Below are 71,721 nucleotides of genomic sequence, written 5' to 3'. Positions count from 1 at the left end.
GCTTAGAGTTTGAAGCCAGCCTAGGCTATGTGGGAAGATACTGTTTGTTTCATGGATTTTTGGTTTTGGTTTGGTTTGGTTTTTCAAGATAGGGTTTCTCAGTGAAATAGTCTTGGCTGTCCTGGAACACACTCTGTAGAGCAGGCAGGCTTCGAATTCAACAGAGCTCTGCCTGTCTCCCTCCCACGTGCTGGGATTGAAGGTGTGCATCACCACTGCCTGGCTGTTGGTTTCATGTCTTAAGAATGGTCTTGTTTATGGACTTGAGAGAAGTGAAGGGTGAGCACATCAGACATGAGGGCAGAGCATTTGGAGGCCCGGGCTCTCCCTGGGGTCATGCTTGTGGGGATGTGGTGCCATACCTGGTACAGAGATGCTCCGCATGACAAACAGGCCAGGGTAATGATGAGTGCCAGTTTCAGGGCACACAGAATGGTCAGGGGACTGGCAGAGTCCAGACAAATGAGGGGAAGACTGGTGCTTCCCACATATAATCTCCACTTTGGGAAGCTGAGGCAGGTGTGTCCCCAGTTAACTGTCTGGGATCCCTTTGCTCACAAAGGTAGAAATGGGTGCAGGAAGGGGCACTCTCCAGCTGCTGTACTGGGCAGCTTTCATTGCCCTCCATGTGTCCCAGCAGGGAGCAGAAGCAGCTGGAAGGTGGGAGCAGCAGCAGGAGGAACCCTCTAGTGAACGGGCCTCACTCCAGCATGGGACCCAGGCCTCATGGGTAGGAAGTCAGACCTCCTTGGCACTCAGCAGTGCTGTGGCTCTTGGCCCTGGTGGGGCTCTTGTGTCTAAAGACGCCATAGCTCCATGCACCTATTTGTCAAACGGGTCCTGAAGTTTCTGTCCTCTGGATCTGTCCCCTTTGATCATTCCTCAGGCTCTGCTCTCTGCTCTCTCTTGCTGTGACCCTTCCTTTTCCTGCCCTGTCTCTATCAAATGCTCAGCTAGCACACATCAAGTGCTTGCCTGCTGACCACTCAATGTCATTCCCCTGCCTCTGCATTTGCTCCCCTGTCCCCTTCTCCATCACTGTCACTGTCCCTTCAGCCCACACTGCTGAAAGTAGGGAAGGAAAAAGACAGAAACCTTTCATGTGGCCTACAATGTCAGTCCCAGTGGAGAGAGTGTGAACATGTCTCCCTGCCCAGTGAATGGGTCTGGGCTGCCGCCCTTCATAGGCCAGAGGGGCACTACCTACCACAACCTGCCTCTTAGCAGCCCCCTCTGCTGGGCCACTGGGACACAGGGTGCTTCCCGTCTGACTCAGGTAGAAGTTGTTGAAGAGTCATCTTTGATTCTGTGATACTGAAAATCTGCTAGACCCTCTGAACCAGCCAAAGTTAGGCTGTGTCTTCAGAATCTGGCTTAACCAGCTGAGATTGCCCTCTAGTTTTCTCAAGGAATCTGGGGAGTATTCAAAGTGGCTGGTGCTGCCATCAGGGCCGCCATGCTTGGTTCCTGGTGGAAAGTCAGAGCAACTGGATCAAGAAAATCAGGCTGTGACAAATTAGGGGGTCAGATTGTTCCAAATGAGGTGTCTGTGCTTAGTTATGAGAAAATGAACATGAGCCACTTGCAGTATGAACTTAAAGTGTGTTTTTGGCTGGCCTGGAACTCCCTTTGGGGACGAGGCTGACCTCCAACTCACAGTTGTCCACTGTCTCTGGATCCAGAGTGTTAGAATTGAAAGTATTGGACACCACATCAGGCAGTGTTAATGAATATTAACAATGCTTCCTACCAGGCCCAGGGAAAGCAGAATTCGCCATACGCACACATACCAAACACACACACACACACACACACACACACACACACACAGAGAGGGGGGGGGGCACACTCCATTCTCAGGGTTATGAACTCAAAACTAACCTGGGCAAGAATCGGTGTACAAAAAACCAGAAACATCAGCAAAGGGTGTAAAAGGTCAAGTTTAGCTGGATAGTGCATACTTTTGATCCCAGCACTCGGGAGTCAGAGGCAAGTGAATTTCTGTTAGTGTAAGACCAGCCTGGTCTAAAGAGTGACTTCCAGGACAGCCAGAGCTATGTATAGAGAGAGACCCTAACATCAAACAAAACAAGCAAAACAAACAAAATAACAACAAACAAGGAAAAGACGCAGTTGAAGATGACTCCGACCACAGGAGGACTTCGGGTTAGAGTCGGCTTCAGTGGAGCCCTAAAGCAAGTGGAAGATGGGGGCAGGGACGGAAACAGTCAGAGCAGGGTCCCCAAGTGGTCAGCGGTCTGGTGTACCCTAGAAATTGACTACTAGGGAGGCTTTTAATAAACATTTGTTCCCTGGTGTGACAGGGTGACAGAGGCTTACTCTGGAGGCCAGATGGAGGGACCTTGTCTTCTCCCTGCTCATCACTTCCTTGGTCTTCACAGGACATGTGACCTTAAGCAGAGCACTAAGAAGGGGATCAGGCTGAACCTGGGCCTTTGTTGACCAGGCTCTTACTCTCCTGCCAAAACACACATCTCCCCCTGACACAGCCCCAGGGAGGTTCAAGCAGAGTTCTGGGAGGGGCCTGGAGAGCTCAGACCCAGCCCCTCCCTGCCCCCTGAGCAGCCCAGGGCAGTTACAAAAGGGGCCCAAGCTGGGTAGGAGCACCTGCCACCATTACCATGAAGCTCACTGGTGTTCTCGTGATGCTTGGGGCTGTCCTGCTCCTGACCTCTGGGGGAAGTGGGTACTAGGATGTGGGTGACCTCAGGGTAAAGTCGGTACTAGGCTTTGGTATCAGGGATGCAGGGTCTCCAGGGCTCTCACACCCTCACTCCCCAGGAAGGACATCTGTGTTCTGATGTAAGGCTTTCACCTTTTCTTTGTGTTCCAGATTGTGGCATTTGCCCTGCTTTGAAGGAGGAGCTTGCTCTTTTTCTTGGCCCATCTGTGCCTGACTATGTGGATTTCGTGAGCCAGTACAGGAACGACTCTGCCACATTGGAAGTTGCTGAAAATCTGAAGATATGTGCTGATAACAAGCTCACAGAGGAAGACAAGGCGAATGCACAGAGTTTGGTGGTGAGTTCTCTGTGTGTCTGGCCCAGGAGCCTGTGTGCCCACCTGCTCACCTGCTCACCCCAGCTTAGGGATGGAGCGTGCATTATTCCCCAGCACTGCACCTTCTCTGTGAATCCAGAAAGATATCAGGAGAAGGGGCAGGAAGGATACTGGCTATTCATCTCAGTCAAGCCAGACCAGATCCCCAGAATCTCTGCCCCCACGGTACCACTTGGTCTCCATCAGGCTTTCTGGCCTAGACTCCCGAGTCCAGCTACATCTGTGCCTGGCACCCCTTCTCCAGTCTGCAATTTTTATCCTAACTTTTTAAGTCTACCACCACACCCCCAAACACTCATCTTTTTTGTTGTCCTCTGGATCTCCGAGGTCACTGTGTAGAATCCAGGCATGGGACACTCAGCTGGAGTATCTGGTTGACTCCCCTCTTATCCCTAGAACTGGTGGGATTGTCAACAACCCAGCTGCATGTCTCTGAGGTCATCATGTGACAGCAATCAGTTCATTGTGGGGCCACAGCTGCCTTCAGGCTCACCTAGTGCCCTGCCAGACCCTCCCCAGCTGCTTCTCCATTCTGCCCCACATGTGCCCATGGTGTCTCAAAGACAGTTGGCCCTTCCATCAGGCTGGATTGGAGGCTGTTTACAAAGCTTGTCCTGATGTGGTTTGTTGGAGACAGAATGCAGAGGAGACTCCCTGGGCTAAGTCTGACCCAGGAGCTATTGCAGAGGGCAGGTCCCTCTGAAATGGTGTTGCATATATGATTGCTGAGATCCCCTTCACCTCTGAAGCTTTGCCACCTTTTTCTTTTCAGGCAAAAATAGAAGCTTACCCTCTCTGTTGATTCCATCTTTGCCAGAAGATTCAAGGAATCCACTTGCCTGCTCACCTGCAAAAATGTGGCAAGCCCTACCCGTACCCTCCAGGTGTCTAAAAACAGGGTTCCAACAATAAAAGCCTTGCAATTCACAGGGAGGCTGGACTGTTTGGATTTGGGGATGTGCATTAAGTGGGTTGGGACATGGCAGGGACAAACAGTGGTACTTTGAACAGTCACTACTGAATTGCAGCTCTGAAAAATGCCCCTGCAGAACACATTAGGGGACCACAGTCACCACAGCCAGAGTGCCTGTCACTTTCAGGGGCCATGGTCCATAGGGCATATACATGACATCCCCAAATGAACTCCCCAGAAACATGGAACAGTAAAGGGCCAGAGAGGCCGAGTGTCTGCTGAGGATCACACAGGCTCCAGACAGCAAAATTTGTGCCTTCTTCCCACTGCTTGGGACAATGGCCAATTGTGTATTTGTAGTGTGTGTGAGTTAAAACGCTCCTCTAGGCCTCTGGGTCCCATCTATAAAACCCGACCACAGCTGGGATGTGGCCAGCTGTCTCAGGGTTCTGGGACCACGCCTTACTTTGTCATTTGTGTGTGTGTGTGTGTGTGTGTGTGTGTAGAGGTCAAAGGTGCTCTCCTTCTGCCTTGTAGGTCCCAGAGTTTGAACTCAGAATTTCAGGGCAGTGAGCAGGTACCTTTTATCTGTTGAGCCATCTCACCAGCCCCACAACTGACTTTATAAAGGGTCAGTTCACATACATCTGAATAGAAATAAGGGAATACTATTAACTCAAAGGTCGTCAGGTGAACACAATTCTTGGGTCAGACAAATCTGGTCCTGTGCAATCTGATTTTGTAGCATTGGAGAATATCTGAAATAAGAACTCTCTACACTTTTGTGATTGGCTGCAGTCCTTTCCACGGCGATCACAGTACGATGTCCCCTGTTGCAGGAGCGAGACCAGAACTTCGGGGTACCAGCGAGGCTGCTGGCCAAGTGTCTGTGCATACCCATGTTCCAGCTTTAGGGTGTTCTCTCATGAAGGTTCATGGCTTGAGGATACTACATTACCCAGAAGCCTCAGCACTTTGCGTCAGAGGAGGCACTTCCGGCATCGCTTGTGCCAGGTTTAAGTGTAGGCGATCTGTGAGTCTGAGTTCGTGCTGCCTTCTAGGTTAAGTAACTGGGAGACTCGAGGATACTCGAGAATACACCGCATAGGTGACAGCGGGACCGGCCGGCACGGGGCAGCGGAACTTCGCTGAGTCCCAGCCAGAGCAGCTTCTCTCAGCTCCGAGTCTACAGGTGGCGGCCGCCCTGACTGACTCGGCCAGGGATGGTGCTGTGGCCCCGGGCGGAGCTTGCAGACTGCACTGCGCTCATCTGAGGTCAGCGACAGCCCCTGCCCAGGTCTTTTCAGCCTCACCGGGCTGATAGGGGCTGGGCAGCCTGGTTGGGGGAGGTCCCGGTCTGTCACCCAGTGTAAGGGAGGCTGGAGAAGTTTTCTCTACAGCAAGATCCACGTGTTGAGAAGCGTGAAGATGCGATTCTGGAGAGATGGGAGACGGAGCGGATGAGCCCAGGGACTTCGATTCTGAGGGCGCCGGTGGCATGGTGAGCTGAAGATACTCTTATTTGTGTGTGTGTGTGTGTGTGTTTGTGTGTGTGTGTTTTGTTCGAATGTATGTCTGTGCAAGTAACGTTCAGCTCCCCGAGAGACCGGAAAAAGGCTTCGGTAGCTGGAGACTGAAGGTATAGACCATAGAGCTGTCATGTGTTTGCTGGGAATCGAACTGGAACCCATGAAAAAGCAGCCAATCTCTTAGCCACTGAGCCATCTCCAGCTTTTTATACCTACAAACCAAGGAGAGTCGTGAGTCAGTGGAAGGAAGGAAATGCTGTCAGATGAAGAGGCAAGGTTGGCGGGATAATTTTTTTTAGAAAGTATGTTACGAAGAAGGTTTGGGCCAGGCAATGGTGGTACACACCTTACAGCACTGAGTAGCCAAAACAGTTGAATCTCTGAGTCTAATGCTGTCCTACAGAGTGAGCTGCAGAATAGCCAGGACTATGCTGAGAAACCCTGTCTTAAAAAATAAAGCAAACAAACAACAAAAAAGAAGTAGGTTTGGGGCCATGCTGAATCTGAGCTGTTCTAGAGAACTCTGTGTGAAGGTATTGAGTGTGCGTCTGGAGTTCTGGACAGACGTTCCTGTTGGAGACACCCCATTTTGGTGACCTATATGTACATAGATGTAGAAATTAGTTCTGTTGGGAAAGGAAAAAGTTCAGGGATGGTGGGAGCATTGCTAGGAGCAAGGCAGGGGGTTGGGGATCCGCTTAGGAGCACTGGACTCACCTCTCAGATTGAGATGGGATCACAGAGACAGACAGGTTGTCATGTTCATGGGTTAGAACTGTGTTTCGCTGGGGAGTCACCGCATCTCCGTCTGGCTTTCCCTTTCTTCCCCAAGTCCTCTGAGCAAGTCTGGATTTTCCTATAGCAGTTTCTACAGCAAATGTCCACAAGTCCCACACCCCACAGGCACTTGGCTCCAAATGCCTCTGGATTTAGCCCCTCAGCGCCAACCAGCTCTGCCTTCCGGTAGCTCTGTGCTGTCACTTCCTGCCACACGCATGGCTGATTTCACACCTTTCCCTTGCAGATCACTGGGGGCTTGACTCCTTTTCTCCCCACAAGTGTGGGCCTTCCCTGGAACCCCTCTGCTGACCCAGGGTCAGGGCAGCTGTTCTCAGCCAGGATGTACACGGTTTAGCTCAGACATGCTAAGCAGAGGCAGCCGCCCCCAGACTTTACCGTGATCATCAGCAGATTTGGTAAGAAAATTGGGCACTCTTAAAGGGGTGATTAGTTGTTTTTTTTAACAAGGGAGAGAGTTTTTTCCACATCTAAAAATGGGAAACACTGTTAGGATAGAGAGAGTTAGAGGGGATAATTAACTTAGATGATATTTATGTATTGGCCATTATAAATATTATCGGTTTGATACATCAGTACCCATACAGGAATGGATCTGAGATACAGTCAGTATTGAAATCATAACCTTGAAGATACTTGCATAGGAGAGGTGATTTCCAGAAGGTTGAAGAAAAAAACAAAATGTCAGATGTTTTCATTGTGGTAAACAAGGTCATCTGAAAAGGGATTTTTCTAGGCTGGGCATTTTTAGAAGCAATGTTTTTTCTAGGACTAATCCAAACAGAATGCCCCTGCCTTCTGGAGTAGGCAGAAAATGTGGCAAAGGCCAACAAGGACCAGTGTGTGCAGATCAACAACGGACACAGGGTAACCCTTTGCCATCAGGAAATGCCTGGGGGCCTCTCTCAGAGGGCCATGTCAAATTTGGTTGAAGGAAACTTCATCCCAGAACATTTATAGGACCTAATGCCTATTTTTAAAAACCATATTGGGGGCTAGAGAGATGGCTCAGTAGTTAAGATTACTGAATTCTCTTTCAGAAATCCTGAAATCAATTCCCAGGACCCACATGGTGGCTAACAACCATCTATAGTGGACTCTGATGCCGTCTTCTGGTACATGCAGATAGAGCACTCATATATAGAAAATACATAACTTTAAAAAAAAAAGAAAGAAAGAAATAGGGACCCTAAGAGAGACATAAAAGGATCTATATAGGAAAGAGAAAAAGACAAGATCCCCTAAGTAAATTGGGAGTGTGTGGGGGGGGGGCACAGGTGAGGCTAGAAAGGGAGAGGGGAAAAAGGAAGATAACAGAAAAAGATGTATAACCCAATTTAAAAAAATAGATACTAGAAACCATACTGCTCTGGATGCTAGGGGTCAATTTTTGAGAAAACAAAAATTTCAGGAGAAACCATGAAATAAATGTTTTGGCAGACTTTTGTGAATGATCAGAGACCAAAACTAAACAGAAAAACAAATGACATTGTAATTGAGGGTCGTACAGACACAGGGAGGACGTAACAATAACTGTACCAGAATCTTGACATCCAAATTGGCCTCTTCAGGAGGTAAATGTTCAACTTTTAGGGATTAGAACTTTTTCTCTGGTGAAGGGGGAGCATAAGATGGGTTGAATGTGTAGGGCCAGAAAAACAGAGAGAAAATTAAAGCCACATGTGGCTAACATAGCAATGAATTTATGGGTACGTGAATGGCTACAACAGAGGAAAACTTCCAGTCTCAGAAAGAAACCATGAAATTACATATGTTTCTGTGAAAAATATTACAAGGTCTTATAAAGAACGGTCACTGGCCATTCACGTTGTACAGAAACAGGGCACAGCATCTGCTGATGTTTCAAAAGTCCCAACAGCTCTACCTTTAAAATGCTTCACTGACAAATCTGCCTGGGTAGAACAATGCCCTTTGACTTCAGGAAATTCACAGGCCTTAGAACAGCTGGTACAGGAGCAGGTAAATGCTCAACATATCGAAGAATAGACCAGCCATTGGAATTCTCCTGTATTTGTTCTTAAAAAGAAATCTGGAAAATGGAGAATGGTGACAGACCTAAGAGCCATTACTAAGGTGATTCAGCCAGTGGGCACTTTACAGTCTGTAATTCCTCTGCCTTCTCTATTATATAAAGGATGGTCTGTTATAATTATTGATTTAAATACTGCCTTTTTAAAAAGTATACATGTAGGGTTTTTTTTCTGAAATATTGTTTTTGCTTAAGAGAGGCCAGGTTGGCCTCCAGCTAGGCTTTGTAGCCAAGAATGACCTTGAATTTGAGGTTCCTCCTGCGTCCACAGCCCAAGTGGGATTACAGGCATGTGCTACCACACCTAACTTTATTGTTTGGTATTTCGAGGCAGGATTTCCTTTATAGCCCAGGCTGTCCTCAGCCTTTGGGGCCCTGCCTTCACCTATGGGATGCTGGGTTACAGGTATGAGACACTGTTCTGGCTTGACATGTTTATAACAGCAGCATAGCATTGAAGAGATGTGTAGAAGGGGCTGGAGAGATGGCTCAGCAGCTACGAGCATGTCTGTTGCACTTACAGAGGTCCTGAGTTCAATTCCCAGTAACCACATGGTGGCTCACAACCATCTGTGATGAGATCCGGCGCCCTCTTCTGACATAAAGGAGCACACACAAACAGATGAAGGGTGTTTGGAGATGTCCGTAGTTCATTTTCTCATTGGTGGGCGGTGAGTGCTGACACTCAGCCAGGCTCTGTTCCCTGTGTCAGCTTCCATCCCCCCCCACCCCTTCCCCTCCAGGGAGACGACTCCGCGGGAAGGCCTTCTATAACGTGGGTGAGAAAGTGTACTGCCAGGAGGACTTCCTGGTGAGTCTGCACTGTGTTGCTGGCCGAGCTGGGTGGGAGCAGGGGCGGGACCCTCCTTCGGACCCACGTGGTGGAAGAGACAGCTGAGTCTGCAAGTTGTCCTCACCTCCACAGGCAGCCATGGCAGCCACTTCACATACAAATAATACATGCAGCCAGGTGGTGGTGGCACACCTTTAATCCCAGCATTCGGGAGGCATGCAGATCTCTGAGTTCAGGCCAGCCTGGTCTACAGAGTGAGGGCTAGGACAGCCAGGGCTACACAGAGAAACCCTTTCTTAAAACCAAAACAACAACAACAATAATACATGTATTTAAAAAAAAGGAGGTCAAGGTTCTGAAGTCCCCTTGACCAAAGAACCAAAGCCTCTTTGGCAGTTCAACCACCCCTCCATGGACAAGGAAGCTTCACCTCCCCCCACTTTCTTTGTTTGTGTGGGTTTTTGAAATATGGCCTTACTGTGTAGCCCTGTGTAGTAAGCTTTCTTGTTGGACTGTCTTGGACTACCAGCCTGCAAATAGAGACACAGACTTCTTAATTATGAAAGCTTGGCCTTTGACTTAGGCTTTTCCCAATTAGCTCTCATAATTCAGATTAACCTGCTTTTATTAATCTACATTCTGCCATGTAGCTTTTACCTCTCTTCCATTCTGTGTATCTGGCTTGCTCTGCCTCTCATTAGCATCTCTCTGCACCTAGATTCATCTTCCCCTGACTCCCAAGAAATCCTGCCTGTCCTCTCCTGCCTAGCTGTTGGTCATTCAGTTCTCTATTAAACCAATAAAAAGACACCTTGGTGGGCTGGAGAGATGGCTCAGTGTTTAAGAGCACTGCTCCAGAGGACCTGGGTTCAATTCCCAGTATCCATATGACAGCTCACAACTATCTGTACCTCCAGTTCCAGGGGATCTAACACCTTCAAACAAACATACATGTAGGCAAAACACCAAAGCACATAAAATAAATAAAAAATAATGAAAAAGAAAGTGCCTTGGGAAAGATACATCTTTACAGTGTACAAAAAGATTATCCACAACATTTCCCCATTTTTGTCTAAAATAAAGTTTTACTCTGTCTAACACAGTAAAACTATATATAGTAAGAACAATTATCAGGCCAGGCGGTGGTTATGCACACCTTTAATCCCAGCACTCGGGAGGCAGAGGCAGGAGGATCTCTGTGAATTCGAGGCCAGCCTGGTCTATAAGAGCTAGTTCCAGGGCAGGCAACAAAGTGACACAGAGAAACCCTGTCTTGAAGAAAAAAATCAAAAAAAGAAAAGAAAAACAACAAAAAACAAAAAAATTATCTCTTGAAAACATATCTACATGACTATAAGTTTTATTGTTATAGATGACTAACTAGTAATCTACATTTTTAAAATTATCCTAAACAGTTTGTAATAATAGTCTTTAAGGGCTAGAACTTATATTTTAAAATGAACTGCAGTACAATACCTAAAACAACAGTAGAAAATATATACAGTATGTTCTAACAAAAATAACTTTAAATTTGTATCAGTATACAAAGATCTATACCAACATAAAATATTTAAGACTAGTAATTGCTTTTTTTAGTTTAAAAGTAGATTCAATTAATTTACCCTTTTATTTTATCATTCATATATCCTGCTCTTTTATTTTCAGAAAGAGATCCGTGAATCTAACTTGCTTTTAGTCTTTTCCTGACCATGAACAAAGATATAACCTCTCCCCCAAATCAACATATTTCCTGATTTTCATTTTGAAGTTAAGACATTCTTAAAATATATAGGTTGGTTTCATTTAGCAGTTTTTTGTTATAACCCAGTGTCTATCAGCAGTGTTGATTTTAGCTTATTAGTGTTCAAAGTCAACAAAGCAACATACAGGTTCCACATGCCCCGTCTATTTTCATCCTTATGTAGCTACACACACACACACACACACACACATACACACACACACACACACACACACACATATACACATGCACACACACATATTACTTACTCTTTTTAAAGACTATTATTTTTAAGCTATTTTCTATGACTGTCTATGCCCATTTTTTTCTTTCTTTAGCATTTAAACACACTTTAAAGTATTTTGTACCTATTTAGAGGTTTTTTTCGGCCTAAACCTGGCTTTCCTAAGCATCTGCAGTGTTCTCTGACCAGGGGACCAAAGCTTGAACTGCTAGGTGGCAGAGCCCTCCTCTGTTTACTGAGAGCCCAGCCTCACGCTGACAGGTAGCAGTGGGAGCCACGTTTACTGCTGCAGCTCTGGGAAGTTGCTGACCACTCTCCAGAGTTCATACAAGTGACAGCCAATTGCTGTATGTGCTGCGGGGAGTCCCAGGTGGCCACGGTTGAGGTGACAGTTGGCTGACATGACTTCTGTTCATGTGGTCATGACACATGTTGCATGCCAAATATAACCGCTTCTTTTATTGTTTTATTAATTAATAAATAAAGCTCAGGAGTCAGATATTAGGGTATAAACCTGATAGATCCACAGAGTGACAGGGGAAAGGGTCAGCTGACCACCCCCTACCAGTACAAAGTGTAGTAAGGTTTCTCATCGGACTTTCTTAGACCTCTAGCCCCCAAATAATGACATAGAGACTTCTTACTAATTATGAGAGCTTGCCTTAGCTTAGCCTTTACCCCAAATAGCTCTTATAACTTAGATGAATCTGCTTCTATTAATCTTTGTTCTGCCATGTGGCTTTTACCTTCGCTCCATCTGTATGTCCAACACGCTACGTCAGAGGCCTCTCTCTGGTGTCTGTGCATGGCCAGTACTCATCTTCTCTCCCCAGAAATCCTTCCTATTCTCTCCTGCCTAGCTATTGGTCATTCATTTCCATATTAAACCAATCAGAAGACTCCTTGGCAAAGACACATCTTCACAGTGTACAAAAAGATTATCCACAGCAGCTCTGGCTGTCCTAGAATTTGCTGTGTGTCTGCACTGGAACACACGGGTCCTGTGCATGCGGTTAGAACTCTTGCTGAGCTAGATCTGCAGTCTTTGGAATTATTTTCATAGCCCAGGCTGTACTCAAGCCCAGTCTCCTACTGGGTTTAGTCTGCTAGATGTGTTCAGAATTTTGTTCTCTTGTTTCTTTGAGAGAGTCTTGCTATGTAGATCAGGCTGGCCTAGACCTTGACTTTCTGCCTCTGCCTCTGGAATCCTGCGATTATAGATATGGCTCCTGCACCTGGCTGTTGGCTGTTACTTTGTTGTTGTTGTTATTGAATTTAAAGTTATATTTGTACATGTGGGGGTATCCATATCTCTGTGTGGAGTGCAGAGTTGGAAATGGAGTTAAGAGGAGTCTGGGAGTCTGGCTTGTTCTGTGGGTGCAGGGTTCTGAACTGTGGTCTCCATGGTTGAGCAGCACTGCTGCCGGTGCCACCTGAGGCGCCTCGGACAGGGCCCGTTCTTCTCGCCCGCTGTGCATGTGACTGAGCTCTTAGAAGCAGCCATCCGGAGAGAAGGGTGACCCACGCTCCTGTCTTCTCCCTTCCACCGAGCTGCTGTCCCTTCCGCAGGGGCCGGACCCCCGCGACAAATAAGCGACTTCTATTTATTCACCTTCTGTGCCTCAAGCCACTTCCCCTGCTGGGTTCCAGGACACCCGCACCCTGCAGCCTTGGGATAGGCCACCTTCCTCCGCCTGGCCTCAGCTCCCAGAGGCAGGGCTTGGAGGGCCTTGGTGCCATGGGGGAAGGGTGCCTTATTTGTGTGCAATCACAGCCAGGCCAGTGACACCTGGGAAACACCAGGTTTGGCCTTGGTGGGTATTTTCAGCCACAGGTCTCTGCCTCTCTGGATCCTGGCAGGGGTGGTGCCTTTCTAGCATCCTCAACCTCAGAAGACCCTGAACGAATCCCAGGCACAGAGAGCGAGCCCACCAGAGCTCCCTGCGACTCCGGGGAGCATCTGTGCACACTGTATCCGGCTCTACCACAAAACCATGTGATTTGACTTAAATTAAGTTTCCCCCTCCCAGAGGATGTTTGCATTTTCTTTAAAAGAACATAGTTTTCTTCTAAAAACTTGGACCAAGTTGGGTGTTATCTTAGTCACAGCAGATTCATGTGCGCACACGGCCTGTACCACGTAGCTAGAGTTGCGATGTTAAGGACACGGCCTGTACCACGGCGGTAAGGACACGGCCTGTACCACGGCGGTAAGGACACGGCCTGTACCACGGTGGTAAGGACACGGCCTGTACCACGTAGCTAGAGTGGCGGTGTTAAGGACATTTGTAGTTTTAACTGTTTTTCCATGAGTTCTAGAATGTCGCCACATCTGCTTCAGATTTCAGTGTGGCGTGGAGTGTCAGCATCTTAGGGAAAGGGACCTCGTGAGCTTCAGGCAGGGCAGATGTAAATTAGATTTTCTTTGGAGAGAGAGTACTTCCTGGTACTGTGAAGTACTGGCAAGATTTTGAGGCTGGTTAATGAAGACATTGAACCTATGCTTGTGTGCCACCCTGGCCAGAATCCTTTGTTGTCAGTGCTGGGTGTGGCGTGGCTTTGGTTTTGTTAATTGTTTATTTCGAGTCAGGGTCTCCCTTTGTGGTAACCCAGGCTGGCCTTGAATCTCCGAGCCTCCTGCAAGAACCTCTGGACCAAAGTTTGTGAAAGCTTTGGCAGAACTGAGCACTACTGTTGCCAGGGAAACTGAGGCTTCCCTTTTAGGGTTCTTCATCTCAATTTAAAAGTTTAGTAATGGGCCAGGTAATGGTAACGTGCATGCCTTTAATCCCAGCCGTTGGGAGGCAGTGGCAGGTGGATCCCTGTGAGTTTGTGGCCAGCCTGGTCTACAGAGCAAGTTCCAGGACAGGTTCCAAAGATACACAGTGAAACCCTGTCTTGAAAAACCAACATAAAAAAAGTTTAGAAATGGACTCGGGATCCTGAGTTCAATTACCAGCAGCTACATGGTGTCTCACAACCATCTGAAATTAGATCTGGTGCCCTCTTCTGGTCTACAGGCATACACATAGGCAGAACACTGTATACATAATAAACAAATCTTTAAAAAAGAGGAAGAAGTGGACTCAGAAGGAAGCCCAAGGATAATTTAATTAGAGTTTAAGGTAGGCAGTACAGGTTAGGTGATAATCCGAGCAGCCACCAGGAGAGATGAAGAAAAGGGTGTGCCTTCTATGTTTGGTGGGGAAACAGAAGTGACTCGTGAGCTGAGGAAAGAGCCCCACAGCCTCCCACCTCTTGGTGTACAGGCTTTTTGTGTATGATCGCTGCTCATGCACTGTGTGTAGATGATGCCAGGGGAAAGGTTTCCCAGTCTTTCTCTGAAAACTGACTGCATTCATGTTAATCTTCATGTAGCTTTCTCCAGTTTCTGTTCTGTCAAACTAGAGACCAGGCCGCATAGGACTGAACAGTAGAGAAACTGGTACCTTTGGTTCCCGCGCTGAGGGCTGGGAATAGCGCGCCCCCTGGTGGTGTGAGAAAGCAAACAACCTAGCTGCTTAAAACGGTTTTTGGTAGCACGGGAAGTGTGCCTAAAGATGGGGACAGCATCAAGGTCCCAGTAAAATTCTTCACAGAGATTGAGAGGACAATAATCAACTTTATATGGAAAAACAAGAAACCCAGGATAGCCAAAAAAATCTTATACAATAAAGGTTCTTCTGGAGGCATTACCATCCCTGACTTCAAACTCTATTACAAAGCTACAGTATTGAAAACGGCTTGGTATTGGCATAAAAACAGAGAAGTTGACCAATGGAATCGTATAGAAGACCCGGATCTTAAACCACAAACCTATGAACACCTGATTTTTGATAAAGGAGCCAAAAGTACACAATGGAAGAAAGAGGGCATCTTCAACAAATGGTGCTGGCATAACTGGATGTCAACCTGTAGAAGAATGAAAGTAGATCCATATCTATCACCATGCACAAAACTCAAGTCCAAATGGATTAAAGACCTCAATATTAATTTGAACACATTGAGCTTGATAGAGGAGAAAGTGGGAAGTACTCTACAACAAATGGGCACAGGGAACCGTTTCCTATGCATAACCCGAGCTGCACAGACTTTAAGGGCAACATTGAATAAATGGGACCTCCTGAAGTTGAGCAGCTTCTGTAAAGCAAAGGACATTGTCACTAAGACACAAAGGCAGCCTACTGACTGGGAAAAGATCTTCACCAACCCTGCAACTGACAAAGGTCTGATCTCTAAAATATATAAGGAACTCAAGAGAATGACAGAGCCACACATAGGAGCACCGGACTGAGCTCCCAAGGTCCTGATGAGGAGCAAAAGGAGGGAGATCATGAGCAAGGATGTCAGGACCGTGAGGAGTGCGTTTACCCATTGAGATGGTGGGACAGATCTAACGGGAGACCACCAAGTCCAATTGGAATGGGACTGATGGAACAGGGGACCAAACCGGACTCTCTGAATGCGGCTGACGGTGGAGAAGGACTGAGAAACCAAGGACAACGGCAATGAGCATGAACTCTACAGCATGGACGGGCTCACTGTGAGCCTTGTCAGTTTGGTTGCTCACCTTCCTGGACTTAGGGGGAGCTGGGAGGACCTTGGACTTAACATAGTGAAGGGAACCCTGATGGCTCTTTGTCTTGGAGAGGGGTGGAGTGGGGGTATTGGTGGAAGGGAGGGGAGGGAAGGGGGAGGAGGAGGGGAGGAGATGGAAATTTTTAATAAAAAAATGAGAAAAAAAAAAAGATGGGGACAGCAACCTGAGTGGCTTCTTCCTAGAGCAAATGACCCCAGTAGGACCCAAAGGATAAACTTCAGGAATAGGATGCTCACCTTCTGGCGAGACTAACTCAGTTACTTATTTTTGTTCACTTTTCCACTCAAGTGCTGGATATGGAGCCCCTGGATTTCCACATGCTGCTAGACAAATGCTCTACCCCCGAGACACATCCCTGCCCCTCACTGGGGGACTCTAGGCAGGGGCTCTACCACTGAGCCACACTCCAACTCTCTAGACCCTGTTGAATTTGAGCTAAGCACTCTACCACAGTCACACTCCCAGCCCTCACTGGGTCAGGTCCCCGGCCCCAGCTTAGCCTTCTCTAGCTAGTTGCGAAGATATCTGACTGTTATGTTTGCATCCCCTCTACCTCTCATTTGGAGCGTGGTTCCTCCATGTGGCCCGCCTCCCACTTGTTTCTCTGAGTCCAAAACGGAGATGGGCCCTACGGTTTCAGCCACAGGAGCGGTCCACATCTGCCTCATCTTGGTCGCCAGGCCTCCCTATACTGCCTGGACCGAGTCCTCAGACCATGGAACCGCCATGCCTTGTCAAAGCGTGTGGAACCGTGGCTTTAATTTAGCGGTGCTGTCCTTTCTCTGCAGCCGCTGTCTTACCGCAGGCTCCGTTCACACGCGTTTCTCAATGCCTGCAGCTGCTTCTAGTCCTGTGTTTTCCTCATCAAAGCCTTCAGAGCTTGGCCTGTCAGAGCTCCCTGAATACCCCCGTTTCTGTCATGCTCTCCAGGCTCCCTCTCCAGCCGCCGCGTCTCTAATGCCCCCTGAGCTGCCATGACCTGGTGGCGATTAGTGCTGAGGAGGCAGTGTGAGAGCCATGCTCCCAGCCTGGAAGTTGGCAGGAGCGTCCCGCTCTGCCAAACGCAGCTGCCCTCCTCTGACGTGGGCACCTGGCAACTCCAGCTGTGCCTTTGGTCAGTGTTGGACTTCCATGTATCTGAATCACTTACCCTTTGACACTGTCTACCCCATAGGTAGTGAGGTCGCCAGGCCAGGGTTAGTCGTGGCTGACCATTCTTTCCTTTGCAGTGTCTAAAGGGTTCAGAGCAAACACTTGGTCTCCCATTGGTTAACACATCCAAGTTCAGACTGAGTCAAACAGAGGAGCCACAGGTGGGGTGCAAAGGCCTAGAAATGGGTTCATATGTACAAACATCAAACTTGTTCATGTATGCCAAATTACATGTGTGTAGTGGAGCCGGGTTCATGCCCAGGGACACAGACCCATGAGTGCTTGGCTTATTGCTGATGTGTGTGCTGTGTGTGTGTGTGTGTGTGTGTGTATTTGTGCAGAAAGGGGGCAGGGAGGCTGGCGAGGTTGAGGGTCTGAGAATGACACGAAGAGAGAGAGACAAGCTGTCACTGTGGCATACACTTTGAATCCTGGCACTCAAGAGACCCAGATGGGGATTGATTGCTGGCAGACTGAGTCTAGCTTGGGCTGTGTAGCGAGAGCCTCTATCAAAAATATAAACAAGGGGCTGGGGAGAGGGCTTAGTGGGTAAAGCTTGCCACACGAAGGTTTCTTCCTGAGAAAGTGAGGTTCAGGGGAGCCCTAGATGACATGGGCCTAAGTGTAGGGAGGAGACACTAGGGCAGGGACTCGTCCTGACCTTCAGTGATCTGGCAGTGCTTCAGAGAAGTCACCTAAAGCAGAGACAGACCTAAGTCTGAGGAGACCCACTGGGTGGGGTTTACTCTGGGCTCAGAGACCTGGGCAGGGCTGGGAACTGCAGCTCAGAGATGTAGGACCTGGGTCTGGAGACGCAGCTCAGTAGTTAAAAGCGCCAGCTGCTCCTCTATGAGGATCCAGGTTCAATTCCCAGTGCCCACATCCTGCTGGCTTTAACACCTGTCCCAGGGGATCTGATGCCCTCTTCTGGCCTCTGCTTGGAAGTGGAAACACATGGTTCACAGACATACACGTGAACCCAAAATAAATACATCTGAAAAACAATCTGAGGTATGGGCTATGAAGTCGATTCGGGTGCACAAACGACCCCCTGGGAGCAGGTGGCCATTCCTCTGTCCAGTCTTCCTTCTCTGGTCCCCATACCACGGGGGTATCTCCCCAAGCTGAAGGGTAATGACGGCAGTGATAGCTGTTCAAATGTCAAACGCCCGCCTGTGTCCAACTGCCACTGTCCTCAGCCACACCCAGTGTCCCCTCACCTGTCTGCTGTGTACGCACTGGTATCACAGACACCTGTCACATTCCCCTTACACTAACTGCTACCCATAGGGCTGCCACACAGTCTCCCGCCCCCAACTGACGCTGCCTGCCACACAGGCAATGACCCCTGCATGACCCCACTGGAGCAGATACTCTCTTATGATAGAGAGTTCCTTCAGGCTTGGGGTGCTGATTATGGTGGTGGTGACTGAGGACACACTTGGGACAGTTACCCACTTCTATTTTACTTCAGTTTATAAGTTTATGGAACTTAAAGCTTGATTGCTGAGCTGTGCTGAGGGAAAGGGTCTTGGATTCCTAGGCATCCCCAGCCATGCTTCCTCTCACCTGACCTAACTGGTCTTTCTACCAGAGTTTGGACATGGGCCTGAAGAACGGCCACATATCCCAAGTCATGTGGGTCTCAGTCAGAGCTTGTTAGCATTGAAGCTGAGATGTGAGTGTGGATCCTGCCAGCTCAGAGCCCATAGCGTCCTCAGCTTCAGGGATCAAATGCCCTCTTGTGGCCTCAGCGGGCATCTGCACTCTTGTGTACACACCCATTATATTATGGGCACACATACTCATAATAAAAATGAAATAAACTTTTTAAAACGTATTTATTTATGTGTGTTGAGTCACCTGCCACAGTGCATGAGCCATGGCCTGGCTGTGGAGGTCAGAGGACAGCTCGCAGATGTCAGTTGTACTAGATGGGGTCCTGGGATGGAACTCAGGGAAAGGACCACCAAGCCATCTTGGCTCTTAACAGGAGGCACTCTGGGAGGAAGTGAGACGAGCGTGGGCGTGGACCTTCCTCTCTCTCCCTCCCTCCTTCTTTCTCATTTGCTTTTTTGTTTTGTTTCTTCAGACAGGGTTTCTCTGTAGAGCCCTGGCTGTAGGGGCATTTCATTAGTGTTTTAATAAATAAAGCTTGCCTGGGGATCAGAAAAGTAAAACAGCTCCACTAGTCAGCCTTACAGACCAGGCAGTGGTAACACACACCTTTAATCCCAGCAGCCACGCTAGTTGCCATAGAAACCAGGCAGTGCATGCCTTTAATCCCAGCCCTAGAGAGGAATATAAGACAGGAGGAGACAAGCTCTCAGTCTCATTCCGAGATTCCTGGAGGCAGGATGGCCATTTCAGACTGAGGTAGAGGTGACCTTCAGGCTGAACCCCAATTTATCTCTCTGAGTTTTCATCAATTGTGCTTCACCTGGCTGTTCTGGAGCTCAATATGTAGACCAGGTTGGCTCTGAATGCAAAAATCCACCTGTCTCTGCTGTATTTCTAATTGGTATGTGAATGTGAGTTCCAGGGCAGCCAGGACTACACAGAGGAGCCCTGTCTCGAAAAGTCAAGTGATGATTCAGTAGTTAAGAATATTGGGGGTTGGAGAGATGGCTCAGTGGTTAAGAACATTGCCTGCTCTTCCAAAGGTACTGAGTTCAATTCCCGGCAACCACATGGTGGTTCACAACCATTGGTAATGAGGTCTGGTGCCCTTTTCTGCCCTTCAGGCATACATGCAGGAAGAATATTGTATACATAATAAATAAATAAATAAATATTTTTTTTAAAAAAAGAATATTGGTTGTACTAGGAAGTGGTGGCGCCCGCAAACTTTAATGCCAGCGCTCTGGAGGCAGAGGCAGGTGAATCTCAGTGAGTTCGAGGCCAGCCTGGTCTACAGAACGAGTTCCAGGACAGCTAGGGCTAGACAGTGAAACCCTGACTAGAAAAACAAAACAAAACAAAAAACCCACAAAAGAAATATTGACTGTTCTTCCAGAGGACCTGGATTCAATTTCCAGCACCCACATGGCAGCTCACAGCTGTCTGTAACTCCAGTTCCAAAGGATCTGACACCCTCACAAAGACATACATACAGACAAAACACATAAAATAAAATATTTTTTAAAAAATCAAAATTAAGGGCTGGAGAGATGGCTCAGAGGTTAAGAGCATTGCCTGCTCCTCCAAAGGTCCTGAGTTTAATTCCCAGCACCACATGGTGGCTCACAGCCATCTGTAATGGGGTCTAGTGCCCTCTTCTGGCCTGTGGCCATACACACAGACAGAACATTATGTACATAATAAATAAATATAAAAAATCAAAATTAAAAATGGAAACAATAGTCGTATAGAGATCTTATAGTGATTTTTTTCATTTTACATACCAATCCTAGTTCCCCCTCCTCTTCTCCTGCTGCCCCACCTTTCCCTGTCCCATCTGCTCTTCAGAAAAGGTAAGGACTCCCTGGGAAGTCAATGGAGTCTGTTCTATCACCTCATTGAGGCAGGACTAAGTCCCACCCTGCTGTGTAGGCTGAGCAAGGTATCTCTCCATAGTTCATGCAGTGGGGTTAGATGCTTCTCCCACTGCCAGTGGCCCCGTGTGCGGCCCAAGTCACACCATTGTCACCTGCATTCAGGGTGCCTAGTTTGGTCCTATGCAGGTTCCCCAGTTGTCAGTCCAGAGTCAGTGAGCTCCCACTTGTTTTGGTCATCTGTTTCTGTGGGTTTCCCATCACGGTCTTGACCCTTTTGTTCATCTTATCGCTCAGCTCCCCCCTCTCTTCGATTGTACTCCGGGAGCTCCACCTAGTGGCTAGTTGATCTCTGCACCTGCTTCCATCTGTTTCTGATGAGGGTTCTAGCTTCTCTGGGGTTGTAGACTGTAGGCTGGTTGTCCTTTGCTTTGTGTTTGATATCCACTTAGGAGGGAGTACATACTATATTTGACTTTCTGGGTCTCAGTTACCTCACTCAGAATGGTTTTTTTCTAGTTCCATCCATTTGCCTGCAAATTTCAAGATGCCATTATTATTATTATTATTATTATTATTATTTACCACTGTGTAGTACTCCACTGTGTAAATGTACCACATTTTCTTTCCATTCTTCGGATTGAGAGGCATCTAGCTATTTCCAGATTTTGGCCATTAGCCGGGTGGTGGTGGCCCATGCTTTTAATCCCAGCACTCAGGAGGCAGAGGCAGGCAAATCTCTGTGAGTTTGAGACCAGCCTGGTCTACAAGAGCTAGTTCCAGGACAGGCTCCAAAGCTACAGAGAAACCCTGTCTCAACAAACAAAAAACAAACAAAACAAAACAGATTCTGGTCATTATGACTAATGCTACTATGAACATAGTTAAGCAAATGTCCTTGTGAGTGTGCTTTTTTTGGGTATATGCCCAAAAGTGGTCTTGAGGTAGATTGATTCCTAATTTTCTGAAAAATTGTCATACTGACTTCCACAATTGTTATGGTGGTCGGACGCTTAAAAGAAATCCCACACTAGCTCAGAATTGAGAAATAGATAGTCATTTATTAAGGGGTAAACTCACAAATCAGAATTCTCCGCTTGACTGGTTGAATCACGCAATCCAAAAAAGCAGCCAGCTGGAAGAGAGCAAGGGGAATGAGAGAGAAGGGGGCACACACCTTCAGCTTCCCCATAAATAGTATAAGAGGCCACACCCCAGTAGGCGGGCAAATACAAGATGTAATACTTCCTACAGCACCTCCCCTTTTTCTTTAAATAAGAGAGTTCTAAGCCTAATACAAAAGTATATACAATAAGAACAAATATATTCAGTAGTTATCCTATCCTAATTAATTTAAGTCCTGTAAGATAAATAACTTGGCCAAGTCATGAGAGGAAAGTAACTACAATTATCTAGTCTTCAACCCCATCTAAGATCGGAGAAGGGAAATAATATTACTTGAGTAAATAGAAAGTGCAATCAAGCAACTTCCAAAATGTGCAACAAATGACAAAGACAACTGGCTACCTGGGCAATCATCTCAAGAATCATTTGTAACATTGAAGCAACCAACTTTGGCTAAGGCCTAGAGTATTTAACAGAACATTTTCAAAACCATCTTACCCTGTCTTGGCAAGATTTGAAAGTCCTTTTTATCATTTCCAGATACTATATATCTTGTCAGTGGTTGAGGTATGAACATTTCTTTGCCCAAAGGCCAGTTTTTGCCAAGAAGAAAACAAGCTCCAATTGGAGTGTCTTTGGTGTTCAACATTTTCTTGGGAATAGATCGGTGCTGCCAGGAGCAATCGTATCTCACTTCAACAGAACTCTAAGTTATTTAAATTCCATTTTCTACAGCTCTTTGAAGTGGTTGAAGATTGTCTATCTATGCAGAATATAATTTCTTTGTTTTTAAAGAACCTTATTAGTCTAACTATAAGTATGACAAACATAGATGACTATTGATCTGTAATTCCTAATACCTATATAACTTAAAGACTAAGATGATAAAAACTACAATAAATGAGGATAATGACCTCCAAATGTAAACAATGTGTAAGTATTTTGATCAGAGGTAGAAATGTACATTGCAATATGCTAAATATATATCTATATAAAATGTTTTATACAGAGGTAGAAGCATGCATGCATACAATATTCAATATAATTTAACTTTGTATCAATATACCAGAGTCTATACCAATATAATTGTCTATAAATAATAACTCACAAGTATTCACTCTATTACTCACTATTATTATTAGTGTAAGTTCATACCAATCTATTATCCCATGGTTGTACAAGTTTACACTCCCACCAGCAATGGAGGACTGTTCCCCTTACTCCATCCTCTCCAGCATAAGCTGTCATCAGTTTTTAATTTTAGCCATTCTGATCAGTATATATCTCAGAGCTGTTTTGATTTACATTTTCCTAATGAGTACAGATGTTGAGCATTTCCTTAAGTGTCTTTCAGCCATTTGAGATTCTTCTGTTGAGAATTCTCTGTTTAGATATGTACTCCACTTTTTAATTGGATCTTTTTGGTAGTTTGATGTCTAGTTTCTTGAGTTCTTTGTATATTTTGGAGATCAACCCTCTGTCAGATGTAGGGTTGGTGAAGTATTCTGTAGGCAGCCAGTTTGTCTTATTTACCATATCTTTTGCCTTACAGAAACTTCTCAATTTCAGGAGGTCCCATTTATTAATTGTTGTTCTCAGTGTCTGTGCTACTGGGTTTATATTTAGGAAGTGGTCTCCTGTGCCAATGCTTCCAAGTATACTTCCCACTTTCTCTTCTGTCAGGTTCAGTGTGGTTGGATTTATATTGAGGTCTTTGATCCATTTGTCCTTGAGTTTTGTGCATGGATCTCTTTGCATTCTTCTACATGTCAATATGCCAGCACCATTTGTTGAAGATGTTTTCTTTTTTCCATTTTATACTTTTAGCTTCTTTGTTAAAAAAAAAAAAAAACATGTGCTCGAAGGTGTGTGGATTAATATCCGGGTCTTGGATTCGGTTCCATTGGTCCTTCTCTCTGTTTTTCTGCCAACGCTAGGTTGTTTTCAGTACTGTAGCTCTGTAGTAGAGTGTGAAGCACAGAAGGTGATGCCTCCACATAGATGTTTCTCTATTGTCCAGGGTTGTTTAGGCTATACTGGGTTTTTTGTTTCTCCACATGAAATTTAATGTTGTTCTTTCAAGTTCTGTGAAGAATTGTGCTGGGATTTTGATGAGTATTGCACTGAATCTGTAGATTGCTTTTGGTAATATTGACATTTATTTTTTTTACTATGTTAATTCTACCTATCTTTGAGCATGGAAGATCTTTCCATTTTCTGGTGTCATCTTTAATTTCTTTCTTCAAAGACTTAAAGTTCTTGTCACACAGGTCTTCCACTTGTTTGGTTAGAGTTACTCCAAGGTATTTTATGTGTTTTGTGGCTATTGTGAATTGTGATGTTTCTCTGATTTCGTTCTCAGCTCCTTTATCATTTGTATTTAGGAGGGCTACCGATTTTTTTAGTTAGTCTTGAATCCTGTCACATTACTGAAAGTATTTATTAGCCATAGGAGTTTCCTGGTAGAATTTTTTGGATCACTCATGTATACTATCATATCATCAGAAAATAGTAAAAGTTTAATTTCTTCCTTTACAATTTTTATCCCCTTGATCTCCTTTTGTTGTCTTATTGCTCTAGCTAGGACTTTGAGTACTATATTGGACAGATATGGAGAGAGTGGTTATCCTTGTCTTCTTCCTGGTTTTAGTGAAATCGCTTTGAGTTTCTCTCCATTTAGTTTGATGTTGGCTGTTGACTTGCTGTACATTGCCTTTATTATGTTTAGGAATGTCCCTTGCATTCCCTGATCTCTCCAAGACCTTTATCATGAAGGGGTGTTGGATTTTGTCAAAGGCTTTTTCAGCATCTAATGAGATTATCATGTGGGTTTTTTTTTTCAATTTGTTTATGTGAAGGATTACACTGGCGGATTTTTGTATGTTGCAAGCTTACTTCGCAGGTGCTCCTGGCGGTCCCTCCCACCTATGGGCTGGCTGTGTGAGGCATGTGGGACCCTGAACAATAGCTCACTTTCCAGCTACTTGTCTGCTGGGTACAACAACAGCTTCAGTCAGTGAGTTTCCCTTCCTCTGGTCAGCATAAACGCTTCCCTGGATCCGTGGGAGTGACTGTGGATCATCTGGCATGCTCTGGTGTCCTTTAAAGCAAAGGTACCCCCAGCCACCACCTTCAGGTCTATGGCTGCCCCTTTGGCCAACAATCACCTTCAGCCATTCCCCACGAGTGGGGTCTTCATTATCTCTTGGACTCAAGCGTCCTTCGGGCATAGCCCTTCAGCACCAACCTTCACTGGGTGCCTTGTGCTTTCTCGTCTCTTAGATCCAAACTTCCTTTGGATATGGCCCCTCTTCTTCTGTTCTTTTGACTAACGAGTCACTGGGCAACTTGACCTGTCATCGTTTGATCCTCCCTTGATAAAAAGTCATTGGATCTCATGATTTTTTTCTGCCTCATTCATGGGAAATAAGCTGACTAAAAATATAAGCCCATCCACTCCTGATGTCTGTTAGGAAACCTAAAACCGCTATGTTTAATGACCTATTTAAAGACTTCTAAACTTATTCATGTTTGTACTAAAAAAATGACCAAAATACCCCACAGTTAACAACTCAAAGTAGTTGACTAATGACAGTTTAGACCCCAAAATTTTACGGTACCTTTCTAACTTCAGCCGGATGGACCTGGCAACCTGACTCCAGGCCCCCTCCAATTCCCTAAGCTTTTCTGGCTATCCAGCAGGGTATCTTCCCAGCTGCTGGCTTTTTTTAACCACACTCCACCCTGCCTCAAGTACTCCTTTTCATCTGCAAGACCTTTGGATCCCTCAACTCAGCCTGCTTCGAGGCTGAGTGGTCTGGGGAGCCAGTGGGGAGTGTTCTTGCCCCTAGAACTTCTTTGTACCATCCAACCCTGCCTCCCAAGCCGGCCTTTTTGTCTGGAAGGTCCTCGGAGCCCGGCAAGAGGCCCTGCTCCCATGCTGAGGGGATAGAGAGAGGTGATTGAGTGGCCCTGTGGCTAGACAGTCCCAGGGAACTGAGTCCAGGCCCCCTCCAATTCCCTGGCTGTCCAATGGTGTGTGTTCCCAGCTGCTGATATTTTTTACCCCATTCCACACAGCCCCCAAGCACACCTTTACATCTGCAAGGTCCTTGGATCCCCCAGCACAGCCTGCTTCAGGGCGGAGGGGATCTGAGAGACTTCTCCAGTGCTGAGGGGACCTAAGAGAGGCAGACCAAGAAAAACCCCCAAGTACACAGTCAGCCACAGCAAAGATTGGACCAAGATGCCAAGACTCTGCTGGCCTCATTTGAAGGAAGAGATGGGCAGGCGCCAACGCAAGAATTCCTCCAACATCCTGAAAAGCAACATGGTAACACAGAATCCAGCGAACATGCAACAAGAAGACTTGAACATTCTAACCCAGAAGAAGTAGAAGAAATCTACTTTAAATGTAACCTTATGAAAATGATGGAGACCTTTAAACAGGAAGTGAAAAACTCCCTGAAAGAAATGGAAGAGAAGACAAACAAAAAGTTAGAAGAAATTAATAAATCCCTCAGAGATACCCAAGAAAACCAAGAAAAAGCAATCAAACAGGTAAAGGAAACAGTTCAAGACTTTAAGACCAAAATGGAGGTAATAAAACACAAACTGAGGGATAGCTGTATATGGAAAATCTGGATAAATGAACAGGAACTACAGAGACAAGTATATCCAACAGAATACAAGAGATAGAAGAAAGAATCTCAGGGGCTGAGGATACAATAGAGGAAATAGACTCACTGATCAAAGAAAACAGCAAATCCAACAACTTTTTAACACAAAACATCTAGGAAATCTGGGACACCATGAAAAGACCAAACCTAAGAATAATAGGGGAAGAAGAAACAAGAATTCCAGCTCAAAGACCCAGAAAATATATTCAACAAAGTTACAGAAGAAAACTTTCCCAACCTAAAGAAGGATATTCCTATGAAGGTACAAGAAGCTTACAGAACACCAAATAGACTGGATCAAAAAAGGCATCCCCTCACCATATAATAATCAAAACACAAAACATACAGAATAAAGAAAGAATATTAAGAGCTGCAAAAGAAAAAGGTCAAGTAACATATAAAGGTAAACCCATCGGAATTACACCTGCTTCTTTATGGAAACCATAAAAGCCAGAAGGTCTTGAATAGATGTGCTGCAGACACTAAGAAACCATGGATGCAAGCCCAGACTACTATACCCAACAAAGCTTGTATTCACCATTGATGGAGAAAACAAGATATTCCAGGACAAAAACAGATTTAAACAATATGTAGCCACAAACCCAGCCTTACAGAAAGTACTAGAAGGAAAACCACAACCCAAGGAAGCCATAACACCCATAATAACACAGACATCTGACAACCCTCCACCAGCAAAACTCAAAGAAGAGAAACACACAAAACTACCACCCCCAAAAAAATGACCAGAGTTAACCACTGGTTATTAATATCACTTAATATCAATGGACTCAATTCACTGATAAAAAAGGTACAGGTTAAGAGAATGGATACGAAAACAGAATCCAACATTCTGCTGTTTACAAGAAACACACCTCAACCTCAAAGACAGACACTACCTAAGAATAAAGGGTTGGGAAAAGGTTTTCCAATCAAATGGACCTAAGAAACAAGCGGTGTGGCTATACTAATATCTAATAAAATTGATTTCAAACTAAAATCAATCAGAAGAGATAGAGAAGGACACTTTATACTCATAACAGCAACAATTCATCAGGTTGAAGTCTCAATCCTGAATATCTATGCCCCTAATATAAAAACATCCACATATATAAAAGAAACATTACTAGAACTCAAAGCACACATCAAATCCCACACTCCTCTCTCACCAATGGACAGGTCAACCAGACAGAAACTTAACGAGAAATAAGAGAACTAACAGATGTAATAAATCAAATAGACTTAACAGACATCTATAGAACATTCCACCCAAACAGAAAAAAAATATACCTTCTCAACATATCATGGAACCTTCTCAAAAATTGATCACATAATCAATAACAAAGCAAGCATCCACAGATACAAAAAAAATGTAGTAACCACCTGTGTACTATCGGATCACCATGGAATAAAGTTAGAATTCAACAACAATTCTACCCCCAGAAAGCCTACAAACTCATAGAAACTGAACAGTCAACAACTGAACCATCCCTGGGTCAAGGAAGAAATAAGAAAGAAATTAAAGTCTTCCTTGAATTCAATGAAAATAAAGGCACAACATGCCCAAACCTATGGGACACCATGACAGCAGTGCTAAGAGGAAAGTTCATAGCACTAAGTGCACACATAAAGAAAATGGAGAAAGCTCACATTAGAGATTTAACAGCACACCTGAAAGCTCTAGAAAAAAAAAAAGAAGAAGCAGACTCACCCAGGAAGAGTAGAAGGCTGGAAATAATCAAACTGAAAGCTGAAATCAACAAAATAGAAACACAGAAAACAATCCAAAGAATCAATGAAACAAAGAGCTAGTTCTTTGAGAAAATCAACAAGATGGAAAAACCCCTATCCAAACTAATCAAACAGCAGAGAGAGGACACACAAATTACCGAGATCAGAAATGAAAAGGGGGACATAACCACAGACACAGAGGAAATTCAGAGAATCATTAGATCTTACTACAAAAGCCTGTATGCCACAAAATTGGAAAATGTAAAAAATGGACATTTTTTGAGATAAGTACCATATACCAATATTAAATCACGACCAGGTGAACAATTTAAATAGACCTATAAGTTGCGAGGGATTAGAAGCTGTCATCAAAAACCTCCCAACCAAAAAAAGCCCAGGTCCAGATGGTTTTAATGCAGAATTCTACCAGAACTTCCAAGAAGAGCTAATACCTATACTCGTTAATGTGTTTCGAATAATAGAAACAGAAGAGTCACTGCCAAACTATTTTTATGAAGCCACAGTTACCCTGATACCAAAACCACACAAAGACTCAACCAAGAAAGAAAATTACTGACCAATCTCACTCCTCGATCATAAAATACTGGCAAACTGAATTCAAGAACACATCAAAAAATTATCCATTATGATCAAGTAGGCTTCATCCCAGAGATGCAGGGCTGGTTCAACATATGAAAATCTATCAATGTAATCCATCATATAAATAAACTGAAAGATAAAAACCATATGATCATCTCATTAGATGCTGAAAAAGCATTTGACAAAATTCAACACCCGTCTATGATAAAGGTCTTGGAGAGATTAGGGATACAAGGTTCTTACCTAAATATATTAAAAGCAATATACAGCAAGCTGAAAGCTAACATCAAATTAAATGGAGAGAAACTTAAAGTCATTCCACTAAAATCAGGAACAAGACAAGGCTGTCCACTCTCTCCACACCTCTTCAATATAGTGCTTGAAGTTCTAGCAATAGCAATAAGACAGCATAAGGAAATAAAGGGGATTCGAATTGGAACGGAAGAAGTCAAACTTTTTATCATATCAGAGGTTATGATAGTGTACATAAGTGACCCCAATAACTCTACCAAAGAACTCCTACATCTGGTAAACACCTTCAGTTATGTGGCAGGATACAAGATCAACTCAAAAAAAAATCAGTAGCCCTCCTATACATAAAGAATAAAGAAGAAGAGAGGGAATTCAGAGAAACTTCACCTATCATGATAGCCACAAATAGCATAAAGTATCTTGGGGTAACACTAACCAAGGAAGTGAAAGATCTATTTGACAAGACTTTAAGTCTTTGAAGAGAATACCAGAAAATGGAAGGATCTCTCATGCTCTTTGGTTGGGAGGATCACCATAGAAAAATAGCAATTCTACCAAAGGCAATCTATAGATTCAATGCAATCCCCATCAAATCCCAACAAAATTCTTCACAGACCTTGAGAGAACAATAATCAACTTTATATAAAAAAAAAAACAAAACAATCCTATACAATAAAAGTATTTCCGGAGGCATTACCATCCCTGACTTCAAACTCTATTACAGAGCTACAGTAATGAAAACAGCTTGGTATTGGCATAAAAAAACAGAAATATTGGCCAATGGAATCGAATTGAAGACCCGGATATTAATCCACAAACCTATGAACACCTGATTTTTAACAAAGGAGCTAAAATTATACAATGGAAGAAAGAAAGCATCTTTAACAAATGGTGCTGGCATAACTGGATGTCAAACTGTAGAATAATGAAAATAGATCCATATCTATCATCATGCATAAAACTCAAATCCAAATGGATTAAAGACCTCAGTATCAATCTGTCCACACTGAACCTGATAGAAGAGAAAGTGGGAAGTAGTCTGCAACACATGGGCACAGGAGACCACTTCCTACGTATAACCCCAGTAGCACAGACAATAAGAGCAACAATGAATAAATGGGACCTCCTAAAACTGAGAAGCTTCTGTAAAGCAAAGGACACTGTCATAAAAACAAAAAGGCAACCTATTGAATGGGAGAAGATCTTCACCAACCTTGCATCAGACAAAGGCCTGATCTCCAAAATATTTAAAGAACTCAGGAAACTAGACATTAAAATTCTGAGTAACCCAATTAAAAAATGGGATACTGAACCAAACAGAGAATTCTCAACAGAAGTTCAAATGGTTCAAATGGCCAATAGGTACTTAAGGTCATGTTCAACTTCCTTAGCAATCAGGAAATGCAAACCAAAACAACTTTGAGATACCATCTTACACCTGTCAGAATGGTTAAAATCAAAAACACCAATGATAACCTATGCTGGAGAGGATGTTGAATAAGGGGAACACTCATCCATTGCTGGTGGGAATGCAAACTTGTGCAACCACTTTGGAAATCAGTGTAGCGGTTTCTCAGGAAACTGGGAGTCAACCTACCTCAGGATCCAGGAATTCCACCCTTGGGAATATACTCAAGAGATGCCTAATCATATTACAAAAGTATTTGTTCAACTATGTTCATAGCAGCATTATTTGTACTAGCCAGAACCTGGAAACAACCTAGATGCCCTTCAATGGAAGGATGGATAAAGAACATGTGGAATATATACGCATTAGTGTACTACTCAGTGGTAAAAAACAATGACATCTTGAATTTTGCATGCAAATGGATGGAAATTTAAAACACTTTACTGAGTGAGATAACCCAGACCCCAAAAGATGAAAATGATATGTACTCATTCATTAGTGGATTCTAGCCATAAACCAAGGACATTGAGCCTATAGTTCGTGATCCTAGAGAAGCTAAGTAATAAGGTGAACCCAAAGAAAAACATATATAGATCCTCCTGGAAAATGGAAGCAGACAAAATTGCCTGGCAAAAGTTGGGAGCATGGGGGTGAAGGTGGGGTTGGGAGAGGAGGAGAGGGGGAGAGAAGAAGGGAGAAGGGGAGGATTGGGGAGAGCTTGGGGGAGTGGGATGGTTGAGATGGAGGAAGGGCAGATATTGGAGCAGGGAAGAAGATAATTGAGGGAGCCGTTTTAGGTTTAACAAGAGACTTGGCTCTAGAGGGGTTCCCAGGTGTCCAATGGGATGTCCCAGCTAGGTCCTTGGGCAGTAGAGGAAAGGGTACCTGAACTGGCCTTGTCCCATAGCCACACTGATGAATATCTTGAATATCACCATAGAACCTCCGTCTGGTGATGGATGGAGATAGAGACAGAGACCCATATCAGAGCACTGGAATAAGCTCCCAAGGTCCAGGTTGAAGAGCAGAAAGAGGGAGAAGATGAGCAAGGAAGTCAAGACCGTGAGGGGTTCTTCCACCCACTGAGACGGTGGGACTGATCTAATGGGAGCTTACCAAGGCCAGCTGGACTGGGACTGAATGAGCATGTGATCAAACTGGACTCTCTGAATGTGGCTGACAATGGGGGCTGACTGAGAAGCCAATGATAATGGCACTGGGATTTCATTCTACTGCATGTACTGGCTTTTTGGGATCCTAGTCTGTTCTGATCCACACCTTCCTAGGCCTGACAGGAGAGGGGAGGGCCTAGGACTTCCCACAGGGCAGGGCACCCTGACTTCTCTTAGGACTGGAGAGGGGGGGGAGGAGGAGACTGGGAGGGAAATGGGAGGAGGTGGAAATTTTTAATAAATAAATTAATTAATTAAAAAATTATTTTAAATTATTTTTTAAAAATTTAAAATTATAATAAATAAATAAGTAAGTAAATAAATGAGCTGTGCACCTCATTTCTAGCCTGGCAGCCTGGGGAAGACTGTGGCTGCTTCCTTGCTCTTTGCCCTCAGACAACTTCTGTCTTACAGGCTCACAAAGCTGCACTGAGCTTTGCTTGGTGAGAGCCAAGCACTTAGGAGGCGGAGATGGGTGGACCTCTGTGAGTTTGAGGCCAGCCAGGCTCTCCCTGATACCTAATCACGCAGTGGCAGTCGCCCTGCTGAGTGTCTACCCAAGACCTCTCTGTCTCCTAGATCTGAGGACAGCACATGACGCATGTACAACACACAGACATGGGACCCAGAGCAGAGCTGCAGGTGTTTATTGAACCAGATTAACAGACTGAGCAAGGAGGGGACAGGTGTCTGGATTCCAGCTTCAGGACGGAAAGTGGACTGGGCAGCAAGATGTCTCTCAGATGAGTCATCATTTTCCAAGCAAGTTAACTTTAGAAAGGATTCCCTTCAATTTGTCTATGGTGTCTTCGGAATAATATTCTCTACATTCTGGACTGAAGACCATGGCTTCCTAAAAAACCCAAAGAAAGAAAGGGGCAGAAGTGGTTACAGGCAAGGTGCAAAACCCCAGCAGATGATGAGGCTGCTCCTTCTGCACAGGAAAGAAAATCCCCTGCAGTGAACAGGGCTCCAGCAACAGACTCTGCCCAGGGAGCTGCAGCTCCTCCACAGCTGTCAGGAGGAGTCTGAAAAGCCGCCCTAGCAAGGCAGGGATGAAGGGAGAAGTTCCCTAAAGCATGACGGGGCTAGGTCTGGAGAGGGGACGAGATGGCTGAGTTCTAGCTTTGATGATGTCTCATAACTGAGGAAATCTGTCAGCACATTGGCTGTATGGCTGTGTTAGAAATGCGTCCCTGTGTGGCTGTGCTGGAAGAAAGTCCTTCTTGGACAGTGCTGTGGTTTTGCAGGACCTGACACCCAAACTAAAATTACTTTGGAAACAGAGTGAGAGATGCAATATTGAAAATATGTGTCTCTGTAATCCAGCTATGCTTAAAAAAGAGACTAAGGGAGACCAGGAGCAGCTGGGGTGAGTAGCTGCAGGCACTCTCTGGTGGTGGTGGTGGCTTCTAAGACATGGAGGGAGGTTCTGGCTGTGGCTCTGAGGAAGCCAGTGGAAGGAGGGCTCCATCTGAGACAGGAGAGCAGAGTTAAGGGAGGCTCCAGAGATGGTGACCCTGGACAGTAGACAGAAGTTTCAGGCATCTTAGAGGGGAGCTGTGCAGATCCACACCAAGGATTCTCCTGTGTCCCTGCCTGCCCTGCTGTGGTGAGAACCCGGTGGTCACCCATGGTTGGGGAGCACTCTGCAGGAACTCGCATAGACGGACTGGATGTGGACCAGCATGCTGCATGGACACGTGCTAGGGTGGGCAAGGTGTCTGTGCTCTGGTGTCCATCCCCTGACACACGTGACTAGCGGACTGCATCATTGTACACAGCATTCTACCATATGGTGCAGGGGGAATCATGGTGGGGAGGAAGTTACCATGAATTTGTTTTTCAGGATTTTGCCTTCCACTCCTGCATCATTGAAGCAATCCATGATTTTTTCAATAGCCTTCCTTTCCTCGTCAGTAGGGTCAAACTTGTTAAGGACGGCATTCAGTTTTTTCTTGTTGCCAATGGCGACCGCAGCATAGAATTTAAAGAATGGACTGCATGCTTCCGCTGCAAACACAGAGAGAAGAACATCATTAAAGGAGACCCAGGCTGGCAGAAGTGGAGGCTCAGGGTTTCTTGCCGTTTCTACAAATGTTTTAACTGATCTTCTACACAGTCCTGCCCTCCCAATGGCTGCTGTCTCCCAGATACAGCACACAGTTTCCATAGACACACACTCCCAGCAGAAGGAGGATGTATGAGCGTACCTGCCTGCACATCTGACCTTCACATAAATCCCACACATGACCCAGTGTCAGCTGTACGTGCAACTAAGGGTCCATCATCACCACCACACCCTCCTATCCCCATCCTGCCCATCCCAACTGTCACAATCCTGAACAGAAAGCTTCAAGGGTCTTCTGCAGGACTCCTGGCTAGTGAACTCCCATGGACCCCTAGATCTCCAAACAGACCCATAAGGAAGGGAGAAGGAGTGAGCAAGGGTCAGAAAGGCCATCTGTTCCCCTTCTCACTTGTCTGGAAGCCCAGCTCCCCGGTCACCAGCAAGGCCAGCAGAAGCAGCATCCCCTTCATGGTGTAGAGTGAGTGCTAAATGCTCTTCTCAGAACAGATCCTGCTGCCTTATAAACTGTGTCTCCCTGAGCCCAGTCCTGCTTTACCCCATCCCACCCCTACCACTAACGTGCCTCAAAGGAGTTCCAGAAGCCTTTGGGCAAGAACCTGGCACCTATGGATCCCCTTCCCACTTGCATGAGGGAGAGAGCTTAGGAGGCCCTCCTACTCTGAAGAACCAATGACTGGAGAGACATCCTGTGTGCTTGCTTTCTGTACAGAAGTGTCTGTACCTTTGCCAGAAGATGGTTAGAGCTGACCTTTCCAAGCAGCCACGTGCTGAGCCAAATGCTCTGTTGTCCTGGCTCAGCTGTCACCTGGGCTTCCTCTCCTGGCTCCAAGCATGTCCTGCTCAAGCTTGGAGGTGAAAACCACAGGGGTCAAGGAGGGTTTCTGTCACTGTAGGCAGCCAACAACCCAGAGCTCTTCATCTGCCTGAGTTCACAATCTGAGCAGAAGTATGTGTATCTGAGGGGACATACTGTTCACACTTTGACATCTTAGCTGCTACAACCTTTGGTCTACACCTCTGAGGACATGGGGGCACAATCTGGGTCTTCTAGTTATTCCCAGCCTGCGTTGTCCCAGTGTGTTTGGTCATGTGTGGATCCTCAGGGGCCAGTTATGATTTTGTTCTACCAACTGCATCATGCTGCAAATTCCCCTCCCCGCCATGGGAGTTCATCCCTGTCTTCCTGCTTGTATGTCTCTCATCCATCAGTAAGCAGGCCTCAAAGAGGTCTGAACAGTAGAGTCAATGTGGTTACAGCAGCTCGCAATAGAGTGAGGGAGTCATGCCTGTACCATGAAGTCTCCGTTGTCCACAGCCCCACAAGCCACTGGGACTGGCTATGTATACACTGGAGCGCTCCACTGTCCCCAGGCAGTGCTGTGTGTGTGGTCTCTCTCAAGTTCAATTCAATCTACTACCCTCAGAATGATGTTTGCTGCACAAATGGCATTGTCGGTTGGGCATCGTGTTAATCATTCCTGGAGGCAGGATGACTAATCCTGATGGTCATCATGACTGGATTTAGAATTACCATGGAAACAAAGTTGTCTTTGTGGGAGTATTGAGGCTGGGATAATTGATGTCTGACATTATGTGGGCAGCATGGTCTAGGGTCATAGACAGAGTGGAAATGAGAAAGCAAGCTGGACATTCAGGCTTCTCTACTTCCTGACTGTAGATGTGATCAACCATGTCCAGTTACTGCACCATGCCTGCCCTACCATCATGGACTGTATCCCTGCAAACTGTAAGCTGTAAGCTGCTTCTTATCTGGCTTTTGTCACTAGCTCACTAACACAATGGTAGAACGTGTCTTAGCATGTGCAAAGCCCTGAAGTTAATCCACTGCTCCACACAATAATGGACTAAGAAGATGGCTCAGTGGACAAGTGCTCATTATGCAAGCCTAAAGATGTGAGTTCCGATCCTCAGGATGCTGTAAAGAACTGAGTGTGGTGGCTCTACCAATTCCATGGGATCCCCAGGTTCATTAACAGACCTTGTCTCAAACAGTAGGGTGGGAGGCAGTTGAGATAGCTCAATGATTAAAGGTGCTTGCTGCTAAGCCTGCTGACGTGGGTTCAAATCCCGGCACCCACATGGTGAAGTTTTGGCCAGCCTGGTCTACAAATCATGTTCCAGGACCATCACGGCTATATTCAGAAACACTGTTTTGAAAATAAACAAACATTTAAACAAACAAACAAACAAATAAATGCCATTAATGTGCTAAAACACAATGACCAAAACAGTTCCTGTTAATTAATAGTAATGTAATTAATGATAGTAATTTAATTAATAATTAATTAATATTATGTTATAATACATTATGACCAAAAGCAAAATAAGAAGGAAAGTGTTTCAATTTCTTTGGCTTATACTTCTATATTGCTATTCATCATTGGAGGAAATCAGCACAGGGTTCAAGCAGGGCAAGAGCCTGGAGGGAGAAGCTGGTGCATAGGCCCTGGAGGAGAGCTGATTACTGGTTTGTTTCCCATGGTTTGCTCAGCCTGCTTTCTTATAGAACCCAGGGCCACCTGCTCAGTGATGGCCCCACTCACAGTGTCCTGTCCATCCCCCATTAATCAAAAATCAAGAAAATGCCTGGCCAGGTGGTAGTGGTGCCCACCTTTAATCCCAGCCCTTGGAAGGTCTATCTTTGAGCTCGAGGCCAGTGTGGTATACAGACTGAGTTTCAGGACAAGCTGGACAACACAGGGAAACCCTGTCTGGGTAGGGGGCAGGGAAAGAAAATGCCTTACAGGATTGCATGTAGTTCAAACTTATGGAGTCATTTTGTTTTGTTTTCTTTTGTTTTGTTTTTATTTTTTCAAGACAGGATTTCTCTATGTAGCCTTGGCCGGCCTTGGAGCTCTTCTTAATTGAGGTTACCTCCTTTCTGATGACTTTAACTTGTGTCAAGTTGACATAAAACTAGCAGCATACCATGTAACCACATGCACAAGTGAACATATGTGCGTGCGTGCACACACACACACACACACACACACACACACACAAATACCCATGCACACAAATAGGAAAATATGAAGGGATGAGAAAACAATAGAGATATCTGGTAAGAGAATATTAATGGTTGTGGTGAACAGTTCAAGTCAGTGGGGAAACGTGTAGAAGTCATGTGTCCTCTGACATGTGGGGTCAAGGGTCTTAACCTCTGTGAGATCTACAAAAAGCCTGATGCCAGTTCTGACAGGTAGCAGAGGGCTACAGGTGTCACCCAGCAGCAGACACATCTTAGCCACAGTACGCCCTGGTCTCCATTCCTAATACTTCCAAGAAAGAGAAAGCATCAGCTGAGCAGACATATTGTACAGGCCTGAGCAGCGCTCGGGACCTGCAAGGACCACAGGACAGAGTGGACAGCTCGCGGGTGGGTCTTCATGCTAGCAACCTCTTTTTCGAAATGGTTACTGGATGCTAATCCTGTTTGGCTTGGCTATGCAGTAAGTCAGCAGGCTCATGGCTCTCTGAGTCTTTGGTAAACTTCATCTATCACCGCTGATGGAGACAAAGTCACAGCCAAAAGTCTTTGGCAACAAACTACTTCCTTTTGACTTACCAAAACACTTAGACTCTTTACATTCATAAATTAATCCCAGCCACACTTCATAATCATTTCCATAATGTGAACAGGGAAGTGGAGCCAGAGGATTCACAGTTGGAGGTCAGCCTGGGCTATGTGGGAAGATACTGTTTGTTTAAACTTTTAAGAAAGGTCTTGTTTACAGACTTTAGGGACATGAACTAGCCCTTCAGCCCATCTACCCAGCATCTGTGGAGACCTCCTATGTGGTGTTCCTGGGACAGAGTAGCACATGACTTGCTCTCCTGAGCCCTTAGACATCTAAGGGACACCAAAATCAGACAATGCAAGGGGACTTAGGGAAATGACAACAGGGTTTAGAGCCCAGTGCACTGGTGGAGGCTTGGTGAGCTTTTAGATAGGAACAGTCCAGGTGTACTGAGGTGTATAAGCCATGTTCTATTGCTGTGACAAAACACCCAGGATAAGTATATGGGAAAGAAGTCAACTTGGTTCATGGTCTGGAGACTGGAAAGTCAAGACAGAGCAGCCACATCCACCCAGTGCCTTGCCCTGTCTGAGCTCCTGGTGCAGAGCAGAAGGGCAGCGTGAGGGGTGGGGAGGTGGGGCTGGCGAGAGACAGCAGGAGAGCAGAGGCTGCACATGCTTTACAGCCACATACCATGCACTGCCTCTCACCTGGCACACTGGGACCAGGGCGCAAAGTGGGGTTTGGTGTGGCCTAGACATGTGGATGCCATAGCAGGCTGTCCCTCTGATTTGGTGATTTTGGATGCAGTCTGGGAAATAAATCATCGAATCTCCCAGCCAGGGGAAGGGCGAGCACATCAGACATGAGGGCAGAGCATTTGGAGGCCTGGGCTCTCCCTGGGGTCATGCTTGTGGGGAAGTGGTGCCATACCTGGTACAGAGATGCTCCGGATGACAAACAGGCCAGGGTAATGATGAGTGCCAGATTCAGGGCACAGAGCGGTCAGGGGACTGGCAGAGTCCAGACAAATGAGGGGAAGACTGGTGCTTCCCACCTGCAATCTCAGACAGTTAGCTGTCTGGGATCCCTTTGCTCACAAGATAGAAATATGGAGTGAGGGAGGAGACACTCTCCAGGTGCTGGCTTGGGCTAATTTCATTGCCCTACATGTGTCCCAGCAGGAAGCAGAAGCAGCTGGCAGGTGGGAGCAGCAGCAGCAGCAGGAAGAACCCTCTAGTGAACAGGCCTCACACCAGCATGGACAGGAAGTCAGATCCCCTTGGCACTCACCAGTGCTGTGGCTCTTGGCCCTGGTGAGGCTCTTGTGCCTACAGAAGCCACAGCTCCCTGCACCTCTTTGTCAAACAGGTCCTGAAGTTTCTGTCCTCTGGATCAGTCCCCTTTGATCCTTCCTCAGACTCTGCTCTCTGCCTCTCTTGCTGTGACTATTCTTTTTCCTGCCTGTCCCTGTCAAATGCTTCAGCTAGCACACATCAAGCTGCTTGTCTGATGATCCCTCAACTGTCATTCCCCTGCCTCAGTCTTTGCTCCACTGCCCACTGCCTCTTTCTCCATCTCTGTGACTGTCTATTCAGCCCACACTCCTGAAAGTACCGCAGGAAAAAGACAGAAGTGTTTCATGAGGCCTAGGATGTCAGTCCCAGGGGAGAGAGTGCGAGCATGTCTCCCAGCCCAGTGCATGGGTCTGAGCACCCCTCTCCATAGAACAGAGGGGCACTGGAGCCTAACACAGCCTGCCTCTTAGGAGCCCCCTCTGCTGGGCCACTTGGTGGGGGAAGGGAAGGTGCTGCCCCTCTGGCTCAGGTAGAAATGGCTGAAGGGCCATCTAGAAATCTTTGACAGCAAAACTCTGCTAGACAACTCTGGAACAGCAGCATCGAGGCTGCGTCTCCAGAAGCCGGGTAAGGAGCTGAGATTGCCCCCCTAGTTTTCCTAAGAAATCTATGGAGTATTCGGAATGGCCAGTGCTGGCATCAAGACGCAGGTGAGTCTCTGTGAGTTCGAGGCCAGCCTCGTCTAGATAGTGAATTCCAGGACAACTGGGCTTCTGTAGAAACAGCCTATATCAAAACAAAGCAACAAACAACGAAAAGATGCAGTTGAAGATGACTCCTACAGCAGGAGGACTTCAGGGTTAGAGTCGGCTTCAGTGGAGCCGTAAGGCAAGTGAATGATGGGGGCAGGGACGGAAACAGTCAGAGCAGGGTCCCCAAGTGGTCAGCGGTCTGGTCTACCCATTGACTACTAGGGAGGCTTGACTACTAGGGAGGCTTTTAATAAACTCTTAGTTCCCTGGTGTGACAGGGTGACAGAGACCTCACTCTGGAGGCCGGATGGAGGGACCTTGTCTTCTCCCTGCTCATCACTTCCTGGGTCTTCACAGGACATGTGACCTTAAGAAGAGCACTAAGAAGGGACCAGGCTGAACCTGGGTCATTTGTTGACCAGGATCTTATCCTTTTGCCAAAACACACATCTCCTGGCACAGCCCCAGGGAGGTTCAAGCAGGGTTCTGGGAGGGACCTGGAAAACTCAGACCCAGCCCCTCCCTGCCCCCTGAGCAGCCCAGGGCAGTTACAAAAGGGGCCCAAGCTGGGTAGGAGCACTTGCTGCCATTACCATGAAGCTCAGTGCTGCTCTCCTGTTGCTTGGGGCTGCCCTGCTCCTGACCTCAGGGGGAAGTGGGTAATAGGGTATGGGTGACCTCAGGGGGAAGTGGGTGCCAGGGTGAGAGTGACCGGGATGCAGGGTCTTCAGGGCTCTCACACCCTCACTCCCCAGGAAGGACATCTGTGTTCTGATGCAAGGCTTTCAAGGGAGGATCACCATTTCTTTGTGTTCCAGATTGTGGCATGTGCCCAGCTATAACTGAGGAAGTTGCTCTTTTCATTGGCCCATCTGTGCCTGACTATGTGGATTTCGTGAGCCAGTACAGGAATGAATCTGCCATATTGAAAAATGCTGAAAATCTGAAGATATGTACTGATAACAAGCTCACAGAGGAAGACAAGGCGAATGTAGTGAGTTTGGTGGTGAGTTCTCTGTGTGTCTGACCCAGGAGCCTGTGTGCCAACCTGCTAACCCCAGCTTAGGGATGGAGCGTGTGTTCCTCCCCAGCACTGCAGCTCCTCTGTGAATCCAGAAAGATGTCAGGAGGAAGGGGCAGGAAGGAACTGGCTGTTCAGCTCAGTCAAGCCAGACCAGACCCCCCCAGGTCCCCTGCCTGCATGGTACCACTTGGCCTCCATCGGACTTTCTGGCTCAGCCTCCTGAGTCCAGTCACATCAGCACAGAGCTTGGCACCCCTTCTCCAGATGGGATCTTTTATCCTTACTTTTCAAGTCTACCACCGCACCACCAAATACTCACCTTTTTTTGTCCCCTGGATCTCTGAGGTCACTGTGTAGAATCCAGGCCTGGGACGCTCAGCTGCAGAATCTAATTGAATCCCCTCTTGTCCCTAGAACTGGTGGGATTTGTCACCGCCCCAGCTTCAGGCCCCCGAGGTCATCATGTGACAGGAATCAATATTGTGGAGCCACAGCTGCCCGCAGGCTCACCTGAAGCCCTCCCAAGCCCTTCCCAGCTGCTTCTCCATTCTGCCCCACATGAGCCCATGGTGTCCCTAGGGCAGGTGGCTCTTCCCATCAGGCTGCATTGGAGGCTGTTTACAAGGCTCACCCTGATGTGGTCTGTTGGAGTATAGAGGAGAGTCCCTGGGCTAAGTCAGACCCAGGATCTGTTGCAGACAGAATGCAGGTCCCTCCCAAGCAGTATCCCGTGTATGACTGCTGAGATCTCCCTCACCTCTGAGGCTTTTCCACCTTTCTCTTTGCAGAAGAAAATAGTGGCTAACCGTTTCTGTTGATGGTTCCGTCTTCGCCAGAAGACTCAAGGAAGCCTCTTGCCTGCTTGCCTGCATAGATGCACCAAGCCCTATCCTTACCATCCAGATGTCTAAAAACAGAATTCCAACAACAAAAGCCTTGCAATTCACAGGGGAGCCTGAACTGTTTGGATTTGAGGTTGGACACTGAGTGGGTTGGGACATGGCAGGGGCAACTATTGGGACATTGAACTGTCCGTGCTGAATTGCAGTCCTGCCAAAATGTCCCTGCAGAACACATTAGGGGATGCTAGGAGACCACAGTCACCACAGCCAGAGTGTCTGTCACTATGGTCCAAAGGGCACATACATGACATTCCCAAATAAACTCCCCAGGAACATGCAACAGTGAAGGGCCAAAGAGACTTGAGTGTCGGGTGAAGATCACATAGTTTCCCGACTGCAAAATTGTCCCTTCTGTCCTCTGTTGGGTACGTGGGAAAATTGTACAGTGTTTCACAGTGGTCCTCTGCACCTCTGTATTCCGTCTATATAACAACATGAAAACCTATCTCATCTGGGTGGTGGTGGCACACACCTTTAATCCCAGTATTCAGGATCCAGAGATAAGTAGACCTCTGGGAGTTTGAGGCTAGCCTGGTCTTCGAAGCAAGTTCCAGGACATCCAAAGCTACACAAAGAAACCCTATCTTGGAAAACAAAAACGTACAAACCAAAAGCCCCTTCTTTCTATCTCCAGAGATGGGACTATCGTGAGGCTTCCCACCGCTGGCAGAAGAGAGAACAAAGACCAGCCTGAAAACAAGTACAGGACCCAGCCAGGGGCAAGGGACCAACCTCAGCTTATCCTAGTGCCAACTCCCCAGTTCTGAACCCAGCTCCCTCCCCATTGGATGTTACCCCCATTGTGATTCCAGGGTCCTGGATTTCAGAACCCGGGCTGTGGCTCTCCTCTGTGACCATGGCAGTAAGTCCTTTCTCACACCAATCACTAAATAGTTGCCTTGTGGCCAGTGCTCAGGCCATGGGCCTCACTGCTCATGTGAGCCATGACCTCATGTGAGTCTTCAGGCTCACACCACCAGTCTCGGTGCAGGAGGCTATATCTAGGTTCCTCATGATGCCGAGGCTTGTGGGACGCCACAGGGCTGCAGGTCCTCTCACTATAAGGCATGCCCTGGGAGGAGTAGGCTTTATTCTTCTTCTTTACTAGACTGTGATATAGTAACCCGAGGCTGGGTATTTATGTAGAAAAAATACACCATTTTGAAAGCTCCAGTCCAAAATCCCATAGGCTCACCTTTCTAGCCTCTAGTGAGGACCCCTTGACTGCATGTGGCAAGGAACAGAACATAGCACCAGTCACGTGGTCAAATCAGTATGTGGGTGGTCTCCAGCATTCATAGGGGGCCCCTCTCAGCCAGTCTACAGCATTAGTCCTTCCTAGGCAATACCCCCATAACCTAATCACCTCCCAGTTGCTTCCACCCTTACAAATCCTCCAGTTAATCCTGTCACCACACTGGAGACCTTTCTATATAATTGCCTGACCTGTAGGATTATTTAGTATACCTGTAATGTGCTTTATATTATAATAAGCAAAAAAGCATTTCATTTTCTTAGACACATATGCTGGACTATTGTCTATCTTTATTTGTGTAGGTATACCCATGATGGCCATAACTTCCAATAAATGTGTGATTACCGAATCAGCCTTTTCTGAACTCAAGGCAGTTGCCCATTGAAAACCTAAATATGTGTCTATGGTATGGTGTACATATTTTAATTTGCCAAATTCCATAAAGAGGTACACATCGTTTGGCCTAATTTCATTCCTTTGAGTACCATTTGGATTACTCCCTGCAGGCAAGGGTGTTTGATTATAGAAAGAGCAAGTAGGACACCTCTTTATAACCTCCTTAGCTTGTTGCCATGTAATAGAAAACTCTTTAGACCTTCGCTATTGACATGATGTTTTTATGAAATTCAGAAGCCTACAACATACTTCCAATCAATAATTGATCAATTTCTGCATAACCATGTGCTAGAGGACCTGGCAGACCCGTATGGGATTGGATGTGTGTTAGGACAAAGCCTATTCCTGATTATGTCTTGCACCAGCATGAATAATGACGTCAATTTCATATCATCTGTTATAAATTCAGCACTTTCAAATATGCAAGGTAACTCTTTCTGCATGTTGTGAATCAGTAATTATATTGAGAGGTTCTCTAAAATCACTTAGTACTGTAAGAATGGCATATATTTCTGCCTTCTGGAAAGAATTATAAGGGTTTTGTTACACCTTACTTAATTCTTTTGATTTGCAACCTGCTTTCCCTGATTTATTTGCATCAGGATAAAATGTACTGGCTTTAGTTATTGGTGCATCAAGTACAATTCGGGGAAGAATCCAAGATATTCTCTTTATAAGGTTAGTCTATTGCTTTTGGGATAATTGCTATTAATTTCTCCCAAAAAGTTAGCACAAGCCCCTTTTCGGGGTACATTGTCTTCCCATAACCTTTTTATTTCATCAACAGTAAAAGGCACGATAATCTCTGCTGGATCTATACCTGCTAATTGACCAAGTCTCAATTTGCCTTTTATAATTAATTCAAAGAATTTTTCCACATAAGTTTTTAATTTTTTACTTGGGTCATGTGGTAAAAAGATCCATTCTAAGATAACATCATTCCTCTGCATTAATATACCTGTAGGAGAAATTCTGGAAGGAAATATGACTAGAATACAATCAAGATTTGGATTCACCCTATCCACATGTGCCTCTTGTAGTTTCTCCTCTACAATTATCAATTATTTTCTGCTTCAGCTGTTAATTCTCTGGAACTATTCAAGTTTTTATTATCATCTAAGGTTTTTCTTTAAATGAATCATTAGATCAGGTGTTATCACAACAGCTGGTTGTAGACTGGAAATGTCTCCTAGTAATCTTTGAAAGTTACTAAGAGTCCACAACTGGTCTCTCTGAATTTGTGCCTTTTGTGTTCTAATTTTCTGTAAACCTGTTCTGTAACCTAGGTAATTAAAAGAATCTCATCTTTGAATCTTTTCAGGAGCAATTTGTAATCCCCATTTAGGCAAGACTTCCTTTACTTCTTCAAACATCCTTTCTAAAGTATCTATATTTGAATCAGATAACAAAATGTCATTCATGTAATGGTAGATTACAGACTTAGGAAATTGCTTACAAATTACTTCCAATGGCTGACTGACAAAGCATTAGCCCAGAGTGGGGCTATTGAGCATTCCCTGTGGGAAGATGGTCCATTGATAACTTCTAGTAGGCTGAGAATTATTATAAGTATGCACTGTGAAGGCAAACTTTTCTCTGTCCTTTTCTTGTAATGGTATAGTGTAGAAACAATCCTTTACATCAATAATGATGAGAGGGCATCCCTTGGGTAACAGAGAAGGCAGAGGAATTCCAGATTGTAGAGGGCCTATCTATAGGTTGAATAATCTTGTTGATAGCCCTTAGATCTGTCACCATTCTCCATTTTCCAGATTTCTTTTTGACAACAAATACAGGAGAATTCCAAGGGCTGGTAGATTTTTCTATATGTTGAACATCTAGTTGCTCTTCTGCCAGCTGTTTAGAGCCTGCAACTTTTCCTCAGCTAGAGGCCACTGCTTAACCCATATTGGATTCTCAGTTAACCATTTTAAAGGTAGGGCTGTTGGTACCTCTGAAGATTTATCAATTGCTTTGTGTTCTTGTACAGCCCGAATGGCTGGTGTCTGTCATCTATAATATCTTCTAATATTTTCCTCAGAAACAAGGTTTTGGAGCTGCAGTAATGTTAGTCTGGGTATTCCATTGCTGCAATAGGTCACAACCCCACAAATTTACTGTGATATAGGCTATACATGGCCTTAGTCTTCCTATTTGCCCTTCTGACCCTATGCGTTCAACTCATCTCATGCTTTGTTTTATCTGAGGTAGGGTTCCAATTCCCAGGAACCAAACATCTACCTCTTGAAGAGAGAAACTCAGATGCCAACATTCTGGAGTAATGATACTTACATCTGAACCCATGTCTAATAAGCCTTCAATAAAAATGACATTAATACAAACTCTTAGTTTTGGTCTTTGATCGTTATGGAAGTCTGCCAAAATATACATTTCCTCTGTCCTACTGGAGTTTTTGACTCATCCTCCACATTTAACCAATCATTCAGACCAATATTGCTTTTTACAGCAGACATTGGACTTTTTAATTTTCTTGGTGAGACATGTTCTCCACTGTAACTGGGAATGACTGGACCACATTCATCATGAGGGCCTGCAAGAGGCACCCCCATGTTGTTTCCTGATAGTATCCAGTTGCCTTGTCTGTCTTTCATTGATGTCAGGGACCATTGTCCTAAAATATGATAGCAGGGACCATTGTCTTAAGGATGTTTGCAGAGAGCCTCACATTCCAACCATCTTAAGAACTGTTTGTTAACGGAACCCACCCTACATTCCAACTATCTTGAAAACTGATTGTTAATGGAATTACAAAAAGAATGTTTCTACTTACACCAGGGCTGTTTTCCTACTCCTGCAAAAGTTCCTTCCTACCCCCACCCCATTCAAGGGCTATATAAGCTGTAACCTTCACCCTAATAAATGAGAACTTGACAAATAGAATCTTGCTTGGTCTCGTTTCTCTCTCCAGCCCATGTTCTTTCAGGTAGCGGCCCCTTTAGAGGACCCTGAATAGCTGACCCACTGGCGGGGTACAGTGGCACCTAAACAGGGATCCTGAAGCACGGCCAACTATTGGACAAGGGAGGCACAGTCCCAGGATGAAGGAAAATAAGGTCCTGATCAGCTGTAGTACTCGGACAGGTCTGCAGGATGAGGTAGGTGCAGGTTCATTGTCATCTATAGACATGGGACAATCACTTTCAAAGGAAGAGAAATTCATACAAGAATTTCAACAGTCACTCAGGGAGAGAGAAGTAAGAGTTAAAAAAGAGATTTAGCTGAATTCTTTTGTTTTATTGATGAAAAATGCCCCTGGTTAATTTTAACCAGCTCAGGAATTCACCCCCAGACATGGGACAAGGTAGGGAAAGATCTTAGTAAAATGTTAAAAAATGGAGACCCTTTTCTCTCCCCATCCCCCCATCCCTCCATCTCCCCCCACCCCCATATTCCCATTTTTTTGTCCGGCAATCTTGTCTACTTCCAATATCCAGGAGGATAACTATATGTTTTTCTTTGGGTTCACCTTCTTATATAGCTTCTCTAGGATTTTTTATGAATTATAGGCTCGATGTCCTTTATTTATGGCTAGAAACCAATTATGAGTGAGTACATCCCATGTTCATCTTTTTGGGCCTGGGTTACCTCGCTCAGGATGGTGTTTTCTATTTCCATCCATTTGCATGCAAAATTCAAGATGTCATTGTTTTTTACCGCCGAGTAGTACTCTAATATGTATATATTCCACACTTTCTTCATCCATTAGTCGGAATGGGACTGATGGAACAGGGGACCAAACCGGACTCTCTGAATGTGGCTGACGGTGGAGGAGGACTGAGAAACCAAGGACAATGGCAATGAACATGAACTCTACAGCATGGACGGGCTCACTGTGAGCCTTGTCAGTTTGGTTGCTCACCTTCCTGGACTTAGGGGGAGCTGGGAGGACCTTGGACTAAACATAGTGAAGGGAACCCTGATGGCTCTTTGTCTTTGGAGAGGGGTGGAGTGGGGGTATGGGTGGAAGGGAGGGGAGAGAAGGGGGAGGAGAAGGGGAGGAGATGGAAATCTTGAATAAAAAAATGAGAAAAAAAAATGAGAAAAAAAAAATGGAGACCCTGTGCTGGAGGCTGTCCTCAGTTACTGGGCTCTTATTAGAGATATAGAATAGAGAAAGAAATGAAGAAAAGTGGGACAAAATTTAAATCGGGAGTAAAACTTTGTAAATAAGTTATAATTGGGATAAGGAAAAAGTATTCAGTTATATATGTTGGTAACTAAAAGGAGTAAGAATGGAGCAGGAACAATGGCAGAGTTATTGAGAATCAGTAAGCGTGATAGATGTAAAATTGCAACTTTTATTGCATGCTAAATAAATAAAAAAAGGTAAAAGAAAAATGATTTTTGGCCCAAGAATCAACAAGTTACCACTGAGATTGAGGAGCCACGTGCACATAGTCAGCTAACCTAACTCACCTGCAAGTAAAAGGCAAGCAGAAGCGAAAGTAAGTTTAGAGAGCAAATTTAACCTCACACAGTCTATAGAACAGAGGAGAGGATTCAAAAATTCTCCTAATTTTATGATTTACAAATTAAAATAAAAAAGATAGTTAAAAATCCGCCCGCCAGAGCTCGGGAAGGCAAAGGCAGTCTAACAGGCAAAGTGAGCCTGTGTCCTACCCCTTGCCGTGTGCAGCTTCAGCTAAAGGAAAAAGGACAGGTTTAAATTAAGGTAGCCTCTGAGATAAGCAGGTTAAACTGCTTCTTTTCCATTTCACAATTTTGCTTCTTTGTCAAAAATCTGCTGTTTGTAGGCAGGTGAATTTGTATCCAAGGTAGATTGATTTTAGTACTGTGGCTCTGTAGTAAAGTTTAAAGTCAGAGATTGTAATGCATTCTGAAGTTCCTTGATTGTACAGGATTTTAAGATTGTTTAGGCTTTCATGAGTTTTTATCTTTTCCTTATTAAGTTGAGGATTTAATAATTTAATAATAAGGATTTCCTTATTAAGTTTTGAGTTCTATGAGAAATTTTGCTATTAAATCTGTAGGTGAGTTCTGTGAGAAAAGTTGCTATAATTTTTAATGGACATTTACACTGAATCTGTAGATTGCTTTCAATGAGATTGTCATTTTTGCTGTGTTTCTTCTACTTTCCCCCCAAAATAGGAGATCTTTTTATTTTCTAATGTCTTAAATTTTTTTCTTAAAAGAGTTAAAGTTTTTCCATTTGTGTGGCCCACTCTTGGGTGGGAGTCGAGTTATCTCAGCTTGTGGTCCTTCCCTGCTGCCAGGTATTGCTTCAGGGTGGACTGCTGAGACTCAGACCTCTTATTAAATTTATCAAGGGCCAGAGTTATACTCTAACAAGTGATAATGGTTAAAAATAAAAAAAAAACATTTACCCCTTCACAAACAGAGATGACAGGATCCAAACTTCTGTCCTGCTTGATTAGAGTTACTCCAAGATATTTTGTGATATTTATGGCTATTTAAAAGGATGATGTCTCATTTATCCTAAATGTAAAAGAGAAACATTCAGGTTGTTTTCAGATTCTGGCTATGATAAAGTAATTCTGCTGTAAGCATAGCTGAGCACATGTCTTTATGGTATGGTTGAACAACTTTTGTATTTAGACCTAAAAGGGGTATTGCTGAGTTTTAAGGTAGATATTTGCCTAATTTTAAAAAATAACCATACTATGATCCAAAAGCGGCTGTGCCAGTTTGTACTTCCAGCAGTGGAGTTTTCTCTTTACCCACATTTTCTTAAGCATAAATTGTTTATTAATTTTTAATCTTGGTCATTTTTACAAGGATAAGATAAAATCTCAGAGTTTTGATTTGCATTTCTCTGATGGCTAAAGGATGTTATGTTTGAGCATTTTTAAGTGTCTCTCAGTCATTTTAAGTTCGTCTGTTGAGAGTTTTCAGTTTATGTCTGTAACAAATATTTTTATTGGATTAATTTTTTGATAACTAATTTCCTGAGTTCTTCATATGTTTTTGGAATAGGTTTATGATAAATAAAAATCTTTTCCCATTCTATAGGCTGATATTATGTTTGTTATACAAAAGTTTCTCAATTCAGGAGATCGAATTTATTGTTTCTCCCAATGTTTATGCCACTGAGGCTGTGTTTGAGATGCGGCAAAATGTACTTCTAATTTTTTTCTCTGTGAGGTTCAATGCAAGTTTTATATGTTGAGGCCTTTGACTCATTTAAACTTGGGTTTTGTACATGGAGATGGATGTGGATCTATCTTTATTCTTCTACATGTTGATGTCTAAGGAGGCCCACATCATTAGTTAAAATGCTTCCTTTTTCCATTTTCCTATCTGCTAGGTAGACTTGCAACTTAAGAGGAGAATAGCTTACAAACTTTTAATTAAAAATACAATGGTTATAAAGTCCTAGTTATAATATTCTTATGGGAGATATTGAGCCAATAGGTAAAATTCTTACAAAAACCAATGAGCCAATTTCCAATGGAGAGCTTAAGGGGGCTGCCTAACAGGTACTCAAGCAGATAAAATATACAATAATCAACAAGTACAGTATATTACAGCTATGGCAAGTGTGTGTATTAAGTGTAGGACTTATTCTACAACAGTTTTATGAAAAAGCAAAATGCTGTTTATGGCTAAACCTTCCCATTTTTGTCAATTAAGATATTAAAGTCTTAATTTGGAGCAGTAGCCTGTCTGGTACAAAAGAGCAGGATAAAATCTGGAAGATGGTTTGACAGAATATTGACTATGATCAATGTTTCTTATACTAAACAATAGATTAATTGATAACTTTAAGATAGATTCCTGGACAATTATTTTTGCTCAATTCAAAGGCCAGAATAATAATTTTTTCCCAGATGATCATTGCTACAATTCACACAACTGTATTTTGCTAATGTTATAGCTAAAAATCCCTTAACAGATTTTATACTAAATTTTACAAATGGCTCTTCCAATGGAAGAACTGCATATATGGTTAATAATAAAAAGAAATTGTGGAGCGTATCAAGGCTCCTTGAAATCAACTTATAAAAGTTACAAACAGATCCTGATGCAAACAGATCTGACATGATGACACCAAGCTGACCTTTACTAAGGCAAGGTAAAAAAAGGCCCTTGCAATGCATTAAAAAAGACCCGACCTATATATATTTGGGGTTGAGGATATGTTTGTGCCTTGTTTCACAGAAAGAAAATAAAGCTGGACCTGATACTGTCGTAGCTGCAATCACCCCATAAAGGAGTTCGAGGAGAAATGAGTTGGAGAGGAAGCCTTATCCAGTCTTCCCTACCCCCACAGAGAGAAGTGCCTGATAGCAGGACCTGCTATGCCACTCTACACGTCCTGCCTCCAGAGATTCAGCTGAGATAATTGCCAAGATGTGCTTCAGGTAGCTGAATCCAGCTCACCCCGCCCAGGAATCCCACCTGCCTGGAAGCACAAGGCTGAGATGCTTCCAGACCTGAGACGCAGACACAGATGCCCTGCTGAGATGACCTGACCATGGCGACTACAATTTTCTGCAGTTTGAATCCTGTTTGCTTTGGAGCTAAGATGCAGACTAAACATCTGACTGTTTTAATCTTTGGGACACAAAACTCTTTTTGATTAAAATCTTAACTCCTCTTCACTTAAGAAGGGGAAAGATCGGGGTTATAACTGTTGCTCAGAGACTGGAATTGGTAGTGTTTTGATATAACAATGTCTGTCATTGTACTCTTACTGGAATTGACCTAATGATATTTGTAACTGCTTATAGATGTTGGGAAAAGTTTGACACACCCTGTAAAATGTTTGGGTTTAAAATTTTTGGCAAGCAGCACTCGTAATTTTAGGTTGGAGTAGGCACTTAGGAAGGAGTATATACCATAGGCCAGACTAAAAGGTGAATACTGGGTTTGGAAGGTGCCCTTTCTTCTTGTCCAGAGATGGAGTCATTGGTGTCCAAATTATATCTTTTACTCAATCTATACGAGATACCTTTTATTTTAGAAGCTCCTCGCAGTCTTTTCATTAATAATTCACGCAGAGGCCCAACAACGGGAATATTGTGGAACCCTCCCCTGAACAGCACATCATACAGAGGCCGTACAGGCCGGCTCAACATGGCATGATGTCAGGGGATGAGGATTGCCCTCCACATAGCCTAAGACAGGGACCCTGTGGTCAAAGACCTGCTTACTTTGGTTTTGCTAGACACCTTTTTGAGGAGCTTCAAGGACGGGCAGCTGGTGGCAGGACCTACCCCCAACCTAAGACAGGGTCCTGGGAACCCTAGGATGGGTAAGGGGGAAAAACCTGGTCCCCACTCGACATAGACAGGAGCCCTCATCGCAGGCCATCATTAAGGGCCAAACTCAAAAATAACTAATACTACCCATAAGACACCCCTCTGTTCCCAGGAGAGGAAAAGAGACTCCACCACTCAAGAGGAGGGTCCTCCTTGTCCCAGTCCCTTCTCCTCTAGGTCTGACAACATGGTTAGACTCTGACCGGTGCTCTCCACTTATTAGCTGCCTGCCATAATAAAAGAAAGGGGGATTTGTCAGGGACCATTGTCCTAAAATATGATAGCAGGGACCATTGTCTTAAGAATGTTTGCAGAGAGCCTCACATTCCAACCATCTTAAGAACTGTTTGTTAACGGAACCTGCTTTACATTCCAACTATCTGTTAACGGAACCCGCCCTACATACCAACTATCTTGAAAACTGATTGTTAACGGAATCACAAAAAGAATGTTTCCGCTTACACCAGGGGTGATTTGCTACTCCGGCAAAAGTTCCTTCCTACCCCCACCCCATTCAAGGGCTATATAAGCTGTAACCTTCACCTTAATAAATGAGACCTTGACAAATAGAATCTTGCTTGGTCTCGTTTCTCTCTCCAGCCCATGTTCTTTCAGGTAGCGCCTCTTCAGGAACCCTGAATAGCTGACCTGGTGGCAGGGTACACATTGACCTACATTCATCTGTCCAATTTTAGCCTTTGCCACACCTCCAACATACACCAGAAGGCTGAGTCCTATTTTTGTCATTCTCAGAAAAGGTATTATCTCTAGGAATCCATTGTCTACAGTCCCTTCTCATATGTCCCATTCTACCACAATTAAAACATTGGTATTTTGATGTCTTCTCTTACCATTGGAAATTGCTTCTCCTACCCACACCTCGTACCATAATCAAGTCTCTCGACATTCATTGTATGCAGGACCCATTCATCCATGGGTGCTGATTTGATCTTTAAAGGCCCAAGGATCCTTTTGCACTAAATGTTGGCATTCTCATAAACCAAAGAATCAATTATGATACATCTAGCTGCTGGGTCAGTTACCCCTATTTGTACAGCCCTAGGTAGTCTTTGCAAAAAGTCACTAAAAGGTTCTCTCTCACCCTGCTTAACACTAAGATAAGATTAAGCTCTTTTTCCTGGTTCCTGAATCCTATTCCTAGCATTTAAAGCTCTAGTTACATAGAGCCAGGTTGTGGTCATCATAAAGAGCTTGATCCTTTTGATCAGAGTAAGGTCCTTTACGTACAATTTGATCTAGGGAAATCTCAAGTCCATTAGCTTTTTCTTGTGGCTCTAAAATTCTTGCCTCCTCTTCAAAAAAATACCTGAAAGTAATTGCTGTCCTCTTTCTAAGACTGCTGAGATTAACTGAGCCCAATCTTGGAGTGTTGCTTTGTTAGTGAAATCCCAGGTTTTGACCATCTCCCTAACAAAGGACGGATGTAGTCTGTAAGCTACAATTGCTTCTTTAATTTCCTTTAAATCAGTCATAAGTATGGGCTCCCATGTATATTCTTTGACAACCTTAGGGTACTTGGGGCCAGATACTTTTTCTGTTGTTATTACTGGAAAGGCAGTCAGAACTCTGGGGAGGCTATCCTGGAGATTTTTACATACTGACAAGGTTAAATTTTGCCTTTGTACCTTTTGTTCCTGGTCGTCAAATTTGATAATTTCCTCAATTTTTTCAAATCTGTTTACCATTGTCTTTTGTAGTGTCTGGATTTCCTGTCCAGTGTTCTGCTGTATTGTGCTCATTGGTGATTCCAAGCTATGAAGTCTGTCCAGTAGAGATAATGTCTCATCCTTGATCATAATCTTTATAGCATAAATATTACCTTCCCGTAGAGGCATTGTATCAGTCAATCTGTCATACCCCTTTGACAAAGTCCTATTAATACATTCAACAGTGTGAATTCTCTCAAATAATGTTTCGGTACCCACTGTCATTGATTGGGTTTTATGTGCCAAATCATCTGTTTCCTTCTCCAGACTGCTTAATCTTCCATTAAATAAAGTCGTGTACGTCTTCAGATATCCAAACTCTTTTTGAGAAACATGGTTTCAGTCTGCAAAGATTGCACCATTTCTAAAAATTTCTCATTCTTATCCCTATTGTCAAGCCATTTTTTAGGAAAACAACATTGAGGACAAAACTAGTCCCCAGAATTAAGATTAATGATGTATAAGGGACATCATTTAAGTCTTGTAAAACCTTGTGCATGCTGTAGGAAAAGAGGTTATTTAAACCTTTGATGGTTAGGTTTTATAACATATTGCCCTTTTATTTATTTATTTATTTATTTATTTATTTACTTATTTTGAGACAGGGTTTCTCTGTAGTTTTTTTGGAGCCTGTCCTGGAACTAGCTCTTGTAGACCAGGCTGGCCTTGAACTAACAGAGATCCGCCTGGCTCTGCCTCCCAAGTGCTGCGATTAAAGGCATGCACCACCACCGCCCGGCCCATATTGCCCTTTTAAATAAGCAACTTATGATCTATTTTTAGGATATTAAATCTTACCTGTGGTTTCATTAGCTGGATTAGGTGCAATAACTATTACCTACCAGTAGGTGTCAGAGGCCACCTATAAAACTGACCCAGGGGGACATAGCTGGGAATGATAGTTCACATGGCAGATCTGAAATCTGATTTTATAGCGAAATGCTGAAAGATAAATCATGGACTGTGTGCGCTGCGGATGTCTTTAGAGCAGTAGAATAGGCGAATGCAAACAAATTGATAGAAAGTCACAGAACAGCTGGCTCAGACCACAGCAGCTGGCATCTCACCCAGATTTCTGCAGTGCACCCTGGCCAGAGGCAAACAGTAGGGTGTGGAGAGACTTGAAGCCAATCCGAGGAGTGAAAAGAGAAAATATAAAGAATTGCTGCTGATTCATAGCAAGAAAAGCCACTGTGTGAGATTCTATATTGAACTTCTGGCTCCATGCACAAGCCGCGGCCAGCTGAGGCAGGGTACACGCTATGCCAGGAGGAGTCCAAGCTGACAGCAGGCAGCCAAGGGGGGCGGTCTAAAACCAAACGCTGGGCACCAGATGAAGGTGTAAGTCACAAAACAATCCAACACCAGTTTGGAATTAATTATGATTAATAAAAAAGTTGTTTATTTAAGTAGAAAAACCTAAAAATCACTTTCCTAGACAACAGCCCTCAGAGAAACCAGGAACAGAGTCTAGCAGCCAAAAGCTGGGGCCAGAAGCAAGAGAGTGGGAGCAAGGCTACCACTGCCTTTTTTTATTTATTTTTATTAAAAATTTCCGCCTCCTCCCCGCCTCCCATTTACCTCCCTCCCCTCTCCCCTTCCCCCCTCTCTCCTGTCCAAAGAGCAGTAAGGGTTCCCTGCCCTGTGGGAAGTCCAAGTTCCTCCCCCCTCCATCCAGGTCCAGGAAGGTGAGCATCCAAACAGGCTAGCCCCCCCCCCCCAAGCCAGTATGCATAGTAGGATCCAAATCCAGTGTCATTGTCCTTGGCTTCTCAGCAGCCCTCATTGTCTGCCATGTTCAGGGAGTCTGATTTTATCTCATGCTTTTTCAGTCCCAGTCCAGCTGGGCTTGGTAAACTCCAAATAGATCAGCCCCACCATCTCAGTGAATGGGAGCACTCCTCGCAGTCCAGACTTCCTTGCTCATGTTTTCCCTCCTTCTGCTCCTCATTTGGGCCTTGGGAGCTCAGTCCTGTGCACCAATGTGTGGCTCTGTCTTTATCTCCATCCATCGCCAGATGAAGGTTCCCTCACAGTCCTGACTTTCTTTCTCATGTTCTCCCTCCTTCTGCTCCTCATTTGGGCCTTGGGAGCTCAGTCCTGTGCTCCAATGTGGGGCTCTGTCATTTTCTCCATCCATCGCCAGGTGAAGGTTCTATGGTGATTTGCAAGATATTCATCAGTATGGCTATAGGATCTGGCCTTTTCCGGCTCCCTCTCCTCAGCTGTCCACGGAACTAGCTGGGGGCATCTCCCTGGATACCCGGGAACCCCTCTAGAGTCAAGTCTCTTAACAACCCTAAGATGGCTCCCTTAATTAGGATATATGTTTCCCTGCTCCCATATCCACCCTTCCTATATCCCAAGCATCCCATTCCCCCCCAGCTCTCCCTATCCCCCCCCTTCATGCTTTTCTCTCCCCATCTCCCCTTACCTCCAGCCCACCCCACCCCCAAGTTCCCAATTTTTACCTGGCAATCTTGTCTACTTCCAATATCCAGGAGGATAACTATATGTTTTTTTTTTGGGTTTACCTTCTTATTATCTTCTCAAGGATCATGAATTATAGGCTCGATGTCCTTTATTTATGGCTAGAAACCGATTATGAGTGAGTACATCCCATGTTCATCTTTTTGGGTCTGGGTTACCTCACTCAGAATAGTACTCTAATATGTCCATTAAAGGACGCCAGCAGTGTGCTGTTGTAATCAAACACAGAGTGGTGAGAAATACACTGATCCTTTCGAACTCGGCTGGAGGGACTTGAAAGTCTGTATGAAGACATTAGAAAGGAGCTGTGCATTTCCACCAAAGAACTGCAGGACTTGTCCCAATACTAACTACTTTGATAGCAAAGGAAAAGTCTTTAGACTGGTTATTGTGTTGCTAATGGAGCGAGCGTGTAACATTCATCATAATGACTCCCGAGATGTACAAGCCAGCCAGCGTGCCATAGCCTTAATTGCAGAAATGATCCACACTACTAGTCTGGTTCACAATGACATTATTGGCGATGCAAGTTCTCGAAGAGGAAAACATACAGTTAATAAAATATGGGGTGAAAAAAGAAGGTTGTTCTTGCCAAAGATTTAATTCTTTCTGCAGCTGCCATAGCTCTGGCATGGATTGGAAACACAGCTGTTATATCTATTTTAACCCGAGTTATTGAATGTTTGGTGCATGGTGAATTTCTTCAGCTAGGGTCAAAAGAAAATGAGAATGGAAGGATTGCCCACTACCTTGGAAAGACCTTCAAGAAGATGGACAGTCTGAGAGCCAACAGTTGTAAAGTGGTTTCTGTCCTGGGCTGCCCCGACCCACTGCTGCATGAGATTGCCTATCAGTGTGGGAAAAATGTTAGAATAGCTTTTCAGCTCATAGGCAACGTATTGGACTTTACCTCCTGCTCTGACCAGATGGGCAAGCCAATATCTGCAGACCTGAAGCTAGGTTTAGCCGCTGGCCCTGTCCTGTTTGTTAGCCAGCAGCTCCCAGAAATGAATGCTATGCTAACATTCTGGCGGGTGGGTTTGCCAGGGGATATGGACAAAACCTGATGATATGTCTTACAGAGTGATGGTGTGCCACAGACAACCTGCCTCGCACAGCTCAGTGCCGTGGCTTGGATGTCAGATGCTGAAAGTTCCGGAAGGTAATCCTGACTCTTTCTGATCCCAGATGATTCTGGCTCTACATGTTGGATTAAACAACTGAGAAGCAGGAGGGGCAGTAGCTAAGGTCAGCCTGGGGCAAGTCCCCAGAGAGTTGTGTGGGAGGGGAGCACATGTGTTTTAGTGGGGACAAACTACCAGTCACTTGTGTGCTCCTCTTCCATGGACCACTGACATCTGACACCTGCAAACTCACAGAAGGCTAGGACACCATCTATCTAAGACCAGGCCTACCAAATCAATCAGTTGCCAATTATCAGAGAAGCCCAGGATTCTTAGTTTTTGTAGAACTTTGTGATTAAGTCCAAGGGTCTATACATGCTGGGCAACATGAGAGCTGAGTAGGCCCAAATCAGAGAAGCAGTAAGTTTTCCAATCTTAAGAAAGAAGCATGGCAGAATAGTCTTCTGTGTCTCACATGGGGAGTGAAGGGGCTAGGCACCGTGTCTCCATAGCCCCAAGACTACCCTTAGCTCCTGCAGAGGCAGGGAGCCCCCTTCAGAAGCACGGTCCAGCCAGATGCTTGTGAGTTGGAGTCCTAGACATCAGGCCTTAGTCTGTACCAGATGGTCTCCTCTTGTGCTGTTTGGTTTGGATATGGTTTCCTTGTTTCCCCCAAGAGTTCATATGCTGGAACTCTTGGTTCCCAGTGTGGTGACAGGAGAAATGGGGGGATGTACAAGGGGGAAGACAACTGGGAGGTGATTAGGCTGTGTTGCCCTGGGAAGGGACTAATGCTGTAGACTGGATGAGAGGGGCCCCCTATGAATGCTGGAGACCACCCACACAGTGACTTGACCACGTGACTGGTGCTATGTTTTGTTCCTTGACACATGCAGTCAAGGGCTCCTCACTAGAGGCTAAAAAAGGTGAGCCTATGTGATTTTAGACTGGAGCCTTCAAAATGGTGTATTTTTTCTTTATGATTGCCCAGCCTCAGGTTACTATATCACAGCTGTATAAAGAAGAAGAATAAAGCCTACTCCTCCCAGGGCATGCCCTATAGTGAGAGGACCTGCAGCCCTTGGGCGTCTCACAAGTCTTGGCATCATGAGGAACCTAGATACAGCCTCCTGTGTGGAGACTGTTGGTGTGAGCCTGAAGACTCACATGAGGTCATGGCTCACATGAGCAGTAAGGCCCATGACCTGAGCACTGGCCACAAGGCAACTATTTAGTGATTGGTGTGAGAAAGGACTTATTGCCATGGTCACAGAGGAGAGCCACAGCATGGGTTCTGAAATCCAGGGCCATAGGTCTGCAATGGGTGTAATAGCCAATGGGGAGGGAGCTAGGTTCAGAACTGGGGAGCTGGCACTAGGATAAGCTGAAGTTGGTCCCTTGGCCGGGTCCTGTACTTGTTTTCAGGCTAGTCTTTTGTTCTCTCTTCTGCCAGGGGTGGGAAGCCTCATGGCAACGCCAGCTCTGGAGACAGGGAGGAGTTTTTTGTTTGTTTTTATTTTTTTGAGACAAGGTTTCTCTGTGTAGCTTTTGATGTTCTGGGACTTGCCTTGAAGACCAGGCTAGCCTCAAACTCATAGAGATCTACTTATCTCTGGATCTTGAATACTGGGATTAAAGGTCTGTGCCACCACCACCCAGATAAGATAGGTTTTCTTGTAGAAGGAGCTGCGGGCAGGCCTGCTTTTCATCCCGCCTGGCTCCCGGCTGCCTGGCTAGCTTATGCCCCGAAATAACAATACACAAATTGTATTCTTTTAAACACAGCTTGGCCCATTAGCTCTAGCCTCTTACTGGCTAACTCTCACATCTTGATTAACCCATTTCTATTAATCTGTGTAGCACCACGAGGTGGTGACTTACTGGGAAAGATTCTAGCCTACATCCGTCTCGGATCGGAGAATCATGGAGTCTGCCTCACTGCCTTCTTCCTCCCAGCATTCTGTTCTGTTTACTCTGCCTACCTAATTTTCTGTCCTATCAAAGGCCAAGGCAGTTTCTTTATTAACCAATGAAAGTAACACATAGACAGATGACCCTCCTCCATCATTTTCTTGCTGTTATATAGATGGAATACAGAGGCCCAGAGGAGCACTGTGAGACGTATACTCTATACAATTTTCTCACATCTCCAAAAGAGGACAGAAGGGACAATTTTGCTGTCCAGAAACTGTGTGATCCTCAGCAGACACTTGGTCTCTCTGGCCCTTCACTGTTCCATGTTCCTGGGGAGTTCATTCAAGAATGTCATGTATGCATCCTATAGACCATGGCCCATGAAAGTGACAGACACTCTGGCTGTGTTGACTGTGGTCTCCTAGCACCCCCTTATATGTTCTTCAGGGGCATTTTGGCAGTGATGCAATTCAGCAGGGACAGTTCAAAGTCCTGCTGATTTTCCCTGTTATGTCCCAACCTCAAATCCAAACAGTCCAGGCTCCCCTGTGAATTGCAAGGCCTTTATTTTTGGAAACCTGTTTGTAGACACCTGGAAGGTATGAGTAGGGCTTGCCACATCTATGCAGGTGAGCAGGCAAGTGGCTTCCTTGAGTTTTCTGGCAAAAATGGAACCATCAACAGAGTGGGTTAGCTTCTACTTTCCTCTGCAAAGAGAAAGGCGGCAAAGCCTCAGAGGTGAAGGAGATCTCAGCAATCATACATGGGACACCACTTGGGAGGGACCTGCATTCTGTATGCAACAGCTTCTGGGTCTAACTTGGCCCAGGGAGTCTCCTCTCTATTCTGTCTCCAACAAACCACATCAGGGTGAGCCTTGTAAACAGCCTTAAATCCAGTATGATGGGAAGAGCCACCTGCCCTCGGTACACCATGGGCACATGTGGGGCACAATGGAGAAGCAGCTGGGGAGGGCCTGGTGGGACTCCAGGTGAGCCTGCGGGCAGCTGTAGCCCCAAAGTGAACTGACTCCTGTCAAATGATGACCTCAGAGGCATGCAGCTGGAGCAGTGACAATGACCAGTTCTAGGGATAAGAGGGGTTTCAACTAGATAATCCAGCTGAGTGTCCCATGCCTGGATTCTACACAATGGCCTTGGAGATCCAGGGGACAAGAAAAAAAGATGAGTGTTTGGGGGTGCGGTGGTAGACTTGAAAAACTAGGATAAAAGATCTGGGCTAGAGAAGGGATGCCAGGCACGGAGATAGCTGGACTCAGGAGGCTGAGCCAGACAGCCTGATGGAGGCCATGGGTACCATGTTGGCAGGGATCCTGGGGGTCTGGTCTGGCTTGACTGAGATGAACAGCCAGTGCCCTTCCTTCCTCTTCCTTCTGACATCTTTCTGAATTCACCAAGGAGCTGCAGTGCTGGGGAGGAACACACGCTCCATCCCTTAGCTGTAAGGAACAGGTGGGCACACAGGCTCCCGGGCCAGACACACAGAGAACTCACCAACAAACTCTTTACATTCGCCTTGTCTTCCTCTGTGAGCTTGTTATCAGCACATATCTTCAGATTTTCAGCATTTTTCAACACAGCAGATTCATTCCTGTACTGGCTCACAAAATCCACATAGTCAGGCACAGATGGGCCAAGAAAAAGAGCAAAGTCCTCCTTCAAAGCAGGGCAAATGCCACAATCTGGAACACAAAGAAATGGTGATCCTCCCTTGAAAGCCTTGCATCAGAACACAGATGTCCTTCCTGGGGAGTGAGGGTGTGAGAGCCCTGGGGACCCTGCATCCCTGACACCCACACCCTGGCACCCAGTTCCCCGAGGTCACCCACATCCCAGTACCCACTTCACTGAGGTCAACCACACCCTAGAACCCACTTCCCCCAGAGGTCAGGAGCAGGGCAGCCCCAAGCAACACGAGAGCACCAGTGAGCTTCATGGTAATAGTGGCAGGTGCTCCTACCCAACTTGGGCCCCTTTTGTAACTGCCCTGGGCTGCTCAGGAGGCAGGGAGGGGCTGGGTCTGAGCTCTCCAGGCCCCTCCCATAACCCTGCTTGAACCTCCTTGGGGCTCTGTCAGGGGAGATGTGTGTTTTGGCAAGAGAGTAAGATCCTGGTAAACAAATGACCCAGGTTCAGCCCGGTCCCCTTCTTAGTGCTCTGCTTAAGGTCACATGTCATGTGAGGACCAAGGAAGTGATGAGCAGGGAGAAGACAAGGTCCCTTCCTTAGGCCTCCAAAGTGTGGTCTCTGTCACCCTGTCACACTAGGGAACTCAACCTTTATTAAAAGCCTCCCTAGAAGTCAATATCTAGGGTAGACCAGACCGCTGACCACTTGGGGACCCTGCCTGACTGTTTCCATCCCTGCCCCCGTCTTTCACTTGCTGCACGGCTCTATTGAAGTAGACTCTAATTCTGAAGTCCTCCCACTATCAGAATCATCCTTCAACTCCATCTTTTTGTCGTTTCTTCATTGTTTTGTTTTGATATAGGGTGTTTCTACACAAGCCTAGTTATCCTGGAATTCACTATCTAGAACAGGCTGGCCCCATACTCACAGAGACTCACCTGCCTCTTGATGCCAGCGCTGGCCATTCTGAATATCCTATAGATTTTTTTTAAAGATTTATTTACTTATTATGTATACAACATTCTCCCTCCATGTATGCCCACACACCAGAAGAGGGTGCCAGATCTCATTACAGATGGTTGTGAGCCACCATGTGGGAATTCCATGCTGGGAATTGAACTCAGGACCTCTGGAAGAGCAGCCAGTTCTCTTAACCACTGAGCCATTTCTCCAGCCCTTCCATAGATTTCTTAGGAAAACTAGAAGGCAATCTCAGCTGGTTACCTCAGATTCTGAAGACACAGCCTCTGTCTGGCTGTTTCGCTATTACAGAATTCTAGATGGCTCTTCAACCAATTCCACCTGGGTCATACAGGAAGTACCCCATCTCTCAATGGCCCAGCAGAGGGCGATGCTAAGAAGCAGGCTGTGGTAGGCTCCAGTGCCCCTATGGCCTATGGAGAGAGGTGCTTAGTACCATTCACTGGGCTGGGAGACATGCTCGCACTCTCTCCCCTGGGACTGACATTGTAGGCCTCATGAAAGGCTTCTGTCTTCTGACTGCCCTACTTTCAGGAGTGTCGGCTGAATGGACAGTCTGAGGCAGGGGAATGACAGCTGAGTGGTCAGCAGGCAAGCACCTTGATGTGTGCAGGCTGATTCATTGGACAGCGACAGGGCAGGAAAAGGAAGGGTCACAGCAAGAGAGGGCAGAGCGCAGAGTCTGAGGAAGGATCAAAGGGGACAGATCCAGAGGAGAGAAACTTCAGGACCTGTTTGACAAAGAGGTGCATGGAGCTGTGGTGTCTTTAGACACAAGAGCCTCACCAGGGCCAAGAGCCACAGCACTGGTGAGTGCCAAGGAGGTCTGACTTCCTGCCCATGAGGCTCTGGGTCCCATGCTGAAGTGAGGCCTGTTCACTAGAGGGTTCCTCCTGCTGCTGCTCCCACCTGCCAGCTGCTTCTGCTTCCTGCTGGGACACATGGAGGGCAATAAATGCTGCCCAGTACAGCAGCTGGAGAGTGCCCCTTCCTGCACCCATTTCTACCTTTGTGAGCAAAGGGATCCCAGACAGTTAACTGGGGACACACCTACCTCATCTTCTCACAGTGGGGATTATATGTGGGAAGCACCATGTCTTCCCCTCATTTGTCTGGACTCTGCCAGTCCCCTGAACACTCTGTGTGCCCTGAAACTAGCTCTCATCATTACCCTGGCCTGTTTGTCATCTGGAGCATCTCTGTACCAGGTATGGCACCACTTCCCCATAAGCATGACCCCAGGGAGAGCCTGGGCCTCCAAATGCTCTGCCCACATGTCTGATGTGCTCGCCCTTCCCCTGGCTGGGAGATTCGATGCTTAATTCCCCACACTGCATCCATAACCACCAAATCAGAGGGACAGCCTGATATGGCATCCACATGGCTAGGCCATACCAAACCCCACCTTGCGCCCTGGTCCCAGTGTGGCAGGTGAGAGGCAGTGCATGGTGTGTGGCTGTAAAGCATGTGCAGCCTCTGCTCTCCTACTGTCTCCCGCCAGCCCCACCTCCCCACCCCTCACGCTGCCCTTCTGCTCTGCACCAGGAGCTCAGACAGGGCAAGGCACTGGGTGGATGTGGCTGCTCTGTCTTGACTTTCCAGACTCCAGGCCATGAACCAAGTTGACTTCTTTCCCATATACGTATTCTGGGTGTTTTGTCACAGCAACGGAACACGGATTATATACTTCAGTGGAAGTGAATCCCTCTTATCTAGGAACACACCAAGCCTCCACCAGTGCACTAGGCTCTGAACCCTGTTGTTACTTCCCTAAGTCCCCTTGCATTGTCTGAATTTGGTATTCCTTAAATTTCTAAGGGCTCAGGAGAGCAAGGCATGTGCCACTCTATCTCAGGGACAGCACATAGGAGGTCTCCACAGATGCTGGGTAGGTTGGTCAAAGGTCTAGCTCACTTCCCTCAAGTGTGTAAACAAGACCTTTCTTAAAACATTAAACAAACATTGTCTTTCCAGATAGCCCAGGCTGACCTCAAACTGTGAATCTCCTGCCCCCACCTCCCTATTGGTATTATATAAGTGTTTATATAATTTTTCCATTATTTATTTTTTAAAGTAAAGAGTCTAGGTGTCTTGATAAGTCAGAACTAAGTTTGTTATCAAAGGCTCTTGGCTGTCACTTTGTATCCATCAACGGTGACAGATGAAGTTTGCAAAGACTCAGAGAGCCATGAATGTTCTGACTTTTGGTTAGCGGAGCCAAACAGGATGTGCATTCAGGAATAGTTTTGCAAAAGAGTTGGCAAGCAAGAAGACTCACCCGTGAGCTGTCCACTCTGTCCTGTGGTACTTGTGCTTATGATAGACCTTGCAGGTCCCGAGTGCTACTGAGGCCTGCACAATATCCCTGCCCAGCTGAGGCCTTCTCACTCTTGGAAGTATTAGGAATGGAGATGAGGGTGTACTGTGGTAAGATGTGTCTGCTGCTGGGTGACACCTGTATTCCTCTGCTAGCGGTCAGAGCAGGCATCAGGCTTTTTGTAGATCTCACAGAGGTTAGGACCCTTGACTCCACATGTCAGAGGACACAAGACATGTACACATTTCCTCAGTGATTGGAACTGCTCACTTGAACCATTAGTATTCTTTTACAAGATGTCTCTACTGTTTTCCTATCTCCTCATGTTTTCCTGTTTGTGTGCATGTGTGTGTGTGTGTGTGTGTGTGTGTGTGTGTTTGTGCATGTACACAGACATACATTCACTTGTGCGTGTGGTTACATGGTATGCTGTCTAGTTTTATGTCAACTTGACACAAGTTAAAGTCATCAGAAAGGAGGTAACCTCAATTAAGAAGAGCTCCAAGACTGGCCAAGGCTACATAGCGAAATTCTGTCTTGAAAAAAATCAAAAACACAAGAAAAAGAAAACAAAACAAAATGCCTCCATAAGTTTGGACTGCAGGCAAGCCTGTAAGGCATTTTCTCTCCCTGACACCTACCCAGACAGGGTTTCCCTGTGTAGTCCTGGTCGTCTTGAAACTCAGTCTGTATACCACACTGACCTCGAGCTCAAAGATAGACCTTCCAAGGACTGGGATTAAGGGTGGGCACCACTACCACCTGGCCAGGCATTTTCATAATTAGTGATTAATGGGGGTTGGTCAGGACATTGTGAGTGGGGCCATCACTGAACTGGTGGCCCTGGGTTCTATAAGAAAGCAGGCTGAGCAAACCATGGGAAAAAAAACAGTAAGCAGCTCCCCTCCAGGGCCTCTGCACCAGCTTAGCCTCCAGGCTCCTGCCCTGCTTGAGCTCCTGTGCCAATTTCCTCCAATGATTAATAGCAACATAGAAGTATAAACCAAAGAAATTGAAACAGTTTCCTCTTTATTTTGCTTTTGGTCATCATGGTTTATCACATAATAATAATTAATTAATTATTAATTACATTACTATTAATTAATAGGAACTGTTTGGGTCATCATGTTTTAGCACATTAATGGTAATTTTTCCATTTATTTTTTTCTTTTTTTATTTATTTGTTTATTTTCAAGACAGGGTTTCTGGATATAGTCCTGACGGTCCTGGAACTTGATTTGTAGATCAAGCTGGCCAAAACCTAACAGAGATCCACCTTCCTCTGCATCCTGAGTGCTGGGATTAAAGGTGTGGACCACCATGACCAGCAGAGCAATAGTTCTCTAAGGCATATGGCATACATATGAATATGCACATTTGCACATATACAAATATTCACACTTACACAGCAAGCACTTTCCTGACTGAGCTGTGCCCTAGACCATCTTGCTTCTGTCTTCGGAAACATGTGCTCACACTGAAGGACTGAAGGAGGTAATTCCCCTGATCAGAGGAGAGGAGCATCTAGAAATACTCATGATTTCTTCTGGAAGAACACTGTCTTTCATTCCTGTTTATCTGCTCATCCAACCATTCATGCCAGCATGGACTCATGTTACTTCACAATTCTATTATAATCCAGTAGGGTGTTATTTAGTTATGGTTCAAATTGTTGGATATTGTCTATTAGTAGCTCATTTAGTGTTCCTTGTCCCAGTTCTCAAAGACATTATTCACATATGTGCATTCATGTACAAACATACAGAAGTGTGTATGTGTGCTTCTGTGCATGTTTATATAAATGGGCACAAATGTCCTGGGAGTGTGTGTGTGTGTTTCGGTGGTGTGTGTATGTGTGTGTTTGTGTGTGTGTGTGTGTGTGTGTGTGTGTTTTGTGTGTGTGTGTGTGTGTATTAGAGGACAATTGCATGAGTTAGTTCTCTCCTCCAACCATGTGGGTTCTGGGATTTGAACCCAGGTCAGCAGGCTTAGCAACAAACACCTTTAATCACTGAGCTACCTCAACTGCCTCCCACCCTACTGTTCGAGACAAGATCTGTTATTGAACCTGGAGCTCCCATGGGATTGGTGAAGCCACCACACTTGGCTCTTTACAGCATCCTGGGGATCTGAACTCACATCCTTAGGCTTGCATAATGAGCACTTGTCCACTTAGCCATCTCCTTAGTCAGTCCATTTTTGTGGGGGGGGGCAATGGTTAACCTCAGTGTTTTGCACATGCTAAAAAATGTTCTACTACTGTGTTAGTGAGCTAGTGATGGTAAGAGAACTATAGTTTGGGGGCAGGGTTCTTTTCTTATCTCTACAGAAAGACGCTCACCTTCAAAGGATCCGAGGGACCCTGGATATCTTAAATACTGATGGATGGAAACCAGTTGCAACCCATCAAGGATCAACATTAACACTGGGTAAGCTCCATGAGTATGAAAAACAATTTTTTGAATGTGTGTCAATATGTATTTCTTTATAAATATTTAGAGCTGGTTTTTTAGAGTTGGACTCTGGCTTAGTCCCTCTCCAATTCCAAGCTTGTTTATAAAAAATTTCTCAGATTTTCTGTCTCAGGTCAGGAGCCATGTTATGAGACAGAATAATTATAATTATAATGTTAATAATGATACTAATATATTTGCCTTCTTTGCCTTCCCTCATATCTATGTCTGTCTTTAATGCACCTTTCATTGAAGATATGCACGTATATGTCTGTATATGTCTCTGTAGATAATGCTTATCTTTCTCGTAACAAACAACAAATTTTTTCTTCAGTAATCTTTGCAGTTTCCAGGATGAAGACGGGGCCCCGCAACATCAACTCCAACTGGTTATTATGACGTCATGTTTTTGTAGTGCTAATATTTGGCCTGTTTTTGGTACCAATTGCACAAAAACTTTTGAATATTGTACATTTTTGACAACATTCTGGCCGGATCTCCTCAAAATATTCAGAGCCTAGACACATTCTTCCTAGATAAAATGTTACCCTGGGTATTTTACCATCATTTGCTTTCACAGGACCCCCTGAGAAGAAAAGTCGCCCCTATGTCAGCTGGAAGCAATCTTAGATGACGACGTCCCCCCCTCCCAACAAACTTTACCCTCAGGTTTAGGGACACTAATTGGTGGCTGGTATAGGGTTGAGGGGTTGAGGAAGGCTTTATATGGACTCAGGGATATAAACTACATATATGTATATATTTATTTCAAAAAAAGGGGGGAGAGGGATTAACTGGTGGTCTGAAGGAATAATTGATTTTGTGAGTTATTGTTTTTTGAAAACTATATGGGTGGTGATTCTTGTATATTGATATATTGAACATTGTATGAGAGTATGATCCTACCTCTGTTTGAAACAATTGTTATATTGAGATATATACCATATTACAATGTACATCTCTACCTCTGATATTATTTATGTAATGACATTGTATACCATATTGCAATGTACATCTCTACCTCTGATATTATTTATGTAATGACATTGTTTACTATATTGCAATGTACATTTCTACCTCGGATATTAGTTATGTAATTACCCTTTTTACATTTGGAAATCATTGTCTTCATTTATTGTACAGTCACCTATTCTATTAGTCATACAGTTAGATAAGTGTTGAGAACTATATGTTTGTCATATTTATATTTAGGATAATCAGGTTTTTTAGACACATAGAGATTATATTTAATATAGATAGCATAATCTTCGACCTCTTTGAAGAGCTGTAGAACATGGCCTTTAATCTAACCTAGAGTTTTGTACTTATGAGACACAATCACTCCTGACAACAATGCTCTACTCCTGAGAGAACGTTGAGCACCAAAGACACTCCACTGGGAGTTTGTCTTCTTCTTGGCAGAACTGGCCTTTGGGCAAAGAGAAGCCCATACCTCCACTACTGACTAAGATACAAAATATCCATAAGTGGATAAAACAGAATTGTCTTATCTTGCCAAGACAGGATAGGATAGTTCTACTAAAGGTTCTTGCCATTGTATAATGGTATGTCAGGTTATATCAGGCCTCAGCCAAAGTTGGTTGCCTCAACATTGCTAACAAGATTTCGTGTGGTTGCCCAGGTAGTCAATTGTCTCTGTCTTCTGTTGCACATTTTGAAAGTTTCTCGTTTGTGCTTCCTGGTTGCTTTAGTAATATTACTTCCCTTCTCAGATCTTTGGTGGGGTTGAAGATTAGATAATTGTAGCTACCTTCTACATTATATAGACTTCCTGAAGTAGAATGTTTAGTAAAATTTTTTTGTTATATGTTCCTCGCCTAATATTGTTTGCTTCTTGTAATTTTATATGATCTATTCCCATTGTATATAGTTGTATTTGGTTTCTGAATCTGCCTTATTTAGACAAAAGGAGGAGATGTTGGGGCAGCTGGCCCAATCCCTGCGTTCAGGGGCATGGCTGCCCCAGGGGAGAGGGGTACCTTTAAAAAGAACCGGGTGGGAGAGAGACGCCCTGTTTTTCCCCCCGCGTCACCCTCTGCTTCGCTGGAGCCTTGGCTTTGTAAGTGTCCCTCTTTCTCCTTTTATTAAAACTGATTTATTCTAAAAGGACTATTTTTGGTTATTTCAAATCTCCCGCATCAAGAAGCAGCTTTCTGCTTATAGTTTGCAGGGATACAGTCCATGAAGGTGGGGCAAGCATGGTGCAGGAACTGGACATGGCTTATCACATCGACAGTCAGGAAGTAGAGAGACATGAAAGCCCAGCTTGCTTTCTCATTTCCACTCCATCTATTATTCAAGTCCACCCTGCCCACATAAAGTCAGACATCAGTTAACTTAGCCTAAACATTACCAGAGAACTTTGTTTCCATAGTGATTGTGAGCCCAGTCAGGATGACAATCAGGATTAGCCATCACGCACAGTAAGCCTCCTGCCTCCAGGAATAATTAACACAAACCCAGCCAACAAAGACATTTGTGCTGCAAACGTCATTCTGAGGGTAGTAGGTTGAGTTGAACTTGAGAGAGTCGACACACAGCACTGCCTGTGGACAGTGGAGCACTCTAGTTTATAGATAGCCAGTCCACAGTGGCCTGTGGGGCTGTGAACAATGGAGAAATCATGGTACAGGGATCAGTCCCTCCCTCTAATCAGAGCTGCTGTAACTGCATTGACTCTACTGTTTAGACAAACTCTTTGAGGCCTGCTTACTGGTGGATGTGAGACCGACTGATGTTGGTGGGTCATCTGTCTATGTGTTACTTTCATTGGTTAATAAAGAAACTGCCTTGGCCCTTTAATAAGACAGAAAATTAGGTAGGCAGAATAGACAGGACAGGATTGTGGGAGAAAAAAAGCAGAGTCAGGCAGATGCTTCAGGCAGTCACCATGCCTCTCCTCTCTGAGTCGGATGCAGGTTAAGATCTCTCCTGGTAAGCCACACCTAATGGTGCTACACAGATTACTAAATATGGTTTACAGCAAGATGTGAGAATTAGCCAATAAGAGGCTGAAACTAATGGGCCTGGTAGTGTTTAAATGAATACACTTTCCATGTAATTATTTAGGGTATAAAGCTAGCCAGGCATGCAGGAGCCAGGCAGGACGAAAAGCAGGCCTTCCTGCAACTCCTTCTACAACTGACAAGAGCAGGATGACAGGAATGAGCTCCCGTGGTGGGCAGGGGGAATTTGCAGCATGATGCAGTTGGTAGAACAAAATAGTCAAGCCTCTGAGGATCTACACATGACCATGCAGATGCAGTGTTCTGGGCTGTTGGCTGCCTACAGTGACAGAAACCATCCGTGACCCCTGTGGTTTCCACCTCCAAGCTTGAGCAGGACATGCTTGGAGCCAGGAGAGGAAGCCCAGGTGACAGCTGAGCCAGGACAACAGAGCATTTGGCTCAGCACATGGCTGTTTGGAAAGGTCAGCTCTAACCATCTTCTGCCAAAGGTACAGCCACTTCTGAACAGAAAGTGAGCACACAGGATGTCTCCAGCCATTGGTTCTTCAGAGTGGGAGGGGTTCCTAAACTCACTCCCCCATGCAAGTGGGAAGGGGATCCATAGGCGCCCAAATGCTTGCCCAAAGGCATTGGTAATTCCTGGGAGGCAGGTATAGGGGTGGGGTGGGCGGGACTGGGCTCAGGGAGACAATAGTTTATAAGGTAGCAGGATCTGTTCTGAGAAGAGCATTTAACACTCACTCTATACCATGAAGGGGACGCTGCTTCTGCTGGCCTTGCTGGTGACCGGGGAGCTGGGCTTCCAGACAAGTGAGAAGGGGAACCGATGGCCTTTCTGACCCTTGCTCACTCCTTCTCCCTTACTTATGGATTTGTTTGGAGATCTAGGGGTCCCTGGGAGTTCACTAGCCAGGAGTCCTTCTGAAGACCCTTGAAGCTTTCTGTTCAGGATTGTGACAGTTGGGATGGGCAGGATGGGGATAGGAGGGTGTGGTGGTGATGATCGGCCCTTAGTTCCATATCCATCTGAAGCTGAGTCATGTATGGGATTTATGTGAATATCTGATGTGCAGGCTAGGACACTCATACATCCCCCTTCTGCTGGGAGTGTGTGTTTATGGAAACTGTGTGCTGTGTCTGGGAGACAATAGCCTTAGGGAGGGCAGGACTGTGTGGAAGGTCAGTTAGGATATTTGTTGAAATTGCAAGAAACCCTGAGCGTCCATTTCTGCCAACCTAAGCTCTGTTAATGGTGTCCTTTTGTTTGCAGCGGAAGCATGCATCCCTTTATTTGAAGTCTTAACTCCAATGGCCATTGGAAGCAAGGAAATAATGAATGCCGACCTTACCAAGTTTGACGCTACTGAGGGGGAAAGGAAGGGTTTTGAAAAAATCCAGGAATGCTACAATGAGGGAGGATTGAAAACCAAATTCCTGGATTCCACAGTTCTGGTAACTTCCTTCTTACCCTGACCACATGCATTATATGGGAGAATTCTGTGAACAAATGATCCAAGCAGCCAGTCATGTATGTCAGGGAATGGACACCAGAGCACTCAAACCTTGCCCACCCTAGCACATGTCCATGCAGCATGCTGGTCCACATCCAGTCTGTCTATGCGAGTTCCTGCAGAGTGCTCCCCAACCATGGGTGATCACCAGGTTCTCACCACAGCAGGGCAGGCAGGGACACAGGAGAGTCCTTGGTGTGGATCTGCACAGGGAGGGCACCCTCAGCTCTCCTTTAAGGTGCCTGAAACTTCTGTCTACTGGCCAGGGTCACCTTCTCTGGAGTCTCCCTTAACTCTACTGTCCTGTCTCAGATAGAACCCTCCTTCCACTGGCTTCCTCAGAGCCACAGCCAGAACCTACTTCCATGGCTTAGATGCCACACCCACCACCAGAGAGTGCCTGTAGCTACTCACCCCAGCTGCTCCTGGTCTCCCTTAGTCTCTTATTTAAACATAGCTGGTATACAGAAACGCATGTTTTGAATATTGCATCTCTCACTCTCTGTTTCCAAAGTACTTTTAGTTTGGGTATCAGGTCCTGCAAAACCACAGAATACACTCCAAGAAGGAATTTCTTCCAGCACATCCTCACAGCCAATGTGCTGACAGACGTCCTAAGCTATGAGACATCATCAAAGCTAGAACTCAGACATCTTGTCCCCTCTTCAGACCTAGCCCCCATAATGCCTTATGGAACTTCTCCTTTCATCCCCGCCTGTTAGGGCGGCTTTTCAGACTCCTCCTGACAGCTGTGGATGACCTGCAGCAACCTGGGCAGAGTCTGTTGCTAGAGACCTGAATCACTGCAGGGATTTTCTTCCCTGTGCAGAAGGAGGGAACTGGGGAGCCCTGCTGGGATTCTGCTCTTTGCCTGTAACCACTTCTGCCCCTTTCTGTCTTTTTGTTTTCCAGAAAACCGTGACCCTCAGCCCACAATGCAGTAAATACTATACCATAGATACCATAGAGAAAATTAAGGCACTCCTTTCCAAATTCAACATCCCTGGAAAACGATGACGGATCTGAGGGACACCGTGCTGCCCTGTCCTCTTTCCGTCCTGAAGCTGGAATCCAAACGCCTGACTGACACTCCTTGTTCTGTCTCAATCTGATTCTAATAAACACCTGCAGCTCTGCTCTGGATCCCATGTCTGTGTGTTGTGCAGGAGTCACGTGACATCTTCAGATACTGGAGACAGTGAGAGAAATGACTTTTGTGGGCACTCAGAACAGAGCGACCGTTTCTGACAGGCCAGGTGATCATGTGAAATTCATTGCAGCTTTTTTGTTGCTATATAGACCTGGGGTAGGGACTTGAACTCTGAGATTCACTCAACTCTGCCTCCTAAGTGCTGGGATGAAAGGCATTTGCTCCCAGCATGTCAGGATGATTGTAGCTTTGTGAGCCTGTAAGACAGAAGTTGTCTGAGGGTAAAGAGAACGGAAGCAGCCACAGGCGTCACCAGGCTGCCACGCTAGAAATGGGGTGCAGAGCAATCTCCTCAAATGTTGCCTCTGGGTTTATCACAGGGCCACTGGCTCCTTAGAGGTCGGTCCACAACAGTTCCGTGACTCAGATGACTTGGGTGTGCTCATCAGACTCTCTTGGTCTGCAAGAAAGGTCACCATTTGTCATAGCCTGGTCTACATAGAAAGTTCCAGGGCAGCCAGGACTACATAGAGG

At 45.3% G+C, this 71,721-nt stretch overlaps 2 protein-coding genes and 1 pseudogene across 2 annotated transcripts; 2 read left to right on the top strand and 1 right to left on the bottom strand.

The window, feature by feature from the left end:
- The first annotated feature begins 41,822 nt into the window (after positions 1-41,822).
- LOC119821890 lies at positions 41,823-57,457 on the top strand (annotated as a pseudogene).
- A 1,356-nt stretch (positions 57,458-58,813) lies between these two features.
- On the bottom strand, positions 58,814-60,092 carry LOC119821351 (major allergen I polypeptide chain 1-like). The gene is made up of 3 exons (XM_038340325.1): positions 60,032-60,092; positions 59,651-59,838; positions 58,814-58,843 (listed from the first exon to the last, which is right to left on the bottom strand). The coding sequence occupies exons 1-3, from the start codon at positions 60,090-60,092 to the stop codon at positions 58,814-58,816; spliced, it is 279 nt and encodes a 92-aa protein (XP_038196253.1).
- A 9,183-nt stretch (positions 60,093-69,275) lies between these two features.
- LOC119821889 (androgen-binding protein homolog) lies at positions 69,276-71,054 on the top strand. The gene is made up of 3 exons (XM_038340991.1): positions 69,276-69,336; positions 69,797-69,978; positions 70,950-71,054. Exons 1-3 carry the CDS (start codon positions 69,276-69,278, stop codon positions 71,052-71,054), a joined length of 348 nt encoding a protein of 115 aa, XP_038196919.1.
- The last annotated feature ends 667 nt before the right edge of the window (positions 71,055-71,721 follow it).

This window comes from Arvicola amphibius, chromosome 8 (genome assembly GCF_903992535.2).
Source record: "Arvicola amphibius chromosome 8, mArvAmp1.2, whole genome shotgun sequence".
Lineage (NCBI taxonomy): Eukaryota > Metazoa > Chordata > Mammalia > Rodentia > Cricetidae > Arvicola > Arvicola amphibius.
Note: the sequence above shows the minus strand (reverse complement) of the source record. Positions and strands in the feature narration are given on the sequence as shown.

Bases quoted from the DNA above. Each gene is read 5' to 3' on its own strand.
- LOC119821351 (XM_038340325.1), bottom strand. From the start codon at position 60,092: ATGAAGCTCACTGGTGCTCTCGTGTTGCTTGGGGCTGCCCTGCTCCTG. The intron at 59,839-60,031 runs GTGGGTTCTAGG...TTTGTGTTCCAG, and splicing joins GCTCCTGACCTCTGGGGGAA to ATTGTGGCATTTGCCCTGCT. The intron at 58,844-59,650 runs GTGAGTTCTCTG...TTCTCTTTGCAG, and splicing joins CGAATGTAAAGAGTTTGTTG to AGGAAAGTAGAAGCTAACCC.
- LOC119821889 (XM_038340991.1), top strand. From the start codon at position 69,276: ATGAAGGGGACGCTGCTTCTGCTGGCCTTGCTGGTGACCGGGGAGCTG. The intron at 69,337-69,796 runs GTGAGAAGGGGA...TTTTGTTTGCAG, and splicing joins GGAGCTGGGCTTCCAGACAA to CGGAAGCATGCATCCCTTTA. The intron at 69,979-70,949 runs GTAACTTCCTTC...TTTGTTTTCCAG, and splicing joins TCCTGGATTCCACAGTTCTG to AAAACCGTGACCCTCAGCCC.